Source organism: Bufo gargarizans, chromosome 10 (assembly GCF_014858855.1).
Source record: "Bufo gargarizans isolate SCDJY-AF-19 chromosome 10, ASM1485885v1, whole genome shotgun sequence".
NCBI classification, from domain to species: Eukaryota; Metazoa; Chordata; class Amphibia; order Anura; family Bufonidae; genus Bufo; species Bufo gargarizans.
Window position 1 is genome coordinate 129,789,681 of NC_058089.1, and position 72,089 is coordinate 129,861,769.

Here is a 72,089-nt window from a genome sequence, read left to right on the forward strand (position 1 = left end):
AACATCTCTGATACATTGTAACAAACCCTAGGCTGGGGGGAAGTATTAGGTCAGTTTTCAGTCTTTGTATGTAAATGAGAAGTTTTCCATTCACTGACAGTGAGCAGAGATCTTGACACAAAGTCTACAATTAAATAGCAGGACACAACGGAGACCCTTTATGTACAGAACCTTGTCACCCTGGTAAAGTGTGGGGGGGGGGGTCCATAAGTGTGAGACCACAGAACCACATTTTTTGTTTTCCGCTATAACCCCCCCCAACCTAAATGGCGGCCCAAGTGGTAGTCACCGAGCTTCCCTAGAGGCGGCCATCTAACGTCCTGCTCATCGGCGGAGAACGAGTGACCACAATCTACAGAGAGGAAACGAGTTCAATACTTTATTTCACAAATCAGTGCATAAGAAAACTCTCATCATCCGCAACGGCATGCCCCATACACGAGACAACGGCGCGCCCCGGACACAGGATGATTTACAATGAGGAGAAGTGAAGGAGCCGGCGCCCAGGTTCATGCTGGGACACTGGTGATGTCCTCGAAGGCAGGAGAAGCGGTGACTACTCTGCAGAAGCCGCTTGTCCTGAGCGGATCAGACAGCACAATCACGGCGGCCCCTGCACGTCACGGATTCGCAGCTCCACTGCGACACATCATGTCCCAGGTTATTGCTGTACTCCAGTCACAGCCAGAGCTGCAGCCACAATTCATTAAGTTCTCCAGCTGCAGGACTTAAAGGGGTTGTCTCGTGGCCAGAAGCCCCCTGGCTATATGGGCACACCATAGGGAGGGTTCCCCCAAATGAGTGGGAATGGAAACGCACTCTGGAACGCAATGCTTCACTTCCCCTGTAGTGGTCGCCGCAGGGGGAACGCCCCGCTGACTACAGCTGGGGGTGCCAACCATCCACTGATCGCTGCAGCATCCATATTCTGACATTTTAGCTAGCTGAATCGTGATTACAGCTCTGCACATGACAAGGGGAAAGGAATGATTTAAAATCAACGTTGTAACAGAAGCTCTAGATGTGAATGGAGCATTAGACAGGATATAAAAAGAATTGTGAATGCAGCTCTAGATGTGAGTGCAGCATAAGACATGATTTAACAGAATTGTGAATGCAGCTGTGGGTGTCATTGAGGTACAGGACATTAACAATCTGACGGCAGCTCTAGATGTGAGTGGAGTATAAGACATGATGTAACATCACAGTAGTCACTGGAGCTCTGGATAAGATTGGAGAATAAAGCATGATATAACAGTTGTGAATTCAGCTCTGGATGTGACTGAAGACAAAATGTAACAAATGTGAATGTAGCTCTGGATGTGATTGGAGTTTAAGGTATGATGCAATATCAAAATGTTGACTGCAGCTCTGGATGTGACTGGAGCCTAAGACATGATATAAGAGAGTAGTGGGTTCATCTCGGGATGTGATTGAAGATCTGGTGTAACAGAATTGTGAATTCAGCTCTGGGTGTGAGTGGTGTACAGAATTGTGAACCAGTATAACCAGCAGCTTTAACCAGTAAATGATGTTACAGTGGAGCTGCATGTTGCCTGAAGACACTAAACCTGGCGCCACAAACCTCCTACTGCCCGGCGCCAAGATGTTCTGCAGCATCTAGATCAAGATGGCAACTGCAATGAGAGCGCAGGAGGGGGAGGGAAGGACGGAGGAGGAGAGGACAGCAGACAAACGGATGAAGCGGACAGCGGAGCGAGCCCAGAACCTACAGCCGCCATGCACACGTGGAGCAGGACCTGCATGCTGACACCGCCCAACCGGATCAGGGCGGCTCTCGTCTCCCGCCATAAAATCTCATCCTGATAAAAAAAAATCTGTAGACATGAACTAAAAAAAACAATCCGGACCCTGTAGCAGAAGAGAAGACCCTCCAGACCCCGCACTGTCCGCATCTCTGAAGTCTCTTCAATTAAAAACAAATCCGTAAATTTGATTGTAAGCTCCTTGTGTCTTTTGGTCGTCTGATAAATGCGTCTTATTCCGGGGTAAATCTCAAACCGAGAACTCGGTGCCTCCTTTCCGCGCTCTCAGGAAACGTCTGATTTGGAGACCGGCAAAGGGGTTAATCCACAGGAAAGATGGCTGCCCCCCGAAGACGGACCTCATTCCCTCCCAGCGCAGTCGCCGCTCCCAGGTCGGCTTCTCGCTCTTTAGTCGCTCGATTTCCTGCCAACAGAAAATGAAGAAACAGAAGGTTCAGTGTTGGGCGAGTACTAGCGGGCAGAGCAATTCAGGAGTCCGGGAAAGCCGAGTGCCACCCACTGCTGGGGGTTATAGTAGTGTCTCTACTGGTCGTCATCCAGCTTTCCCAGGCTCCTGAAATGGAGAACTTCCCCAAGTACGTGTAGATGCAGGAGGTAGACAGCAGTGTCCAAAACAAAAAAACAGTCCAACATCATGAAACTGGTAAATCAGCGTTTTTGGGTAGAAGTGATATTTGTACATAGCAAAAAGTGTCATTGAGGAATAAACAGAGCCAACAATCAGGACGTGCATACTGCGCATGCTGAATAGAAGAAATACAGAGCCAACAATCAGGACGTGCATACTGCGCATGCTGAATAGAAGAAATACAGAGCCAACAATCAGGACGTGCATACTGCGCATTCTAAATAGAAGAAATACAGAGCCAACAATCAGGACATGCATACTGCGCATTCTGAATAGAAAAAAAACAGAGCCAACAATCAGGACGTGCATACTGCGCATGCTGAATAGAAGAAATACAGAGCCAACAATCAGGACGTGCATACTGCGCATTCTAAATAGAAGAAATACAGAGCCAACAATCAGGACATGCATACTGCGCATTCTGAATAGAAAAAAAACAGAGCCAACAATCAGGACGTGCATACTGCGCATTCTGAATAGAAGAAATACAGAGCCAACAATCAGGACGTGCATACTGCGCATGCTGAATAGAAGAAATACAGAGCCAACAATCAGGACGTGCATACTGCGCATGCTGAATAGAAGAAATACAGAGCCAACAATCAGGACGTGCATACTGCGCATGCTGAATAGAAGAAATACAGAGCCAACAATCAGGACGTGCATACTGCGCATGCTGAATAGAAGAAATACAGAGCCAACAATCAGGACGTGCATACTGCGCATTCTAAATAGAAGAAATACAGAGCCAACAATCAGGACGTGCATACTGCGCATTCTGAATAGAAGAAATACAGAGCCAACAATCAGGACGTGCATACTGCGCATTCTAAATAGAAGAAAAACAGACCCAACAATCAGGACGTGCATACTGCGCATTCTGAATAGAAGAAATACAGAGCCAACAATCAGGACGTGCATACTGCGCATTCTAAATAGAAGAAATACAGAGCCAACAATCAGGACGTGCATACTGCGCATTCTGAATAGAAGAAATACAGAGCCAACAATCAGGACGTGCATACTGCGCATTCTGAATAGAAGAAATACAGAGCCAACAATCAGGACGTGCATACTGCGCATTCTGAATAGAAGAAATACAGAGCCAACAATCAGGACGTGCATACTGCGCATTCTGAATAGAAGAAATACAGAGCCAACAATCAGGACGTGCATACTGCGCATGCTGAATAGAAGAAATACAGAGCCAACAATCAGGACGTGCATACTGCGCATTCTGAATAGAAGAAATACAGAGCCAACAATCAGGACGTGCATACTGCGCATTCTGAATAGAAAAAACAGAGCCAACAATCAGGACGTGCATACTGCGCATGCTGAATAGAAGAAATACAGAGCCAACAATCAGGACGTGCATACTACGCATTCTGAATAGAAGAAATACAGAGCCAACAATCAGGACGTGCATACTGCGCATTCTGAATAGAAGAAATACAGACCCAACAATCAGGACGTGCATACTGCGCATTCTGAATAGAAGAAAAAACAGAGCCAACAATCAGGACGTGCATACTGCGCATTCTGAATAGAAGAAAAAACAGAGCCAACAATCAGGACGTGCATACTGCGCATTCTGAATAGAAGAAATACAGAGCCAACAATCAGGACGTGCATACTGCGCATTCTGAATAGAAGAAAAAACAGAGCCAACAATCAGGACGTGCATACTGTGCATGCTGAATAGAAGAAATACAGAGCCAACAATCAGGACGTGCATACTGCGCATTCTGAATAGAAGAAATACAGAGCCAACAATCAGGACGTGCATACTGCGCATGCTGAATAGAAGAAAAAACAGAGCCAACAATCAGGACGTGCATACTGCGCATTCTGAATAGAAGAAAAAACAGAGCCAACAATCAGGACGTGCATACTGCGCATGCTGAATAGAAGAAATACAGAGCCAACAATCAGGACGTGCATCCCGCTCAATCATTAATGGAAAAAGGCTCAAAATAATAGCCTTGGTGAGATAAATTGGTGAATTCATTCATTGTGTGGAATAACAGGTGTAAATTTTGGCAATTATTTAAGGGGGAGGGCACCAAATGTTGCACATGTTGGTTATACTGCATTTCCTTCTGAAATACTGGGGAAAGTGGCTTGGTCCAGATATTGTTCTGAAGAACGTACTTTAATTACAAAGTTGATCGGAGAGGGAAAAACCGTACAGAGAAGTGCAGCAAATGATAGGCGGCTCAGCTGAAATGATCATAAATTCCTTGCAGTTGCAATGAAAATGGCGTGCCATGTTTATTATAAATTCATTATGGTTAGGATTTACCAAAAACATGATAAAGAATAAATGACAAAATCCTAAATAATGGTCAAATAGGAGCAAATATGAGGCCTCTGCAAACGTAAGACTACAACATTATACAGACTTTCGATTTCCTAACAAAACGACAGGCCGAGCACGTTCCACAGCGAAAAATACCCAATGGTTTCCTGTCCAGCCATGTCCCTGCCGGAACAGGGCGCGAAATGTTCGGACGGGGTAACAAGACGTCAGCCACGTCCTGATCCATCCAGAGGATTGGCCAGTATTTATCAAGGATCTCCCTAAGGGCTCATTCAGACGGCCGTATGCTGTCCGCAAAAATGCGGATCAGTTTTTTTGCGGACAGTTCAGCATGTTTGCAAAAAAACTATTGCATTCCGTTTTTTTTGCTGACCCATAGACTTCAATGGGGCCATGTCCTGATTTTTACTGACAAGTACAGGACATGTTTTATTTGTTTTGCTGAGCCGTGCAATAGAAGAGAAGGGCCCATAGAAGTGAATGGGACAGCATCTAATCCGCAAAAAAACGGATCCGCATTTTTGCAGACAGCATACGGCCTTCTGAATGAGCCCTTACTCTTCCTGATGACCTCCCCTTCTTTGTTGTCTTCTATATGTAGAATAAAAGTTACGTTTTAGAAGTTGCGCTCAGCGATGTGTGTGTTGGAATTGTAACGGTCTGCTGTAATATCCTGATACTCCGCGATTCTGAAGCAGAAATGCCCTTGAAATGGGGGCTTCAACGCGAAGAACTGTGGCATGTAGTCCCATCATCCTGGACTGAAGACCTGTCCACAGGGGCCAGAAGTCGGCGCCGCCGTGGAGCACGGACGTCAGGCAGGAACGGGGGCAATGCCGCTAAATATCGGCTCAGTCATTGAAAGGAAATCTCCGGCATTTCTTCCGTTTACATTAAACATTTGGGTCTTGACAGAAAAAGCTGGAGCCGCTACTTTTATAAACGGCCGGATATTCCTCCTCCTTTACTTACTGTAAAGGGTTAACACAATCTGGAGAAACGTTGGTGGGATTAGGAGATGAATGTGTAGAATTTCCAGGGAATTTATGGAAAGAAGAGTTATTAGAAGGATTTTGCAATTTATTTGCTTTTTTAAATTCACAGCTATTTTTTTGAACACTTCTTCTGTGCATGCGGAAGTCTGGGAAAGCTGGGTGACCGCGCCCACAAGGGGCCACATTGGCCGCCAGCAGCTGTCCGGGGTAGAGAGCTGGGACACCTCTAGGAGCGATAACAGTGTCACCACTGGCTGCCACCCAGCTTTGCCAGGCTCCTGCAATTATCACAGACACATTCTCTTCCCCAAAGTAAATATGCAGAAGACTGGGAAAGCTGGGTGACAGCCAAGTGGCCAGCCTCAATGGTGACACTACCGGCTGCCACCCAGCTTTGCCAGGCTCCTGCAGAAGAAAACATTAATCTGGATTAGTCTGGGAAAGCTGGGTGACAACTGTAAGTGGAGGGCAATGCTGGCTCCTACCCAGCTTTCCCAGGCTCCAGAATGGAAAACCTGACTGGTTATGTTGACGGAAAGTTTGTAACAACGGGATTGTCCGGAATGACGTTTATAGAAGGAAGCGTTCACAATCTAGGCAGGCGACCGTCTACACACGGTGGGTGGTCCCTGCGCCCCCTTCAATGAACTTTATTAGCTACTTCCTGAGGCAGACAACGTACCGTCTCATCGTTACATATCGAGTGAATCTGGGTCCCGAACATGACGGCGGTGAAGGTGAGGAAGAGGAGCCCCTCCAGGCACAGGAAGATCATGAGGATGACCGTGACCGGGGGTGAGAACGAGCTGCAGCCTGCAAGACAAAGGGGCAGATCACCCAAAGACAGATACAAGGGGAGGGGAGCGCCCCAATGCACCCCGCGGGACGCAGGGAGCGCCCCAATGCACCCCGCGGGACGCAGGGAGCGCCCCAATGCACCCCGCGGGACGCAGGGAGCGCCCCAATGCACCCCGCGGGACGCAGGGAGCGCCCCAATGCACCCCGCGGGACGCAGGGAGCGCCCCAATACACACCGCGGGACGCAGGGAGCGCCCCAATACACACCGCGGGACGCAGGGAGCGCCCCAATACACACCGCGGGACGCAGGGAGCGCCCCAATACACACCGCGGGACGCAGGGAGCGCCCCAATACACACCGCGGGACGCAGGGAGCGCCCCAATACACACCGCGGGACGCAGGGAGCGCCCCAATGCACACCGCGGGACGCAGGGAGCGCCCCAATGCACACCGCGGGACGCAGGGAGCGCCCCAATGCACACCGCGGGACGCAGGGAGCGCCCCAATGCACACCGCGGGACGCAGGGAGCGCCCCAATGCACACCGCGGGACGCAGGGAGCGCCCCAATGCACCCCGCGGGACGCAGGGAGCGCCCCAATACACACCGCGGGACGCAGGGAGCGCCCCAATACACACTACAGGAACTGGGGGAGTAACAAGTGATTGTGTTCATGGTCAGATGTACATTGTAACAATCGGCTTACAACGCAACTTTGAGACTCATTTTCAATATGTCTGCTTGGAAACATTCTCATTCACATTCACAAACTAAAATCCCATCCTGGGCTGCCTCACAGACCTGAGGGTTTGTTACAATTGTATCCAATCAGAAATCAGCAGCACAAATGTCTCCTGTCCTGTGTAAAGGATGTAAAATGCCCGGCTACAACTGAAACAAACCCTCAGCTGTGAGGTCGGGCGCTAAGACAAGCTATCGGCCAATCGTTTACCAGACGGTTTCAGGCCGTTAACCAGGAACAGGAAATGAGCAGAGCAGTGTTGAGGGGCAGAGATGAACCCCAAAACTAGCAGCTGCAGGGGTTAATGTACTCACTTGTCCACTGCCCCTGGACACAGGTGAAGAGCTGGAGAGCGCACAGGACGAGCGCGTGGAGGGAGATGAGCGCGATGTACATCTGCGGGGAGAGACAGTCATCAGCGCGCTACTGCGTACACCCCGACCCCAAAAGGCATCACCCCCATCGTCCCTGATCTCAGGAACCCACAATCTATTCTGCCTATGTAACATACATCACTCCCATCATCCCTGATCCCAGAAGCTCACAATCTAATCTCCCATCAGACACAAAATAGATAAAAACACCCGGGACCCCTCACCGCCCCAGACGCTGATCTCGGACTCACTGTGAAGAGGACAAAGAATCTCTGGTTCTTCTCCCCGACGCAGTTATTGACCCAGGGGCAGTGGTGGTCCATCTTCCGGATACATCGCTTACAGATACTGACGGGACAGAGAAAGAAGAGGTGACAGCGGGGTCCGGCCAGCCCCCCCACATCAGCACTACTACCCCCTCTAGAGCCATCATGTAGTCACCCCCCAGGATGATCACCTCACAGCCAAGACTCCAGTCACATCCAGAGCTGCACTTACCATTCCACTGTCACATCATGTCTTGCACTAATCACATCCAGAGCTTCAGACTCGCCATGACGGACCTGATGATGGAGGGGCCCCTGGCCGGATCAGTACCGGGCACAGGGCTCCACTTCCACTCGGGCACCGCCACGGGCTGGGATCAGTACAGATCAGCTTGTTGGACAGGGTTCAGTTTCACACATTTTTAGGTACATCCGGCTTTTTGATCGCTTGGTATTTTACTTTTGGTGATGTGAGGTTCATGTGGTATATTTATAGAGCCAGTCATTATGGACGTGGCGATACGCAACATCTAAACTTTTTTTTTTTTTTTTACTTATTTCAGTTTTTACACATTAAAAGCGTTTTTGAAAGAAAAAAATAAATCATGTTTTTGTGTCTCCATTTACTGAAAGCCATATTTTTTTTATTTTTCGTCGGTTGTCTTATGTAGAAGTCCTTTTTTTGCGGCATGAGATGGCGGTTCGATTGGTATTATTTTGGGGTACATACGACTTTTTAATCGCTTGGTATTGCACGTTTTGTGATGTAAGGCGACAAAAAAATTATGGCATTTTTTGGCACAGTTTTTATTAATTATTATATATTTTTTACGGCGTTCACCTGTTGGGGTGGATTGTGCAATATGTTTATAGAACCAGTAGTTACAGATGCAGCAATAACTTATTTTACTTTTTACGTATTTATTATGCAAAAGGATTTATTTTTATTTTTTATTTAAACTTTTTTTTATTATGAAAAAACACTTTTTTAAACTTTTTAATTCTATTTACTTTTGGGGGTCTGATCCCCTCTGCAGTGCATTACAACACGTCTGTATTGTAATGCATTGCCTGGCTGTCCACCTCAATGAGATGGTCGCACATGCTCAGTTTAATCATTCAACTGCCACCTGTGATAGTGACAAGGAAAGGACAACTGGAGCAATGAATGGGGAGATCTGCGGACGCCACGCGAGGTGCTCGGCTGGTTCTAGCTTTGTTGGAGATGTACTGTATAATGTCCGATTAACCATGAGAATACCGCTTTAAGAAGATCGGGGCCCTGGGGTGTGGGGGCCCCGGGCAGATGAATCAGGCGTGTATCGTCACATGGTCCAGGGGAAGTGTCTAATAAGATCCTGCATTATATTAGGTCCTGAACAAGTTGTGCTGGATTCTTTGGGGACAGCTTTGGCTGTGACTGGAGTATAAGCGGATGTGACGGCACTGCTGTGTGGGGGTTACCTGCAGTGGTGGGCGCGCTCTGGTTTGATGCTGCAGCACTTCGGACACTTGTAGATCACCTCGCCCGGCTTCAGCTGTAAACTCTCCATATATTCCTTGGTCGCATTTCCTTTGGGCACTGCCCCCTAACGCCATGGAGAAAACAGAGGATGATGAGAGTGATAATGAAGTCCGAACACGCCGGATGCTCGTTACAGGAACGCAGGAATGAGGTCACCGCGCTACGACCTATAATTTTCACTGGGTGGGGGGGGACTTGTAAAGTTTTCACATGTCATCAAGTATCAGCACTGACACCCGCCCTGCGACCGCTCCTTCAACCCCGTATGCTAATTACATACAAATAAGATGGCGGGTCAGGTGATAAAACCGCCACCAATAATGGAACGTTTATAACGAGCACCGCCAATCACATGACCAGATGAATCACCTTTAAAATCTCTGCAAAAAGTTACACCACCCACAATTCTCACAGTAAACACCGCGGAGCAGCCGACTAGTCACCGACAACACAGTCCGGGGAACACATCGTACAATTAGCACAGCAATAAAAAAGTAATTACCGCAAATAATCAGTCACAACAACATGAAGTAAGACTGACACCCGGAGCAATCACATAACAATGTCACAGTATTATAGCAGTTATATACCTGTACATAGGAGCAGTATTATAGTAGTTATATACCTGTACATAGGAGCAGTATTATAGTAGTTATATTCTTGTACATAGGAGGTAGTATTATAGTAGTTATATTCTTGTACATAGGGGCAGTATTATAGTAGTTATATTCTTGTACATAGAAGCAGTATTATAGTAGTTATATTCTTGTACATAGGAGCAGTATTATAGTAGTTATATTCTTGTACATAGGAGCATTATTATAGTAGTTATAGTCTTGTACATAGGAGCAGTATTATAGTAGTTATATTCTTGAACATAGGAGGCAGTATTATAGTAGTTATATTCTTGAACATAGGAGGCAGTATTATAGCAGTTATATTCTTGTACATAGGAGCAGTATTATAGCAGTTATATACCTGTACATAGGAGCAGTATTATAGTAGTTATATACCTGTACATAGGAGCAGTATTATAGTAGTTATATTCTTGTACATAGGAGGTAGTATTATAGTAGTTATATTCTTGTACATAGGGGCAGTATTATAGTAGTTATATTCTTGTACATAGAAGCAGTATTATAGTAGTTATATTCTTGTACATAGGAGCAGTATTATAGTAGTTATATTCTTGTACATAGGAGCATTATTATAGTAGTTATAGTCTTGTACATAGGAGCAGTATTATAGTAGTTATATTCTTGAACATAGGAGGCAGTATTATAGTAGTTATATTCTTGAACATAGGAGGCAGTATTATAGCAGTTATATTCTTGTACATAGGAGCAGTATTATAGCAGTTATATACCTGTACATAGGAGCAGTATTATAGTAGTTATATACCTGTACATAGGAGCAGTATTATAGTAGTTATATTCTTGTACATAGGAGCAGTATTATAGTAGTTATACTCTTGTACATAGGAGCAGTATTATAGTAGTTATATTCCTGTACATAGGAGCAGTATTATAGTAGTTATATTCTTGTACATAGGAGCAGTATTATAGTAGTTATATTCCTGTACATAGGAGCAGTATTATAGTAGTTATATTCTTGTACATAGGAGGCAGTATTATAGCAGTTATATTCTTGTACATAGGAGCAGTATTATAGTAGTTCTATTCTTATACATAGGAGCAGTATTATAGTAGTTCAATTCTTATACATAGGAGGCAGTATTATAGTAGTTATATTCTTGTACATAGGAGGCAGTATTATAGTAGTTATAATCTTGTACATAGGAGCAGTATTATAGTAGTTATATTCTTGTATATAGGAGCAGTATTATAGTAGTTCTATTCTTATACATAGGAGCAGTATTATAGTAGTTATATTCTTGTACATAGGAGGCAGTATTATAGTAGTTATATTCCTGTACATAGGAGGCAGTATTATAGTAGTTATAATCTTGTACATAGGAGCAGTATTATAGTAGTTATATTCTTGCATATAGGAGCAGTATTATAGTAGTTATATTCTTGTACATAGGAGGCAGTATTATAGTAGTTATATTCTTGTACATAGGAGAAGTATTATAGTAGTTATAGTCTTGTACATAGGGGCAGTATTATAGTAGTTATATTCCTGTACATAGGAGCAGTATTATAGTAGTTATATTCCTGTACATAGGAGCAGTATTATAGTAGATTTATTCTTGTACATAGGAGCAGTATTATAGTAGTTATAGTCTTGTACATAGGAGCAGTATTATAGTAGTTATATTCTTGTACATAGGAGCAGTATTATAGTAGTTATATTCTTGTACATAGGAGCAGTATTATAGTAGTTATATTCCTGTACATAGGAGCAGCATTATAGTAGTTATATTCTTGTACATAGGGGCAGTATTATAGTAGTTATATTCTTGTACATAGGAGCAGTATTATAGTAGTTATATTCTTGTACATAGGGGCAGTATTATAGTAGTTATATTCTTGTACATAGGAGCAGTATTATAGTAGTTATATTCCTGTACATAGGAGCAGTATTATAGCAGTTATATTCTTGTACATAGGAGCAGTATTATAGTAGTTATATTCTAGTACATAGGAGCAGTATTATAGCAGTTATATTCTTGTACATAGGAGCAGTATTATAGTAGTTATATTCTTGTACATAGGAGCAGTATTATAGTAGTTATATTCTAGTACATAGGAGCAGTATTATAGCAGTTATATTCCTGTACATAGGAGCAGTATTATAGTAGTTATATTCCTGTACATAGGAGGCAGTATTATAGTAGTTATATTCCTGTACATAGGAGGCAGTATTATAGTAGTTATATTCCTGTACATAGGAGCAGTATTATAGTAGTTATATTCCTGTACATAGGAGGCAGTATTATAGTAGTTATATTCTTGAACATAGGAGCAGTATTATAGTAGTTATAGTCTTGTACATAGGAGCAGTATTATAGTAGTTATATTCCTGTACATAGGAGCAGTATTATAGTAGTTATATTCTTGAACATAGGAGCAGTATTATAGTAGTTATATTCTTGTACATAGGAGGCAGTATTATAGTAGTTATATTCTTGTACATAGGAGCAGTATTATAGTAGTTATATTCTTGAACATAGGAGCAGTATTATAGTAGTTATATTCTTGTACATAGGAGGCAGTATTATAGTAGTTATATTCCTGTACATAGGAGCAGTATTATAGCAGTTATATTCTTGAACATAGGAGCAGTATTATAGTAGTTATATTCTTGTACATAGGAGGCAGTATTATAGCAGTTATATTCCTGTACATAGGAGCAGTATTATAGCAGTTATATTCTTGAACATAGGAGCAGTATTATAGTAGTTATATTCTTGTACATAGGAGCAGTATTATAGTAGTTATATTCCTGTACATAGGAGCAGTATTATAGCAGTTATATTCTTGATCAGAGGCTCCACACGTGGCGTTGGTGGCACTTACCGGATCAGTCAGCATTGTCCTCAGGTGGGAGGTCAGCGCCAGCACTGCCAAGCAGTTGAACATGGTCCCATTAATAACTGAATACCAAAAGTCTCTGGAGGGGAGCAGCATTACAAAAGTCACCACAAAGTCTGCATAGAAGACCAGCATCCATGTTATCACAGCGCAGACCATGCCGCAGCCATCGCGGATGAACCACAGCCTGTCCGCCAGCTCCGCCTCAGAGGGGGAGGAGTTGAAGCCATCGCTCTCATTGAGCAGAGGATGGTGCTCCACATCACGGAAGCGATGTGCTGACGCCTGCATGTCTGAAATGTGACCTGCGAAAGAAGAGACAAAGAGGTGACCGAATGTCCAGCGAGGCCACCAGAGGGCGCTGTGGAGGGGGGGGCAGATATGTGGAGTGATATCAGAAGTGACCACTGGTAAAGCTCTGCCTGTTGGTGCACTGATATATCCCTAGCTCTGTACTTAACGAGGCACGAGACTCAGGAGTCTGGGAAAGCTGGGTGACAACTCTATGAGTTCTAATGGTTGCCGTAATGGTTCTCAAGAATCTTATCCGAAAAAGAGGCAGAAGATGACCGGAAGTGGATTCCGATTATTTCAGGGAATCTAAGATGTTGCGATTCTGTTAGTGTTGTTCCGGTTATACAAAGCGGTAATGTGGGGGGCGGCCACTGCACTGGCTCCAAGGGTCGTATGAGGCTCAGAAGAATTTAAAAGGGCCAATGACCTGTAGACCGACAGCAACTGAGATAAAAGCAGAGATAACGAGGGCAGAGAATTCCTGCTCTGACAACCATCCTAGTGGAGTACATTATAACAGGGGGCAATAGACTGTATTCTCCTGTCCTACAGTCATCCTCCCCCCTGAAATGGCTGATAACAGGGAGCAATAGACTGTATTCTCCTGTCCTACAGTCATCCTCTCCCCTGAAATGGCTGATAACAGGGGGGCAATAGACTGTATTCTCCTGTCCTACAGTCATCCTCTCCTCTGAAATGGCTGATAACAGGGAGCAATAGACTGTATTCTCCTGTCCTACAGTCATCCTCTCCCCTGAAATGGCTGATAACAGGGGGCAATAGACTGTATTCTCCTGTCCTACAGTCATCCTCTCCCCTGAAATGGCTGATAACAGGGGGCAATAGACTGTATTCTCCTGTCCTACAGTCATCCTCTCCCCTGAAATGGCTGATAACAGGGGGCAATAGACTGTATTCTCCTGTCCTACAGTCATCCTCTCCTCTGAAATGGCTGATAACAGGGGGCAATAGACTGTATTCCCCTGTCCTACAGTCATCCTCTCCCCTGAAATGGCTGATAACAGGGGGGCAATAGACTGTATTCTCCTGTCCTACAGTCATCCTCTCCTCTGAAATGGCTGATAACAGGGAGCAATAGACTGTATTCTCCTGTCCTACAGTCATCCTCTCCCCTGAAATGGCTGATAACAGGGGGCAATAGACTGTATTCTCCTGTCCTACAGTCATCCTCCCCCCTGAAATGGCTGATAACAGGGGGCGATAGACTGTATTCTCCTGTCCTACAGTCATCCTCTCCCCTGAAATGGCTGATAACAGGGAGCAATAGACTGTATTCTCCTGTCCTACAGTCATCCTCTCCCCTGAAATGGCTGATAACAGGGAGCAATAGACTGTATTCTCCTGTCCTACAGTCATCCTCTCCCCTGAAATGGCTGATAACAGGGGGCAATAGACTGTATTCTCCTGTCCTACAGTCATCCTCTCCCCTGAAATGGCTGATAACAGGGGGCAATAGACTGTATTCTCCTGTCCTACAGTCATCCTCTCCCCTGAAATGGCTGATAACAGGGGGCAATAGACTGTATTCTCCTGTCCTACAGTCATCCTCTCCCCTGAAATGGCTGATAACAGGAGGCAATAGACTGTATTCTCCTGTCCTACAGTCATCCTCTCCCCTGAAATGGCTGATAACAGGGGGCAATAGACTGTATTCCCCTGTCCTACAGTCATCCTCTCCCCTGAAATGGCTGATAACAGGGGGGCAATAGACTGTATTCTCCTGTCCTACAGTCATCCTCTCCTCTGAAATGGCTGATAACAGGGGGGCAATAGACTGTATTCTCCTGTCCTACAGTCATCCTCTCCCCTGAAATGGCTGATAACAGGGAGCAATAGACTGTATTCTCCTGTCCTACAGTCATCCTCTCCCCTGAAATGGCTGATAACAGGGAGCAATAGACTGTATTCTCCTGTCCTACAGTCATCCTCTCCCCTGAAATGGCTGATAACAGGGAGCAATAGACTGTATTCTCCTGTCCTACAGTCATCCTCTCCCCTGAAATGGCTGATAACAGGGAGCAATAGACTGTATTCTCCTGTCCTACAGTCATCCTCTCCTCCTGAAATGGCTGATAACAGGGAGCAATAGACTGTATTCTCCTGTCCTACAGTCATCCTCTCCTCTGAAATGGCTGATAACAGGGGCAATAGACTGTATTCTCCTGTCCTACAGTCATCCTCTCCTCCTGAAATGGCTGATAACAGGGGGCAATAGACTGTATTCTCCTGTCCTACAGTCATCCTCTCCTCCTGAAATGGCTGATAACAGGGGGCAATAGACTGTATTCTCCTGTCCTACAGTCATCCTCTCCCCTGAAATGGCTGATAACAGGGGGCAATAGACTGTATTCTCCTGTCCTACAGTCATCCTCTCCCCTGAAATGGCTGATAACAGGGGGCAATAGACTGTATTCTCCTGTCCTACAGTCATCCTCTCCCCTGAAATGGCTGATAACAGGGGGCAATAGACTGTATTCTCCTGTCCTACAGTCATCCTCTCCCTGAAATGGCTGATAACAGGGGGCAATAGACTGTATTCTCCTGTCCTACAGTCATCCTCTCCCCTGAAATGGCTGATAACAGGGGGCAATAGACTGTATTCTCCTGTCCTACAGTCATCCTCTCCCTGAAATGGCTGATAACAGGGGGCAATAGACTGTATTCTCCTGTCCTACAGTCATCCTCTCCCCTGAAATGGCTGATAACAGGGGGCAATAGACTGTATTCTCCTGTCCTACAGTCATCCTCTCCCCTGAAATGGCTGATAACAGGGGGCAATAGACTGTATTCTCCTGTCCTACAGTCATCCTCTCCCCTGAAATGGCTGATAACAGGGGCAATAGACTGTATTCTCCTGTCCTACAGTCATCCTCTCCCCTGAAATGGCTGATAACAGGGGCAATAGACTTGTATTCTCCTGTCCTACAGTCATCCTCTCCCCTGAAATGGCTGATAACAGGGGGCAATAGACTGTATTCTCCTGTCCTACAGTCATCCTCTCCCCTGAAATGGCTGATAACAGGGGGCAATAGACTGTATTCTCCTGTCCTACAGTCATCCTCTCCCCTGAAATGGCTGATAACAGGGGCAATAGACTGTATTCTCCTGTCCTACAGTCATCCTCTCCCCTGAAATGGCTGATAACAGGGGCAATAGACTGTATTCTCCTGTCCTACAGTCATCCTCTCCCCTGAAATGGCTGATAACAGGGGGCAATAGACTGTATTCTCCTGTCCTACAGTCATCCTCTCCCCTGAAATGGCTGATAACAGGGGGCAATAGACTGTATTCTCCTGTCCTACAGTCATCCTCTCCCCTGAAATGGCTGATAACAGGGGGCAATAGACTGTATTCTCCTGTCCTACAGTCATCCTCTCCCCTGAAATGGCTGATAACAGGGGGCAATAGACTGTATTCTCCTGTCCTACAGTCATCCTCTCCCCTGAAATGGCTGATAACAGGGGGCAATAGACTGTATTCTCCTGTCCTACAGTCATCCTCTCCCCTGAAATGGCTGATAACAGAGAGCAATAGACTGTATTCTCCTGTCCTACAGCTATCCTCTCCCCTGAAATGGCAGATAACAGGGGGCAATAGACTGTATTCTCCTGTCCTACAGTCATCCTCTCCTCTGAAATGGCTGATAACAGGGAGCAATAGACTGTATTCTCCTGTCCTACAGTCATCCTCTCCCCTGAAATGGCTGATAACAGGGGGCGATAGACTGTATTCTCCTGTCCTACAGTCATCCACTCCCCTGAAATGGCTGATAACAGGGGGCGATAGACTGTATTCTCCTGTCCTACTGTCGTCCTCTCCCCTGAAATGGCTGATAACAGGGGGCAATAGACTGTATTCTCCTGTCCTACAGTCATCCTCTCCCCTGAAATGGCTGATAACAGGGGGCAATAGACTGTATTCTCCTGTCCTACAGTCATCCTCTCCTCTGAAATGGCTGATAACAGGGAGCAATAGACTGTATTCTCCTGTCCTACAGTCATCCTCTCCCCTGAAATGGCTGATAATAGGGGGCAATAGACTGTATTCTCCTGTCCTACAGTCATCCTCTCCCCTGAAATGGCTGATAACAGGGGGCAATAGACTGTATTCTCCTGTCCTACAGTCATCCTCTCCTCTGAAATGGCTGATAACAGGGAGCAATAGACTGTATTCTCCTGTCCTACAGTCATCCTCTCCCCTGAAATGGCTGATAACAGGGGGCAATAGACTGTATTCTCCTGTCCTACAGTCATCCTCTCCTCTGAAATGGCTGATAACAGGGGGCAATAGACTGTATTCTCCTGTCCTACAGTCGTCCTCTCCCCTGAAATGGCTGATAACAGGGAGCAATAGACTGTATTCTCCTGTCCTACAGTCGTCCTCTCCCCTGAAATGGCTGATAACAGGGAGCAATAGACTGTATTCTCCTGTCCTATAGTATTGCTCTCTTATCAGCCACTTCCGGTGGGACGAGGGCTCTGGCACAGCAAACCTGGTGAAGACAGATGTACCCAAACCAACCAGGGAGTCTGAGAATGGAATTGTTAAGTAAGCGACTGTGTTCCTGGCTCCTCCGAGCGCCCCTGTCACACTTGTTGCTCCTCAAGCTCCATCTCCCATCTCACCCTTAGAGATTTTGTCTGCCATAATAACTGAGCTGCCAGCCACACATCGTCTACAACAGGCTGCGAGGTAACGAGAGCTGCCAGCAGATGTCTGGGGCTCTGGGGCTCTGGAGACCTCGCGCCTCACCAAAAATCTGAAACAGTGGAAGGAAAAGGCCTGCAACTCTCTAACAGATTTTTATGTTTAATTTACTCATTTTTAATACCTCTGTTTGCAGTTAGTGAATAGGACCACTGTTTACATCTAGAGGATGAACATCTGTACAACCGAAGACCAGCTCACAGGGCTGAGGGTTTGTTACATTTGTATCCAATCTGGACAATTCAGACTGATACACTGTAACAAACAAGGGGGGGGGGAGACTAGAGCAGATACACTGTAACAAACGAGGGGAAGGGGGGGAGACTAGAGCGGATACACTGTAACAAACAACAGAGGGAGAGACTAGAGCTGATACACTGTAACAAACAACAGAGGGGGAGACTAGAGCGGATACACTGTAACAAACAACAGAGGGGGAGACTAGAGCGGATACACTGTAACAAACAACAGAGGGGGAGACTAGAGCGGATACACTGTAACAAACAACAGAGGGGGAGACTAGAGCGGATACACTGTAACAAACAACAGAGGGGGAGACTAGAGCGGATACACTGTAACAAACAACAGAGGGGGAGACTAGAGCGGATACACTGTAACAAACAACAGAGGGGGAGACTAGAGCTGATACACTGTAACAAACGAGGGGAAGGGGGGAGACTAGAGCGGATACACTGTAACAAACAACAGAGGGGAAGGGGGGGAGACTAGAGCGGATACACTGTAACAAACAACAGAGGGGAAGGGGGGAGACTAGAGCGGATACACTGTAACAAAACTTCCTAGCAGAAAGATCTAAGGTACATTGTATCATTCACCAATTTCTTAGAAATTCGTTCCGATCTCACGACTCACCTCACAGTTTGGATAATCGTTACGCGGACATCGCACACGGCTCCTGACCCCACGATCGACGTCTGATCATGTCCGGAGAAATCTGCAAAGACAAAAGGACAAAGAAGTGAGGAGTGTCCTGAGGAGGCGGCCGGCGCGGTTTTTATCTTGTGTCTTCGGGCCGAGCAGCTCAACTGCGGCACGGGACTAGCGAGCTGCTGCTCCGACACCTGACAACTGGCCTGCAGGGACGAGCCACCTGGTGTCACAGCAATCAGCGCAGCCGCCTCCCGCTGACACGGGGCGAACCACGCGGATCTGCAGAGGAATGTGGCTGATCAAAACTTGAACGATGAGCCATTTCAATAACAAGTCCTAATTAATTACAGGACCTCAAAATGAAATCACTGAGTCACTGGAAGACGGGCCGGTTCCTGAGAATGTAACCGGGCGAGTTCACCCACCACAAAAGAAACGGAAGCACAAGTCTGTACAGGTTGTCAGGTTTACTGAGGACCACAATCTGAAATCCTGTGTGTGATATCCTACAATCCAGACAACCGGCTTCATCTGCAGCACAAGTGTGGGAACCTGGTTGTCAGGGCCCAACCCACTCCTGTATGATTCCACCATGTTCTGATGGGTTGTGCTCCTAATGGGCTGAGATCCGACAACCCAGGTCCACACTGCAGGCAGACAGGATGGAGAATGCAGAAGAGGAACAGACCCCAATCTGTGCCGCTCAGAGCCCCTGTGACTCCTGAGGGGTCAGATCTTACACAGAACCCAGGACTGTATCCCCCCGCACGCGCTCTGCACCCCGACATATCCCCCCCGCGCGCGCGCTCTGCACCCCGACATATCCCCCCCGCGCGCGCTCTGCACCCCGACATATCCCCCCCGCGTGCGCTCTGCACCCCGACATATCCCCCCCGCGCGCGCTCTGCACCCCGACATATCCCCCCTGCGCGCGCTCTACACCCCGACATAGCCCCCTGCACGCGCTCTACACCCCGACATAGCCCCCTGCACGCGCTCTACACCCCGACATAGCCCCCTGCACGCGCTCTTCTCCCCGACATAGCCCCCTGCACGCGCTCTACACCCCGACATAGCCCCCTGCACGCGCTCTACACCCCGACATAGCCCCCTGCACACATGCTATACCCCGACATATCCCCCTGCACGCGTGCTATACCCCCATTCTCTGGTCTGATGACTGCTCTTGACAAGGACCTGTCACCAGTGGAGGAGCCGAGGGCAGCGTCTCATCAAGCGTCACATGTGGCTGTGTCACATCTGGGTCAGTGACGCGCCTCGGGCAGACGCTGCCACAACCGGCGGGAATGGCGAAAGATCAGCAGCTGCGCAAAGAGCAAAAAACATCACTAAAACGGCAGGAGCCCAAATATGAAAGCTTCCCCCAATATGCCTGCCCTTCTGTCCAGAGCCTCAGAATTCTACTTCTTTTCTCAAATGGCAAAGATGGGTAAGAACCAACATGGCCGCCATCACAGCCTCGGGGGCTTTCACCCAGATTTCTACCCCGCGGAGAGGTAAATCAGTGCACGGTACACCCCCTGCCCTGGTCAGGGGTCTAGTAAAGCTGGAGGACAGAAAAGTGGAAGCTGTAACAGCAGCCATGAGAGCGACTCATGGACTTCTGGGGTCTCTTGATTTTTGGGGCGAGGGGCACCATAAACGCTCCATCAGCTGGATGATACAGTAAGAGCAGCCCTAGGGGCAAGTAAATGGTTAACTACATGGCGGCAGCGCTCAGACAGAGATCCGTCATATCAAGGTGAAAGGTCAGGCGTAATTTGAAGGTTAAGATAAGATCAGCGTTGCCACTGGCTGCCGCTTATCACCACCATGAAGGACGAACGCCGCGCAGAATTCAAGGGCAACTCAGGCAGTGGGGCGAGGAGATGACACCCACCTGACAGTACACTACCCTGGAGGGTGACTGCTGCCCAGGATCCGGATACAAACTGCCTGCTCATCCTCCTCGGGGGGGGGGGGGGGGGGTTAGTGTAGTAGTAAGCAGCATAGTCCGCTTTATTTATATTGATGACCGATCAGCGCTACCTTACCTGTTGACCTGTTCGCCGTCGCAACCGCAGCGGTGATCAGTGTAATTACAAGTCTGGCGGCTCCATTCACTTCTATGGACGGCTCTGTAGTATTCACCTGAATAGGAAGGAGCCGGGCCATAGAGGTGAATGGGGCCGCCATACCTGTAATTACACTGATCACCTGTCACCGCCAGATCTCTGAGAAGTTCTGATAGACGTTCTTCAGTACCTCCTGCATGATGTTCTGTTGTTTTGGTTTCACTTTGACATCTCTCCTCCCTCTCCCAGCTGCCATCTATTAGCAGTGATTGCCTCCCTTTATATCCCCTCCCATACTGCCTCACTTTGCGGTTTATACAACTTCCTGGATTGTGCTCACTGCTAGATGCTGCAACTGCTGGCTCTTCAGATAAGTCTGTTACTTTATTTGTGTTTTCCTGTTGGCTTGATCCTAGGTGACCCTGACTCCCTCCGTATTAAGTGCAGGGAGCCGGTGGTCGTGTCCCCTCACTATTATAGGGGTTTCAGGTGTCACTCACTCTAGGTACGTGGACATGCAACTTTCTATCACACAGATCTTTGCATGGGCTGAGCAGTCAGGGAGAGCTATAGGGCTTTAATAGGGCTCACCCTTTTGTTCCTTAGTTTTGGGATCAAGTCAGTTGGATCTTTATTTGTTACTTCTTGTTTTCTGCAACACCATCCGTGACATCACCGCTGCGGTTGCGACAGCGAACAGGTCAACAGTGAAGGGAAGGTAGCGCTGCCTTCTCTTCCAACAGCTGATCGGCGGGGGTGCCAGGAGTCGGACCCCCACCGATCTGATATTGATGACCTGTCATGAGGATAGATCAATCAATATAAATAAAAGCGGACAACCCCTTTAAGACGACGACGTTGCAGCAAGAAAAAGCTTTTTTTTGTCTTGGAATTTGTAGGATCCGGTTCTGTTGTGAACGCGAAATGTTCTGAATAAACTTGGTAAATGTTCTCCGCGTTGAAGTGAAGGAACCGAAATCACCGGCTTTTTATGGGACAAGTCCAGGCGCCAAAGCCTTGGGAAGAGACCGTGATCAGGAGCAGTGTACGGGCGCGGCTTATACCTTCGCCAGACGTCGGCGTCCTCCTCAGTTCATCAATACCCAAATGAAACTCTACCGCAACGTTGGATCAGCCGCTCCGAAATAAACAGATCACAAACCAGATCGAACACCCTGCGGCTTCCATCTGTGCGGCGACATCAAGAACTCAGAGTATCCGACGCCGCAGCCGCAGGATCTGAATGGCCCGAGACGGAACATCTCTGGAAAAAGTGGAGTCCATATCGGAGGGCATGCTGGCACCTGCCTGGACAGAACCGGACTACTGCCTAGACCGCTAAACATCTGCACAGATAACGGCTTCTCATGCTGATCATTATCTGCACAGTGGACGCCCAGCGTATCCGCCGTGTGCAGCCGGAGGACAGCGAGACGGGCCCGGAGTTACTCCATAAATGTCCTGGGAGATTGTCACAGGGATCTGGAGACATGCTGACTGCAGAGCATCCCACAGCTGCTGGAGGGGCGTGGGGGGATCCACAGAGCGAAAACGACCATCGAGGTGGTCCCACAGCTGCTGGAGGGGGGTGGGGAGGATCCACAGAGCGAACACGGCCATAGAGGTGATCCCACAGCTGCTGGAGGGGGAGTGGGGGGGATCCACAGAGCGAACACGGCCATAGAGGTGATCCCACAGCTGCTGGAGGGGCGTGAGGAGGATCCACAGAGCGAACACGACCATCGAGGTGATCCCACAGCTGCTGGAGGGGCGTGAGGAGGATCCACAGAGCGAACAAGGCCATAGAGGTGGTCCCACAGCTGCTGGAGTGGGAGTGGGGGGGGATCCATAGAGTGAACACGACCATTAAGGTGGTCCCACAGCTGCTGGAGGGGGGGTGGGGGGATCCATAGAGTGAACACGACCATTAAGGTGGTCCCACAGCTGCTGGACGGGGAGTGGGGGGGGATCCATAGAGTGAACACGACCATTAAGGTGGTCCCACAGCTGCTGGAGGGGGAGTGGGGGGATCCATAGAGTGAACACGACCATTAAGGTGGTCCCACAGCTGCTGGACGGGGAGTGGGGGGGGGATCCATAGAGTGAACACGACCATTAAGGTGGTCCCACAGCTGCTGGAGGGGGAGTGGGGGGATCCATAGAGTGAACACGACCATTAAGGTGGTCCCACAGCTGCTGGAGGGGGAGTGGGGGGATCCATAGAGTGAACACGACCATTAAGGTGGTCCCACAGCTGCTGGAGGGGGAGTGGGGGGATCCATAGAGTGAACACGACCATTAAGGTGGTCCCACAGCTGCTGGACGGGGAGTGGGGGGGGGATCCATAGAGTGAACACGACCATTAAGGTGGTCCCACAGCTGCTGGAGGGGGAGTGGGGGGATCCATAGAGTGAACACGACCATTAAGGTGGTCCCACAGCTGCTGGAGGGGGAGTGGGGGGATCCATAGAGTGAACACGACCATTAAGGTGGTCCCACAGCTGCTGGACGGGGAGTGGGGGGGGATCCATAGAGTGAACACGACCATTGAGGTGGTCCCACAGCTGCTGGAGGGGGAGTGGGGGGATCCATAGAGTGAACACGACCATTAAGGTTGTCCCACAGCTGCTGGACGGGGAGGATCCATAGAGTGAACACGACCATCGAGGTGGTCCCACAGCTGCTGGAGGGGGAGTGGGGGGTCCATAGAGAGAACACGACCATCGAGGCAGTCCCACAGCTGCTGGAGGGGGAGTGGGGGGGGGGGGGAATCCATAGAGTGAACACGACCATCGAGGTGGTCCCACAGCTGATGGAGGGGGAGTGGGGGGATCCATAGAGTGAACACGACCATTAAGGTTGTCCCACAGCTGCTGGACGGGGAGGATCCATAGAGTGAACACGACCATCGAGGTGGTCCCACAGCTGCTGGAGGGGGAGTGGGGGGGGGGGGGAATCCATAGAGTGAACACGACCATCGAGGTGGTCCCACAGCTGATGGAGGGGGAGTGGGGGGATCCATAGAGTGAACACGACCATCGAGGTGGTCCCACAGCTGCTGGACAGGGGAGTGGTGGGGATCCATAGAGTGAACACGACCATCGAGGTGGTCCCACAGCTGCTGGAGGGGGAGTGGGGGGGATCCACAGAGCGAACACGACCATCGAGGTGATCCCACAGCTGCTGGAGGGGGAGTGGGGGGTCCATAGAGTGAACACGACCATCGAGGTTGTCCATCAGCTGTTGGACGGGGGAGTGGGGGGTCCATAGAGTGAACACGACCATCGAGGTGGTCCCACAGCTGCTGGTGGGGGAGTGGGGGGGATCCACAGAGCGAACACGACCATCGAGGTGGTCCCACAGCTGCTGGACGGGGGAGTGGGGGGGATCCATAGAGTGAACACGACCATCAAGGTGGTCCCACAGCTGCTGGTGGGGGAGTGGGGGGGATCCACAGAGCGAACACGACCATCGAGGTGATCCCACAGCTGCTGGACGGGGGAATGGGGGGGATCCATAGAGTGAACACGACCATCAAGGTGGTCCCACAGTTGCTGGACGGGGGAGTGGGGGGATCCACAGAGAGATTCACCAAGATGGTCATACAGATGCTCAGTTGGGTTGAGGTCTGGGGAATTAGGGGCCGGGGAGTCCCTGGAAGTCTTGCTCATGCTCTTCCAACCAATGTCGGACATTTCTAGCCATGTGACACATCGCATTGTCTTGCTTGAAGATCCCATCCGCCCCAAGGGAGACAATCAGCATGTAGGGGTGTACGTGATCTGCAAGGATGGATCCATACGAGAATCGGTGGCGAGCGCCTTCCACATGGATGAGTGGCTCCTTCCCCCGACCATAACGCAGCCCCCACCGTCTTCTTCCAGCAGTGTTCGCTCTCTGATGTTTCCCGCCTGACCCACCAACATCCATCTGTTCCGTGAAGTAGAAAACGGGCCTCATCGGAGAAGACGACCCTTTACCAGCGGAGGTCCAACTCTGATACCGCTGCCAAAACTGAAGACTTCTGCCGATGAAGCTTCGTTATCAGAGGAGCAGTGACCGTCCGTCCGCTCTGGGACCCCGTACGCAGTGGGTTTCCTGAACCATTGTGTTGGGCTACTTTCACATTAGCGGTTTTTGCGGATCTGTCGTGAATCTCCAAAAACGCTGCCATTACCATAATACAACCGCATCCATCCGTCATGACCGGATCCGGTTGCATTATGTCTTCTATAGCCATGACGGATCCGTTATCTATTGTGCCAGACTGTGTCAGAGAAAACGGATCCGTCCCCATTGACTTACATTGTGTGTCAGGACGGATCCATCTTGTTGCGCACCACATCGCGGACGGAAAACCGCGGTGACCACAGCAGCACAGAACGGTTCACACTGCGCAGTGTCAGAAATACCGACTTCAGCTTCACAGTTTGATGCAATAATTTATACAAAGTGACGCGTGACAGAGGCGAGACGGAGTGCGTCCTGGAAATCCCTCCGCAGAGGCCATACATTGTACCGTAGGACGGAGCCCATATTTTTAAAGGGGTTATCCCTATAATCACCCCCTAATGCCCGGGCCCCTCACACAGGTTGTACCTACCGGGCCCCCGTGTCTGAAGGCTGCACAGCCGCCACTGCATCTCCCGTCACGTGGATCAAAACATCCGGAGGGGGGGGGGGGGGGTAGCCAATAGCAAGCGGTGACGGAGACGAGTCTTCCTAGCATCGCGGGCCCCGGGGAGCGCAGTAAGTATAACCTGTGAGGGGCCCGGGCGTTAGAGGGGTTCACCTATAAGGTAGCTTCTATGAGAATTAGATACACACAGACAGTATATACACACTACACACAGTATATACACACTACACACACACACAGTATATACACACACTACACACACACACAGTATATACACACTACACACACAGTATATACACACTACACACAGTATATACACACTACACACACACAGTATATACACACTACACACACACACAGTATATACACACACACACACAGTATATACACACTACACACACACACACAGTATATACACACTACACACACACACACACAGTATATACACACTACACACACACACAGTATATACACTACACACACAGTATATACACTACACATACAGTATATACACTACACACACAGTATATACACTACACACACAGTATATACACTACACATACAGTATATACACTACACACACACACAGTATATACACTACACACACAGTATATACACTACACACACACACACAGTATATACACTACACACACACAGTATATACACTACACACACAGTATATACACTACACACACACACACAGTATATACACTACACACACACACAGTATATACACTACACACACACACAGTATATACACACTACACACACACACAGTATATACACACTACACACACACACAGTATATACACACTACACACACACACAGTATATACACACTACACACACACACAGTATATACACACTACACACACACACAGTATATACACACTACACACACACACAGTATATACACACTACACACACACACAGTATATACACTACACACACACACAGTATATACACTACACACACACACAGTATATACACTACACACACACACAGTATATACACTACACACACACACACACAGTATATACACTACACACACACACACACAGTATATACACTACACACACACACACAGTATATACACTACACACACACACACAGTATATACACACTACACACACACACAGTATATACACACTACACACACACACAGTATATACACACTACACACACACAGTATATACACACTACACACACACAGTATATACACACTACACACACACAGTATATACACACTACACACACAGTATATACACACTACACACACACAGTATATACACACACACACACAGTGTATATACACACACACACACACAGTATATATACACACACACACACACAGTATATACACTACACACACAGTATATATACACACACACACAGTATATACACTACACACACAGTATATACACTACACACACACAGTATATACACTACACACACACAGTATATACACTACACACACACACACAGTATATACACTACACACACAGTATATACACTACACACATTATACACACATATATATTATATACACACATAGTAATAAATATACACACACATTCATATACATATCACCCCCCTCCATATGACAGTGAGGCGTCAGGCGCAGCTGCTGCAGAACCTCTTCAGCGGCCGCGGGGCTCCCGGCGTCTCGGGCACACCGTGCTGTCATCCCCTGGTCACATGATCACAGGTTGTTACATTGTGACAGGAGGCCCGCGAGCCGCACTGACCGCGCCCCCCCCTCCCTGCAGGACCCCGGTCTCCCGTCACCCCGCCCTCACCTGTCGTCGCCGCCGCTCTCCTCCATTGTCCCCTCGGACACCGCCGGCCACCACAGCCCCTGCCTGGCTCCAGCTGCTACTTCCGGGGTGGGTGGGATCGGCTCTTTCCGGAGGCGTTGAGGGCGACTTCGGAAGATTTCGGAGAGCCGACAGCAGGCACGCGTCTTGGAGTTCTCGCGAGAGATCACTAGTCCTGCCATATTACTTGAGGCAAAGGCAGGTCCGCCATCTTGGTTGTGGCATTGCTGCTGTTCATAAGGTTCTATGGTAGGAAGTAAAAGTGTTTTATTGACCCCTTAATTTCCTTTTCTTACTCCCAACCTTCCCAAAGCCATGATTTTTTTCATTTAATTAACCTCGTCAGGGCTAATTTTTTGCAGGGCATTCTGTACTTTTCATGGACACCATTTTGCCGTGTGTGAGACTTTTTGATCACTTTTTATTAAATTTGTTGAAGGAGGTGAAGCGACGAGGGTTGAGTGAATCAAACATTGTCATTTTTTCCCGTTTGCCGTATGGGATAAATATTTTTATATTTTAATAGTACGGGCGTTTTCGCACGAGACAATACCTATAATATTTCTTTTTTAATTATGTACTTTTATTGTGGTGAAAGGAGGTGATTTTAATTTAAATATTTTTTATATTTCACCCAAAACTATTTTTTACACTTTTTATAGCAGTGTCACCCAGATGGCACCCTAACAATAGCAGTGTCACACAGATGGCACCCTAACAATAGCAGTGTCACACAGATGGCACCCTAACAATAGCAGTGTCACACAGATGGCACCCTAACAATAGCAGTGTCACCCAGATGGCACCCTAACAATAGCAGTGTCACACAGATAGCACCCTAACAATAGCAGTGTCACACAGATAGCACCCTAACAATAGCAGTGTCACCCAGATGGCACCCTAACAATAGCAGAGTCACACAGATGGCACCCTAACAATAGCAGTGTCACCCAGATGGCACCCTAACAATAGCAGTGTCACCCAGATGGCACCCTAACAATAGCAGTGTCACCCAGATGGCACCCTAACAATAGCAGTGTCACCCAGATGGCACCCTAACAATAGCAGTGTCACCCAGATGGCACCCTAACAATAGCAGTGTCACCCAGATGGCACCCTAACAATAGCAGTGTCACACAGATAGCACCCTAACAATAGCAGTGTCACCCAGATAGCACCCTAACAATAGCAGTGTCACCCAGATGGCACCCTAACAATAGCAGAGTCACACAGATGGCACCCTAACAATAGCAGAGTCACACAGATGGCACCCTAACAATAGCAGAGTCACACAGATGGCACCCTAACAATAGCAGTGTCACCCAGATGGCACCCTAACAATAGCAGCGTCACCCAGATGGCACCCTAACAATAGCAGCGTCACCCAGATGGCACCCTAACAATAGCAGCGTCACCCAGATAGCACCCTAACAATAGCAGCGTCAGACAGATAGCACCCTAACAATAGCAGCGTCACAGAGATGGCACCCTAACAATAGCAGCGTCACACAGATGGCACCCTAACAATAGCAGCGTCACACAGATGGCACCCTAACAATAGCAGCGTCACACAGATGGCACCCTAACAATAGCAGTGTCACCCAGATGGCACCCTAACAATAGCAGTGTCACCCAGATGGCACCCTAACAATAGCAGTGTCACACAGATAGCACCCTAACAATAGCAGTGTCACACAGATAGCACCCTAACAATAGCAGTGTCACACAGATAGCACCCTAACAATAGCAGAGTCACCCAGATAGCACCCTAACAATAGCAGTGTCACCCAGATAGCACCCTAACAATAGCAGTGTCACACAGATAGCACCCTAACAATAGCAGAGTCACCCAGATAGCACCCTAACAATAGCAGTGTCAGACAGATAGCACCCTAACAATAGCAGTGTCACCCAGATAGCACCCTAACAATAGCAGAGTCACCCAGATAGCACCCTAACAATAGCAGTGTCACACAGATAGCACCCTAACAATAGCAGTGTCACACAGATAGCACCCTAACAATAGCAGTGTCACACAGATAGCACCCTAACAATAGCAGTGTCACACAGATAGCACCCTAACAATAGCAGAGTCACCCAGATAGCACCCTAACAATAGCAGTGTCACACAGATAGCACCCTAACAATAGCAGAGTCACCCAGATAGCACCCTAACAATAGCAGTGTCACACAGATAGCACCCTAACAATAGCAGTGTCACACAGATAGCACCCTAACAATAGCAGTGTCACACAGATAGCACCCTAACAATAGCAGTGTCACACAGATAGCACCCTAACAATAGCAGAGTCACCCAGATAGCACCCTAACAATAGCAGTGTCACACAGATAGCACCCTAACAATAGCAGTGTCACCCAGATAGCACCCTAACAATAGCAGTGTCACCCAGATAGCACCCTAACAATAGCAGTGTCACACAGATAGCACCCTAACAATAGCAGTGTCAGACAGATAGCACCCTAACAATAGCAGTGTCACACAGATAGCACCCTAACAATAGCAGTGTCACACAGATGGCACCCTAACAATAGCAGTGTCACAGAGATAGCACCCTAACAATAGCAGTGTCACAGAGATAGCACCCTAACAATAGCAGTGTCACACAGATAGCACCCTAACAATAGCAGTGTCACAGAGATAGCACCCTAACAATAGCAGTGTCACACAGATGGCACCCTAACAATAGCAGTGTCACAGAGATAGCACCCTAACAATAGCAGTGTCACACAGATAGCACCCTAACAATAGCAGTGTCACCCAGATAGCACCCTAACAATAGCAGTGTCACACAGATAGCACCCTAACAATAGCAGTGTCACACAGATAGCACCCTAACAATAGCAGTGTCACACAGATAGCACCCTAACAATAGCAGAGTCACCCAGATAGCACCCTAACAATAGCAGTGTCACCCAGATAGCACCCTAACAATAGCAGTGTCACCCAGATAGCACCCTAACAATAGCAGTGTCACACAGATAGCACCCTAACAATAGCAGTGTCACACAGATAGCACCCTAACAATAGCAGTGTCACACAGATGGCACCCTAACAATAGCAGTGTCACAGAGATAGCACCCTAACAATAGCAGTGTCAGACAGATAGCACCCTAACAATAGCAGTGTCACACAGATAGCACCCTAACAATAGCAGTGTCACACAGATAGCACCCTAACAATAGCAGTGTCACCCAGATAGCACCCTAACAATAGCAGTGTCACCCAGATGGCACCCTAACAATAGCAGTGTCACCCAGATAGCACCCTAACAATAGCAGTGTCACCCAGATAGCACCCTAACAATAGCAGTGTCAGACAGATAGCACCCTAACAATAGCAGTGTCACCCAGATAGCACCCTAACAATAGCAGTGTCACCCAGATAGCACCCTAACAATAGCAGTGTCACACAGATAGCACCCTAACAATAGCAGTGTCACCCAGATAGCACCCTAACAATAGCAGTGTCACCCAGATAGCACCCTAACAATAGCAGTGTCACCCAGATAGCACCCTAACAATAGCAGAGTGAACGTTCTGGATCCAGGTGCCCGGACTCTGCTTCTTCTGTGAAGCCGCGCTGTTGTGATGGATGCAGGATGTGGTTTGTCTTCGCTGAAAGAGACGATGGACGGAGCACATATTGTTCTACGACCTGTATAATCTCGTTCCAGTGGTGCCCGCTGCCCGCTCCTTAGGCACTCCAGACCATCAGACATGCAGGGTTTTTACCTGTGCGCGGATAACAGGCTGGGTGTGCCCTCTCCTCCTCAGTCTGCAGGACACAGTGTGGGATGTTCAAAGTTTTCACAATTTTATGTTTTTAGATGTAGTTGTTTTTTACAAATTGCTGAACCTCTGTCCATCTGAGAGACTCTGCCCTCTACCACGTTCCTTTTATACCCAGTCATGTGACTTAGTAGCAAATTGCTCCTCCGACTGTTTTTTTAGTATTACCACTTACTTTTTCAGCCTTTCGTTAACTTTCTACCAACTTTTTTAAGTTGTGTTGCTGCCGTCAAGTTCTAAATGAGTTCATTATATTCACGATGTGGCAAAATGTCTCCCCCACAGCGTCTGATACCTTCTGTAATCTACTGGGAATAAAATATGGGGCTATGAGATTTACAGACAATTGCATTCTGGTTTTATGTGCATTTGTTTACATTTTACATGATGTCCCAACTATTTAACAATTGGGGCTGTAATAGTGTCACACAGACAGTGTCCTGAAAATAGTACCGCCAAACAAAAAGTGCCCTAAAAGTAGTGATGACACAAAAAGTGATGACACAATAGAAAATGCCCTAAGACTAGTGATGACACAATAGAAAATGCCCTAAAAGTAATGATGACACAACATAAAGTGCCCTAAAATTAGTGACAACGCACATAAAGCATCCTAAAATGCTAGCACCATACAGATAGTTCCCTAAAAATAGTAAAAACACACATAAAGTGCCCAAAAATAGTGATAAAGTGCCATAAAAATGGTAGCACCACACAGATAGTGCATTAAATATAACGGTTACACACAGGTAATGCCCATTGAGTAGCAGCACTACACAGATTGTGCCCTAAAGATAAAAAAGTCTTATAATGACCTAAAATAATAGGGGGTCATTTATTATCCTGAAATACGACTAAATGCAACTTTTCCCTGGCGCTAGGTTAAAAAAGTGGGCGTGGCATGGGTGGGGAAGGGGAGGGGCTGGCAGGTGTTTCAGGCGTAGAAAATAATTGAGGTTATCAAGACCGGCGTCTAAAATACAGGACTTAATGAATGACCCCCATAGTGTCACATAGTTCCATAAAACAATAATGCTACACAGTGCCCTACAATCTTATTGTCAGTGTCACACAGATAGCGCCCTAAAACTACAGCCACAATAATAGTTCCCGAAAAAAATGGTATAATCTAGATAGTTCCATAAAAATAATAGTTCAACATAGATAGTGCCCAAAAAAAATAACGCAAAACCATAGGAGCAGTATTATAGTAGTTATATTCTTGTACATAGGAGCAGTATTATAGTAGTTATATCCTTGTACATAGGAGCAGTATTATAGTAGTTATATTCTTGTACATAGGAGCAGTATTATAGTAGTTATATTCTTGTACATAGGAGCAGTATTATAGTAGTTATATTCTTGTACATAGGAGCAGTATTATAGTAGTTATATTCTTGTACATAGGAGCAGTATTATAGTAGTTATATTCTTGTACATAGGAGCAGTATTATAGTAGTTATATTCTTGTACATAGGAGCAGTATTATAGTAGTTATATTCTTGTACATAGGAGCAGTATTATAGTAGTTATATTCTTGTACATAGGAGCGGTATTATAGTAGTTATATTCTTGTACATAGGAGCAGTATTATAGTAGTTATATTCTTGTACATAAGAGCAGTATTATAGTAGTTATATTCTTGTACATAGGAGGCAGTATTATAGTAGTTATATTCTTGTACATAGGAGGCAGTATTATAGTAGTTATATTCTTGTACATAGGAGGCAGTATTATAGTAGGTATATTCCTGTACATAGGAGCAGTATTATAGTAGTTATATTCTTGTACATAGGAGCAGTATTATAGTAGTTATATTCTTGTACATAGGAGCAGTATTATAGTAGTTATATTCTTGTACATAGGAGCAGTATTATAGTAGTTATATTCTTGTACATAGGAGCAGTATTATAGTAGTTATATTCTTGTACATAGGAGCAGTATTATAGTAGTTATATTCTTGTACATAGGAGCAGTATTATAGTAGTTATATTCTTGTACATAGGAGGCAGTATTATAGTAGTTATATTCTTGTACAGAGGAGCAGTATTATAGTAGTTATATTCTTGTACATAGGAGCAGTATTATAGTAGTTATTTTCTTGTACATAGGAGCAGTATTATAGTAGTTATACTCTTGTACAAAGGAGCAATATTATAGTAGTTATATTCTTGTTGTACATAGGAGCAGTATTATAGTAGTTATTTTCTTGTACATAGGAGCAGTATTATAGTAGTTATATTCTTGTATATAGGAGGCAGTATTATAGTAGATATACTCTTGTACATAGGAGCAGTATTATAGCAGTTATATTCTTGTTGTACATAGGAGGCAGTATTATAGTAGTTATATTCCTGTACATAGGAGCAGTATTATAGTAGTAATATTCTTGTACATAGGAGCAGTATTATAGTAGTTATATTCTTGTACATAAGAGCAGTATTATAGTAGTTATATTCCTGTACATAGGAGCAGTATTATAGTAGTTATATTCTTGTACATAGGAGCAGTATTATAGTAGTTATATTCCTGTACATAGGAGCAGTATTATAGCAGTTATATCCTTGTACACAGGAGGCAGTATTATAGTAGTTATATTCTTGTACATAGGAGCAGTATTATAGTAGTTATATTCCTGTACATAGGAGGCAGTATTATAGTAGTTATATTCTTGTACATAGGAGCAGTATTATAGTAGTTATATTCCTGTATATAGGAGCAGTATTATAGTAGTTATATTCTTGTACATAGGAGGCAGTATTATAGTAGTTATATTCTTGTACATAGGAGCAGTATTATAGTAGTTATATTCTTGTACATAGGAGGCAGTATTATAGTAGTTATACCCCTGTACATAGGAGCAGTATTATAGTAGTTATATTCTTGTACATAGGAGGCAGTATTATAGCAGTTATATTCTTGTACATAGGAGGCAGTATTATAGTAGTTATATTCTTGTACAGAGGAGCAGTATTATAGTAGTTATATTCTTGTACAGAGGAGCAGTATTATAGTAGTTATATTCTTGTACATAGGAGCAGTATTATAGTAGTTATATTCTTGTACAGAGGAGCAGTATTATAGTAGTTATATTCCTGTACATAGGAGGCAATTTTTATTAGTATAAACAAACATAACAATACATTCACTCTGAATGAACAGAAACAATGGTCATTTACCAGAAATCATACATATCCAACAGTATAAATAATAATAATGGTGATAACTTTAACTTAACAATAGTCCATCGCTGTTAAAGGAAAATAAAGTAAATAAATCAGTAATAAACACAATTCCATTATGAAGATCAGTCCACATCCACCATATGTACATTCCTCCATAACATCCTGTTTCTCTCCTTTTTCCTACATTCTAAGCTCTTTATCCACCTCAGCTCTGACAGGATCAGGGTCACCGCTTTCCTGTGATGGAACGGCTCGCTATGTGCGGACACTTTCGTTCTAGTATGCCAGTGGTAGTATTTAATGACTGTAATAATCAGGTACATGGTCCCCCGGTCAATGTCAGGTATACTGGCTGGTACCCCATAGACGATGTCTGGGTATGTAAGACGCCGCAGTCTGGGGATCTGTAACCTGGAGGATACCTCCTGCCATATTTTCTGCCCCTCCTCGCACTCGGATATAAAATGTGCCATTGTCTCCTCCTGTTGACATCCTAAGGGACACTTACGCTCTGAGACACTCAGATGTTTTAGATTCCCCTTAACATAAAGCTTTCCCTGCAAGGACAGCCAGGCAATGTCAAAAAGTTTTGCGGGGAGCCTGACTCCATTAAGAAACCTCAGACTTTCTTTTAAGGTTACTGTTGTACAGTCTTTTAATGCGGGCTGTATATAAAAGAAAGTCCTACATATGGTCAGGTACAGCTCTTTCCTGGTCTTACTCTCAATGCACCCTTTATCAATCCGCCAGTTTCTCAAGCACCGGAGACCATAGTTCAGGTACTGGGGGAGGAAGCCACGAGTCAACCGACCCCTCTTGAGACTGCCGCCTCGCACCCAAGACTCTGCAAAAGGCAATATCCAGTCCCTGACACTGTTCACCCACAGGGAGCCGTTCTCTGAGTCCAGGTCACCAAAATTGACTTTTAGGAACAAGGAGTCAAAGAACACCCTTGGATTTAACATATCCAGCCCACCCTCTCTCCTCTGTAGGTAGGTGATCCCTCTTTTTACTGGGTTTAACCTGTTCCCCCAAAGAAGCTGGAAGAACAGGCTAAAGAGCCTAGCCGAGAAAGATTCTGGCAAAGGAAAAACGACAGAGATATACAAGAAGACAGGGACCAGGTAAGTCTTCAGCATTTTAACCCTTTCTCTATAGGTCAGCCTCCAGTTCTTCCATCGCTGAACCTTTGCATTTCCAGCTTCCAACTTCTCCTCCCAATTTATCCTGGCGTTATCGTCCCTCCCAAATTTAACCCCTAAGATCTTAATATAGGTGGAGGCTTTCGCAAATTGTGGCAGGTCAAAGTCTGGATCAGAATCCAGTGTCCAGAAAGCTTGACTCTTCTCAAGGTTGACCAGAGACCCTGAGGCCTCCGAGTAGCTTCTGATGGCTGCCGACAACATCTGCACCTCACGAGGCTCAGATATCACCACAGTCACATCATCCGCGTAGGCAACAACAGTCAGAGGCAAGCAGTGGGGGACCGGTACCCCCCGAAAATCACACTCCTGCAGCGACCTCAGGAACGGGTCTAAGGCAAACACATACAGCAGTGGACTCAACGGGCAACCCTGTCTCACCCCTGCCGCAACCCTGAACGTGCCACCCTGCCAACCATTGACCAGAGGAAAGCTCTCTGCCTCTCTGTACAAGGTTTTCAGCCAATCAATAAATTGTCCCGGAATACCGTACTTTGACAAAGTGGCCCATAGATACTCGTGGTCTACTCTGTCGAAGGCTTTAGCCTGGTCAAGACCAACAACATATCTCCCACACCTCAGAGCTTTACATCTCTCAAACATCTCCCTTATCGAGATGACTGCTCCAGAGATGTTCCGCCCTTTCACTGTGCCGAACTGACAGCCTGCCAACAGTGCCCGGGACAAACAGACTAATCTAGAGAAAAGGATTTTTGCCAGAATTTTCCTGTCGACATTCAAGAGGGCAATCGGCCTCCAGTTCTTGATGTCGCTAGGCTCCTTACCTTTAGAAAGCAGAATTAGCGATGACACCCTCATGGACGGAGGCATCAGGTGATTTTCTAGACAATTTTTATACACGTCCACGAGGATTGGAGCCAAGTGGTCTCTGAATTTCTTATAGAATTCTAGGGTAATACCGTCCGGACCTGGTGCCTTCTTCAGATGTAATTTATCAATGGCCACTTTAACCTCCTCCACCGTTAATTCTGCTGTTAAAGGAGAGAAGTCCAAATCATGAGTATCAGGGCCTGGAGTTGCCTCCAAGAATTGTGTCATCTTCTCTTTATCCAAAACCTTCTTCTGAAATAAGTCAGTATAGTAAGATCTCACCACCCCCAGGATACCCTCCCGAGATTCCTGCAAAACACCCTGGGAGTCAGTGAGACCTGTGACCACCTTGTTTACTACACGCTCCCGGCAGTTCTCAAAGGGATCAGGTGACCCTAAGGAACCATAATCTCGTTCCAGAACCAGGGAGGTGTACCTGCTGTACTGATACTGCCTTATCTCAGATTTCAGTCGGTTTATCTTTTGTTGGTCCCCCCCATCTGCCGAATACAGTGACTCCAATTCTTTCCGCAGCTTGAGATACTGGCTGTACTTACTCTTCCCCTTCTTAAATGACAGTCTCCTCAAGAGGGATCTGATCTCCTCCTTGACGTCCTCCCACCAGTCAGCCATGCTATCATAAAAGTCCACTCTCTCTAGTTGTTGCTGAAAAAGAAAGTGGACACAATCCTGGGCATAAGGATCCTCCAGGAGACTGGAGTTAAGTCTCCATAGCCCTCTACCAACATCTGGACGCTTCATGGATCCCAAACAGAATGACAAGGCCAAGTGATCAGAGAAAGGGACAGTTTTCTCACACATCCCACTAACCACTTCTGTAGGGTTTACAAAAGCCATATCGATGCGACTTCTTCTGTCAGCACAGGAGTATGTAAATTTTGGCTTCCTACCACCCTGTGTGAACACATCGCTGAGGCCTGCCTGCTGGATCATGCTATTTAGGACCTTGGAGTCCCTGGTCACTGCTCGGCCAGAGGATCTGTCACCCGATGTCCTAGTGACATTGAAATCTCCAGCCAACACCACTGGGACAGAGGTAAAAAGATACGGCTTAACCTCGTTAAATAACTGGACCCTTTCCGCCACTGACTGTGGACCATAGATATTAATGAGCCGGAGTCGTCTACCATGGATTGTGACCTCCAGGACCAGACATCGACCCATAATAACTTCTGTCAGTCTATGTACAGTCACATCATTGGTGGAAAACAATATAGCAACCTCGGCATAAGGCTCCACAGCCAGTGACCAGAAAGAAGGACCAGACCTCCATTCCCCCTCAGCCTCACGCAGAAGTCCTGATGTGGTCAGACGCGTCTCCTGTAAGAAGATGACATCTGCATCAATAGATCCCAGGTGGTCATATACTATGTGCCTTGTCTTTCTTACTTTAATACTATTGACATTGCTGGAAAGCACTTTTAAAGAGAACCCGGCCATCATTACACAACACAAAAGGAAGAGCAGCGAGGTAATACCCATCATCATAGGTCGGAGTTGCCCTGCTTACCACCAGTCTCCATGTCTGATTCTACCTGGGACTCTACAGCATAGGGTTTCCTTTTGGTCGGGGGATCCTCAGTGTCCCCTTCACATTCATCATCTATTTTCTTCAGTTCTCTCTCATAATCTCCCTCAGATTCTGACAGTACTTCATACCTGTTTGATATGGCCATAACCTCTGACCCCTTATGGACTTTCTTCCTGACACTCTCGGCCATGCTGTACTCACCCTCAGGCTTACGGGAGGACTTGTCTTTTTTCCTCCTCTTGTTGCTCTTACTTTCCTCAAATACTGCTGGCGATGAAGAAGAGGCTACCCCTGACTGTTGCTGGCCCTCAGGGACAACCTCCATACTCCCCTGTGCAGTATCTGGGACCTCATGTTCTGGAGCTGCAGTACCTGATCCCTGCTGGACTTCTTGTGTGGTCAGAATTGACCCTGACATTAAGGCCTCCTCCTCTACAACATCTGCCTCCAACAATTCCTCATCAGGAAGCTCCTTACAGACATTGTGCCATGCGTCCGGACAATCTCTGTGAGGGTGACCCATCGCACCACATAGATTACATCTGATGTTCTGACAGTTTGCACTTATGTGGCCAACCTCACCGCACAGATTGCACTTGACCACAGTGCACACACTCGCGACATGACCTGCTCTGCCACATTTAACCCTTCCTGGGCTGACCTGGGTAGAAGCAGACGCCTTTCTCTCTCCCAATGAAGAAGGAGTTTGGTAGATGCCACGTAACATTATTATGCTGTCGCAGCTTCACCAAAACCTTCCACCCTCCAGTCCAGATACCATCATCATCTCGGTTCTTGGTGAGATCAGAGACCATGTCACAGTGCCTCCTGAGCCACACCACAATGTCCTGGGGAGGGACGGCTTCATTCCAGAAGAGGATATTAACCTTGACGGTATCTGGCTTGGATATTGGAATAAAAATAAATTTACTCCAATCGTCAGTGTCCCTGAACCTCGGGAAATTAGCCCAAAATCTATCCAGATTAGACATGACCTTGAAGCTGACGTCATAGCCCTGTCTATCTGGTAGATTAATGACTGCCAAGATGTCCGCTGGCACAAACCCCATCTTTGGCGCCTCGATGTTTAAACCTCACTACATTCCTCCTTTTAAAGGCCTGACCTGTATAGTGAGCGCCGGAGGACAAAGATGGAGCACCACGGCTCCAGGCATTACTGGGGGGGACCTGGCGGGGTTCAGGGCCCTGACTTATTGGGGGGGTGTCTGCACTAGGGGGGCCACTCACACCTTCTGTGCTCGAGGGTAAAGGTGGAAAATCGCCCTCATTACTCTGTGGAGATTCCTCCAGCCCGTCCACCTCTATGCCATCCTCAGATATCTCCCATACAGACTGTACATTCCCCCCAGAAACTGACCCCTCAGGTACATGTCCACCATCACCACCAGTCTCTGCCCCAGCAGTAGAGATCTGCTCTGCCACCCCATCACCTGGATGTACGGATAGATGTCCATTGTCCTGCTGCACTGTGCCTCCTGGGACTTGTAGTGCTGGTGTCTGAGGTCCATGTGTCTCCTCAGGGATAGCTGCAGATCCTTGTGGCCGCTGTTGCAAACTGTCCTGTTTATAAATCTCTCCTTTTTGAAAGGAAAACTTTGCGGCTTGCAGCACAGGTCTTGTCGCTTGCTGGGCCTCCTCAGGGGTAACACTGGAATCCAGTTCAGCAGGAGAAAAAACAGATTCAAGGTTCAGGCCTTGGCTGGCAAAACGATCCTGGTTCCTATAGGACTCAGCAAGTGGTCCCATCCTGTCCAGTACAATGTCCATCTGCTTCACCAGGTCACCAAGTTCTAAGCTGAGTGAGTGTAGCTTACGGTCGTACACGGCTGCATAGTTTGGATTTGCAGTCTTTAGCTTGTATACACAGTCAATCTCCATTTGCAGCATCTGTTTGTGTCCCTTCAGCTCCTCCATGTTCCTCACCAGGGCAGGGATCTCCTCTGCTAGCTGCAGCTCAGGTGCACGGGTCTCTCTCGTTTGGGATCCAGTCTTGGGCAGCTTCTCAGGCTGTTTGAACTCAGCAGATCTGGAGCCTCCAGGAGATTTCTCTGCAGACCTCTCTTGTGCCACATCCATAGATCTTTCAGCATTTTTGCTGCTGCCACCTCCAGACTGAGACCTGGTGCGGCCTAAGCGTGCCATGGTCACCACCTCACACTGCTGCAGGTTCTGCTGTAATGTCAGCCTCTCCAGAGATGTCCTCCGCTGCCTGTGTGCTGGAGGGGTGAGCTGCACACCTGATGCATGTGCTGCGTCCTGTCTCACCTCCTGTGCAGCCTGCAGGTTGGGATTGCCACTCACAGAGGATACCTTTTGGGAGTCACTATGCTGTACTGGACGCTGCAGGCCTGGGCTGGAGGACTGCTTCTCTGCACTATTCTTAGCTGTACTCACTGCGGCTGAATCCTTCTTTCTTTCTGGAACCACAACTGTTACTCCATCTTTCTTACTTGCACTTAATGCTCTGGTGTTTCCTCCATTCTGGTCATTCCTTGTCACAGGATTCACTTTTGGACTTGTATCCATACTGGAAAGAGCCTGGGAGTTCCCTCCCAGTGGAGGCCTGGAAGCCCGGGCCTTGCTTGGGGAAGTTCCCCGCCCAGGGAGGCCCTTCCCTGGGCTAGCTCCAGACATGAGGAGAACCACCTACACACGTCCTCACAGCTAGGAGGCAGTATTATAGCAGTTATATTCTTGTACATAGGAGGCAGTATTATAGTAGTTATATTCCTGTACATAGGAGGCAGTATTATAGTAGTTATATTCTTGTACATAGGAGGCAGTATTATAGTAGTTATATTCCTGTACATAGGAGGCAGTATTATAGTAGTTATATTCTTGTACATAGGGGCAGTATTATAGTAGTTATATTCCTGTACATAGGAGCAGTATTATAGTAGTTATATTCTTGTACATAGGAGCAGTATTATAGTAGTTATATTCTTGTACATAGAAGCAGTATTATAGTAGTAATATTCTTGTACATAGGGAGCAGTATTATAGTAGTTATAATCTTGTACATAGGAGCAGTATTATAGTAGTTATATTCTTGTACATAGGAGCAGTATTATAGTAGTTATATTCTTGTACATAGGAGGCAGTATTATAGTAGTTATATTCTTGTACATAGAAGCAGTATTATAGTAGTTATATTCTTGTACATAGGAGCAGTATTATAGTAGTTATATTCTTGTACATAGGAGGCAGTATTATAGTAGTTATATTCTTGTACATAGGAGCAGTATTATAGTAGTTATATTCTTGTACATAGGAGGCAGTATTATAGTAGTTATATTCTTGTACATAGGGAGCAGTATTATAGCAGTTATATTCTTGTACATAGGAGGCAGTATTATAGTAGTTATATTCTTGTACATAGGAGCAGTATTATAGTAGTTATATTCTTGTACATAGGAGGCAGTATTATAGTAGTTATATTCTTGTACATAGAAGCAGTATTATAGTAGTTATATTCTTGTACATAGGAGCAGTATTATAGTAGTTATATTCTTGTACATAGGAGCAGTATTATAGTAGTTATATTCTTGTACATAGGAGCAGTATTATAGTAGTTATATTCTTGTACATAGGAGCAGTATTATAGTAGTTATATTCTTGTACATAGGAGGCAGTATTATAGTAGTTATATTCTTGTACATAGGAAGCAGTATTATAGTAGTTATATTCCTGTACATAGGAGGCAGTATTATAGTAGTTATATTCTTGTACATAGGAGCAGTATTATAGTAGTTATATTCTTGTACATAGGAGCAGTATTATAGTAGTTATATTCTTGTACATAGGAGCAGTATTATAGTAGTTATATTCTTGTACATAGGAGGCAGTATTATAGTAGTTATATTCTTGTACATAGGAGCAGTATTATAGTAGTTATATTCTTGTACATAGGATCAGTATTATAGTAGTTATATTCTTGTACATAGGAGCAGTATTATAGTAGTTATATTCTTGTACATAGGAGCAGTATTATAGTAGTTATATTCTTGTACATAGGACGCAGTATTATAGTAGTTATATTCTTGTACATAGGAGCAGTATTATAGTAGTTATATTCTTGTACATAGGACGCAGTATTATAGCAGTTATATTCTTGTACATAGGAGGCAGTATTATAGTAGTTATATTCTTGTACATAGGAGGCAGTATTATAGTAGTTATATTCTTGTACATAGGAGGCAGTATTATAGTAGTTATATTCTTGTACATAGGAGGCAGTATTATAGTAGTTATATTCTTGTTGTACATAGGAGCAGTATTATAGTAGTTATATTCTTGTATATAGGAGCAGTATTATAGTAGTTATATTCTTGTACATAGGAGCAGTATTATAGCAGTTATATTCTTGTACATAGGAGCAGTATTATAGTAGTTATATTCTTGTACATAGGAGCAGTATTATAGTAGTTATATTCTTGTACATAGGAGCAGTATTATAGTAGTTATATTCTTGTACATAGAAACAGTATTATAGTAGTTATATTCTTGTACATAGTAGGCAGTATTATAGCAGTTATATTCTTGAACATAGGAGCAGTATTATAGTAGTTATATTCTTGTACATAGGAGGCAGTATTATAGCAGTTATATTCTTGTACATAGGAGGCAGTATTATAGTAGTTATATTGTTGTACATAGGAGGCAGTATTATAGTAGTTATATTCTTGTACATAGGAGCAGTATTATAGCAGTTATATTCTTGTACATAGGAGCAGTATTATAGTAGTTATATTCTTGTACATAGGAGCAGTATTATAGTAGTTATATTCTTGTACATAGGAGGCAGTATTATAGTAGTTATATTCTTGTACATAGGAGGCAGTATTATAGTAGTTATATTCCTGTACATAGGAGCAGTATTATAGCAGTTATATTCTTGTACATAGGAGCAGTATTATAGTAGTTATATTCTTGTACATAGGAGGCAGTATTATAGTAGTTATATTCCTGTACATAGGAGCAGTATTATAGCAGTTATATTCTTGTACATAGGAGCAGTATTATAGTAGTTATATTCCTGTACATAGGAGGCAGTATTATAGTGATTATACTCTTGTACATAGGAGCAGTAATATAGTAGCCCTTTACATTTTTTTAATCTCTTGCATGTACTGTGATGGCATCCGCGGAGGCTGGAGATACATGTATGCTTTGTGCATTGCTTAAAGGGGTTGTCCGGGTTCAGAGCTGAACCCGGACATACCCTTATTTTCACCCCGGCAGCCCCCCTGAGCCTAGCATCAGAGCATCTTATGCTCCGATGCGCTCCAGTGCCCTGCGCTAGATCGCGCAGGGCACGGGCTCTTTTGTTTTCAATAACACACTGCCGGGCAGTAACTTCCGCCCGGCAGTGTGTTCGGTGACGTCACCGGCTCTGAGGGGCGGGCTTTAGCTCTGCCCTAGCCGTTTAACTGGCTAGGGCAGAGCCAAATCCCGCCCATCTGTGACGGTGACGTCACCGGGGTTCCTGTCAGCCCCATAGAGAGCCCGGTACGTCACCGGAACTCCTAAAAATGCCTTTGCCCTGTGCAATTTAGCGCAGGGCAAAGGAGAGCATTGGAGCATGAACTGCTCCGATGCTCATGTCAGGGGGGCTGCCGGGGTGAAAATGGAGGGATGTCCGGTTTCAGCTCTGAACCTGGACAACCCCTTTAAGGTAAAGACTGAGTGTCTCCGATGTGTTGTTAGTTGCCTGTGGTTCAACATGTGACATTTTATCCAGGTGATTATATACATTGTTGCAGTTAATGTTGTGTCCTATATCGTAGGTGTTATTATTTGTGCATGATGAGAGTTGATGGGATGTCTGCAATGCTCCACTCCGAGCTCCTGCATTTATCGCTCCCTTCATGTTGTACTTATGTAGGCTCACTCGCCCCTCGACCTGAATAGTCGCTGGAAGAAACATATGGGTTGTAGGATGGGGATATGTTTGTGTATAGTCTGACAGATACGATTTTATTACAAGACCCGGAGGCTCCTATTGCTATTCTCCTTCTTTACTCTGACCAATAGCAGCAAAGAAAAACTTGAACATGTGACCAAACCCCTCCCATAGTCCTAGTATAAAAGGTCACTCCTCCATCAGAACCCCCTCTTTCTTTGCTGCTGACCGCAGAGATAAGTACATTCAAGGCATTACTGTGACTATACTGTGTGACTATACTGTGTTTGGGTATATTTATATATACTTATATTGATATAGGCTGTTTGTGGGTTTTTAACCAGCGTTTAGGGGAGCCTGCTGGCTTTATTGTGGTTGATTTTTTCCTCTACAGGTTGCCCATAAGCTCTGGGGGATTTATTCTGCCCCTCCTTAGGGTTTATATATATTTCCTGGCTCCCCTGTACTCCTGTACCGTGTACTTACTGCTTCTTCCCCCGCCTGTTTCTAGTCTCTAGAGCGGGGGATTTCCATAGCTGCGCTTGGCGCGGCTTCTCCTTTGATCTTTCTCCTGTCGGGGGATTTCCCGCCTCCGGCTCTCTGCTTCTGAGCGCGGCGCCCGAGATCTCGCGAGATTTCGGGCGCTTCCGGCTACGTGCGCTCAGGACCTCATTCCCAGCGTTTCCTGCTCCCTCACAGGTTGTATCTTCAGCGCTGTGTCCTTTTTCCATCTTGGCTTGGGGCAAATCCTCCTGCCAGTCACCATCTCTCCCTAGGGGCATCCCTCATATATTTATATTCACTTATTAAGAAGTTGGGGCAATACTAAGGCCAGAAGATGCCTAGGTCCCACAATAGTGATCAGGGCTCAGCAGAGGAGGAATTCCCTCTGGCTGACTTAACCCCTTCAGTGCACACGGATCAGGACAGACTGCAGACAGAGCAATCACAGGCTTTTCAGATGTCTGTCTCTAATGCTATTGCAGCAGCTATGGGATCCATGACATCTGTCATATCCCAGTCCATTGCACAGGCCCTAGCTACCCATCCGGCTAATATGCCGCAACCCGCTACGGTTTCTAAACCGGCCGGGCCTGGGCCGCATGCCTCCAGAACAACCTTGACTGGTGATGATGTTGCCACCAATGTTGGCGCGCTTGGTTCGCGCAAGAGAGCCTGTCCGCGTCAGGCAGAACGCACGCGAGAATGGAAATGGGCTACAGCACAACAGGATTGTGCTACCGACTCTGAGGTCGGTTCTGAGGAGGAGGCTATAGATGACGCCTTTGATGAGGCAGAGCAGGATCCCTTCGGGGTCATGGAATCTAACCCCCTACCCGGGTGTAGTACTCACAGATCGTCTGCAGACGCACTACCTGCAGATTTGGTGGACCCCTCTGGGGACCTGTTATTTAACCCTGACTCGCTCCATCACCCGCGATCCGCGGAATGGCTACCTTTGGACCATGTGTCCAGATATTGGAGGCGCGGGTGCGATGCCCTCTATCCAGAGAGGCCCGCAATAAGCTCAGGGCGGAATGCCCCAGACCGATTATCCCCAACAAGGTCTGCGATACCCCGTCTGTGGATCCGAAAATGATCCAATTCCTTTCTAAAGCGGGTTGGAACCCGCGTAAGGGCCTGGAGTCAGCCCTACGCTCCTGCCAGGACAAACTCCTGGACATATTTGGCCCTCTAGCCAAGATTTTTTGATCTGGCAGAGTCAGCTAAGGCTGAGGGCGGTCAGGTAGACCCAGTAGAATTGCGCGAGTGGGTGCAGCGCCATTTGCATTGGGGGTAACGTGAATACGTCCCTATCCATGGAACGGCGTAAGGCCATTCTGTTCAAAATTGAACCGAAACTCTCGAATCTGGCACTGACAGAGACAGGAAAGGAGGCTCAAGGCCTACTATTTGGAGAGTCCTTCATCAAGGACCTAGGCCGCTATGTCGGCGCTTTCACCGCCCTCGATAAAGCCCAGAGCTCAATGAAGAGGGTTTTTCCAGGGTAGGGTCTCTACCAGGGCCGGCAGTTTCAGGGGCCGTCTGTCCGGCCGAGCCCAGTACCAGTCCCGTGGTTCGGGTCGAGGCTCCTTCTCACAGAGACCGGCTTTCCAGGAGCACAGGCGGGATCCGGCTCCTTTCTTCCCATCCAGAGGAAATCCTTGGAGATCCAGAGGGTATAGAGGACAACCCGGTTCCAGACGCCCCTATGGTAAGAACGCTGCCCCATTTCAATTCTTCAAATGCTTGTGTAGGGGGCAGACGACGTCTCTTTTCTCATGCCTGGTCCCGCATCACCTCAGACCAATGGGTCCTTTCCACGGTCAGGGGTTTTCACATAGAACTCACGTCTTTCCCTCTGTCCTTTTCTCTCCCACACCCGGTGGTGTTGTCAGCAGAGAACCGCGTTCTGGTGGACTCAGAGTTGTCGGACCTGGTCCGCAAGGGGGCCATAGAGCCAGCCCCGGGACCCCCTTACGGGGTAATCAGCAACATCTTTCTGGTTGCAAAGAAGGGGGGTCAAATGAGACCCGTCATCAATTTACGCGCTCTCAACGCGTTTGTCGTTTACCGCCATTTCAAAATGGAGGGGATCCACTTACTGCGAGATTTACTGCAGATGGGCGATTGGATGGTCAAATTGGACCTAAAAGACGCTTATCTTACGGTCCCGGTAGAGGACGCGTCCAGAGATCTCCTCTGTTTCTCTTGGCAGGACAGCGTTTGGCGTTTTACGTGCCTCCCATTCGGCCTCTCGTCAGCTCCATGGTGTTTCACCAAACTGATGCGCCCAGCTATGGCCTGGCTTCGCGGTCGGGGAGTTCGCCTCATCGTTTATCTGGACGATATCCTGATCATGGCTCAGGACCGGTCGGTGTTACTAGATCACCTTCGCTGGACCATGGACCTGCTCTCAGATCTGGGGTTCCTGCTCAACCGGGAGAAGTCCTGTCTCTCTCCGTCCCGAAGGATGGAGTTCTTCGGGTTCATGGTGGATTCCACAGTGGGGACCCTCAGCTTACCATCGGCCAAGATTCGGTCAATTCGGAAGGAATTGCTCAGAGCCAGGTCGTCTCCCCGAATCCAGCTACGTCAACTGGCGAGGATAATAGGCCTACTTGCCTCCTCTATCCAGGCGGTGTTCCCAGCCCCGCTTCATTACCGGGCCCTCCAACGCCTGAAAATATCTCATTTGCGGACGGGAGCTTCCTATGCGGATTGGATTCCCTTGGACGAGGAAACCAGGGAGGAGCTGTCCTGGTGGATCCTCAACTTGCACGCCTGGAACGGCAAGGCGATTTTTGGTCAGCGCCCCGATTTCGTGGTGGACTCGGACGCCAGCCTGTCAGGCTGGGGGGCTCACTGCGAGGGCATCACGACGGGCAGCTGGTCAGACATAGAGACTGGGTTCCACATCAATGCGTTGGAACTGTTGGCGGGCTCTTTCGCTATCAAGAGCTTCACGAGGGACACGGCCAGATCCTGCATTCAATTGCGTATGGACAACGTGTCAGCTGTACGTTACATCAACGGCATGGGTGGAACTCGGTCCACCATTTTGTCACGTTTGGCGAAGGACTTCTGGGATTATTGCCTATCCGAGGAATTGGTGGTTTTGGCGGAATACCTTCCGGGGGTTCTGAACATCCACGCGGACTGGAGTTCTCGTCATCTATCGGATTCCAGCGACTGGCAGTTAGATCCGGCGGTATTCCACTCCTTGACGTCGATTTGGGGTCCTTTCTGCATCGACCTGTTTGCCTCGCGCCTGAACACGCAACTACCACGTTTTTACAGCTGGCGCCCGGATCCGGCAGCCGAGGCCGTGGATGCGTTTCTCCAGGATTGGTCCAGGGGGATCCTCTACGCGTTCCCGCCGTTCCAACGGATTCCACGGACCTTGATTCAGGTACGCCGGAGTGTCGCGGACCTGACCCTGCTGGTCCCGTTCTGGAGCTCCCAGTCGTGGTTTCCCCACCTGCTGGAGATGATGACAGAGATCCCTCGCCTTCTCCCGACGTCGCTGACTCTCCTCCGCGGCCCTCACCACCAACCGCATCCTCTGCTCCTGGACGGGACTCTGCGCCTGCTGGCGTGTCGGATTTCAGGGGACCCTGGGAGGTCCCGGGAGTTTCGGGTACTGCTAAAGTCCTTCTGGAGAACGCATGGGCCCCAGGAACCAGAAGATCTTATAGATCAGCCTGGGGGTCTTGGGCTGACTGGTGCTTGGCTAGGGACTTGGATCCCATTTCGGCACCTGTGACGGAGATTTTACACTTCCTGTCTTCCCTCTTCGACCAGGGCAAGGCGTATCGCACCATCGGCCTGTTCAGATCCGCCATCTCGGCATCGCATCAAGGCTTTGACGGTACTCCTGCGGGTCAACACGCGTTGGTCTGCCGGCTGATGCGCGGCTCGCGTATGTCTCGACCACCAAGACCAAGGCTCACCACCACGTGGGACGTGTCTTGTGTTCTTTCCTTTTTGTCTGCTTGGCCTCAGAATTCTGAACTCTCCATTCGGCAGTTGTCTGCGAAGCTGGTCACGCTTCTCTGCCTGATTTCCTGCAAGCGGGTGTCCGATGTCAGGGCTCTGGACCATGATGCCCGCTCGTATACCCCGGAGGGGGTCACGTTTGACATTTCTAGGAGGACTAAGACCCACATACGCTCGGTCTCCTATCCGGCTTTTCCTGCTTCGCCTTCGCTTTGTCCGGTGGCGTGCCTTAAGGAATATGAAGCTCGCACTTCACCTTATAGATCCAGACAGCTTCCGCAGCTCTTCCTTTCTACGGTTCGGCCTTTTGCTCCGGTGACAACTCCCACGTTGGCAAGGTGGATGAAGTGGATCATGGAGTTGGCTGGCGTGGACGTCTCTCTGTTTTCGGCACATTCCGCCAGAGGGGCATCTGCTACTTCGCTGGCGGTGTCTGGGGCCAGACTTGAGGACATTTTGAAGTTGGCAGATTGGTCCAGTGTCTCCACGTTTAGGGAGTTTTTATTTTAGACCAAGTCCTCATGTGTTTTCTTCCATCATTGATAACGTGTCTGAGACTTTGAACTTGCAATAGGAGCCTCCGGGTCTTGTAATAAAATCAGATGATTTTCCTATTTCATGACGTAAAGTCATGATTTTATTAAAGACACGGAGGCGAGTATTGCCCTCCCTATTTTCCCTCCCTATGTAAGTATTTATGTTACGTTTTATTATGGATTGCTTTGTTTTGAGCATTAGGTTTTAACTCTGTGAGTTTTTCCTGAGTAGGTTTTGCGCAACCATTTAGTTTGGATACTATGTATCAATTCGTCTCCTATCACTCTCTGTTTTTTTTTCCATTTTTTAGGTTGAGACTGACGTTTTGGGCAGTCGTCGTGGTTCTGCATGATGGTTTGGAGGGTCGGCAGTTTTGGTTCCAGCCGATCGTTGTGGTGGAAGAGACGAGAATTACTTATCAAGCTGTCGTTCCGGTTTGGTTCCTGATTCGTTTCCGGATGACTGGCGGTTCCTTCCCAGGAGGTCGGATGTTCGGTTTCCAGTTTTGTTGGGACTGTTTGGACTCTGGTTACAAAGAAAGAGGAGGTTCTGATGGAGGAGTGACCTTTTATACTAGGACTATGGGAGGGGTTTGGTCACATGTTCAAGTTTTTCTTTGCTGCTATTGGTCAGAGTAAAGAAGGAGAATAGCAATACTCGCCTCCGTGTCTTTAATAAAATCATGACTTTACGTCATGAAATAGGAAAATCATCTGATTGTACTCCAGGCTGTAGCAAGCAGAGATCACCGCAGACTCCTGGCCCATCGTGTCCGCCCCGAAACATGTCCTCGCTGGTTTTATTTTCTGATGTATTTTTTTTATTAAACTACTATTTTAGTGGTCAGCTCCCTGAAAACATTATTTTTTCCTCTTCATCATAATGTCGTGTCTTCCTTTTTGGAGTCCCAAGTGGTGGGAGCAGCGGTCACATCCATATGTCTACTCAAGAGGTCTGCCTGAGTTAGCGCAACTCTGGTAAGTGCAACCGTAACGCTGCATTTTTTTTGGGTGCTCCGTTGTTTGTGTCCACCTCTCCCACTGACCATAAGAACTGACAATCTACAGGAGAGAGAGGACCCCGCTGACCATAAGAGCTTACACTATACAGGAGAGAGAGGACCCCACTGACCATAAGAGCTTACACTCTACAGGAGAGAGAGGCCGCTGACCATAAGAGCTTACACTCTACAGGACAGAGAGGACCCCACTGACCATAAGAGCCTACACTCTACAGGACAGAGAGGACCCCGCTGACCATAAGAGCTTACACTCTACAGGAAAGAGAGGGGACCTCACTGACCATAAGAGCTTACACTCTACAGGAGAGAGAGGACCCCGCTGACCATAGGAGCTTACACTCTACAGGAGAGAGGGGACCTCACTGACCATAGGAGCTTACACTCTACAGGAGAGAGAGGACCACACTGACCATAAGAGCTTACACTCTACAGGAGAGAGAGAGGACCCCGCTGACCATAAGAGCTTACACTCTACAGGAGAGAGAGGACCCCACTGACCATAAGAGCTTACACTCTACAGAAGAGAGAGGACCTCACTGACCATAAGAGCTTACACTCTACAGGAGAGAGAGGACCACACTGACAATAAGAGCTTACACTCTACAGGAGAGAGAGGACACCACTGACCATAAGAGCTTACACTCTACAGGAGAGAGAGGACCACAATGACCATAAGAGCTTACACTCTACAGGAGAGAGAGGAGCCCGCTGACCATAAGAGCTTACACTCTACAGGAGAGAGGACACTCCTGACCATAAGAGCTTACACTCTACAGGACAGAGAGGACCCCACTGACCATAAGAGCTTACACTCTACAGGAGAGAGAGGACCTCACTGACCATAAGAGCTTACACTCTACAGGAGAGAGAGGACCCCGCTGACCATAAGAGCTTACACTCTACAGGAGAGAGGAGCCCACTAACCATAAGAGCTTACACTCTACAGCAGAGAGAGGACCCCACTGACCATAAGAGCTTACACTCTACAGAAGAGAGAGAGGACCCCGCTGACCATAAGAGCTTACACTCTACAGGAGAGAGAGGACCTCGCTGACCATAAGAGCTTACACTCTACAGGAGAGAGGGGACCCGCTGACCATAAGAGCTTACACTCTACAGGAGAGAGAGGACGCTGACCATAAGAGCTTACACTCTACAGGAGAGAGAGGAGCCCGCTGACCATAAGAGCTTACACTCTACAGCAGAGAGAGGACCCCGCTGACCATAAGAGCTTACACTCTACAGGAGAGAGGACTCCGCTGACCATAAGAGCTTACACTCAACAGGAGAGAGAGGACCCCACTGACCATAAGAGCTTACACTCTACAGGAGAGAGAGGACCTCACTGACCATAAGAGCTTACACTCTACAGGAGAGAGAGGAGCCCGCTGACCATAAGAGCTTACACTCTACAGGAGAGAGAGGACCCCACTGACCATAAGAGCTTACACTCTACAGGAGAGAGAGGACCTCACTGACCATAAGAGCTTACACTCTACAGGAGAGAGAGGAGCCCGCTGACCATAAGAGCTTACACTCTACAGGAGAGAGAGGACCTCACTGACCATAAGAGCTTACACTCTACAGGAGAGAGAGGACACTGCTGACCATAAGAGCTTACACTCTACAGAAGAGAGAGGACCCCGCTGATCATAAGAGCTTACACTCTACAGGACAGAGAGGACCCCACTGACCATAAGAGCTTACACTCTACAGGAGAGAGGACACTGCTGACCATAAGAGCTTACACTCTACAGGAGAGAGAGGACCTCACTGACCATAAGCGCTTACACTCTACAGGAGAGAGAGGACCCCGCTGACCATAAGAGCTTACACTCTACAGGAGAGAGAGAGGACCCCACTGACCATAAGAGCTTACACTCTACAGGAGAGAGAGAGGACCCCGCTGACCATAAGAGCTTACACTCTACAGGAGAGAGGACCCCGCTGACCATAAGAGCTTACACTATACAGGAGAGAGAGAGGACCCCGCTGACCATAAGAGCTCACACTCTACAGGAGAGAGAGAGGACCCCACTGACCATAAGAGCTTACACTCTACAGGACAGAGAGGACCCCGCTGACCATAAGAGCTTACACTCTACAGGAGAGAGAGAGAGGACCTCACTGACCATAAGAGCTTACACTCTACAGGAGAGAGGACCTCACTGACCATAAGAGCTTACACTCTACAGAAGAGAGAGAGGACCCCACTGACCATAAGAGCTTACACTCTACAGGACAGAGAGGACCTCACTGACCATAAGAGCTTACACTCTACAGGAGAGAGAGAGGACCCCGCTGACCATAAGAGCTTACACTGTACAGAAGAGAGAGAGGACCCCACTGACCATAAGAGCTTACACTCTACAGGAGAGAGAGAGGACCCCGCTGACCATAAGAGCTTACACTCTACAGAAGAGAGAGAGGACCCCGCTGACCATAAGAGCTTACACTCTACAGGAGAGAGGACCTCACTGACCATAAGGGCTTACACTCTACAGGAGAGAGAGGCCCCCGCTGACCATAAGAGCTTACACTCTACAGGAGAGAGAGGACCCCGCTGACCATAAGAGCTTACACTCTACAGAAGAGAGAGAACGCTGACCATAAGGGTTTACACTCTACAGGAGAGAGGACCCCACTGACCATAAGAGCTTACACTCTACAGGACAGAGAGGACCTCACTGACCATAAGGGCTTACACTCTACAGGAGAGAGAGGCCCCCGCTGACCATAAGAGCTTACACTCTACAGGAGAGAGGACCTCACTGACCATAAGAGCTTACACTCTACAGGAGAGAGAGGACCTCACTGACCATAAGAGCTTACACTCTACAGGAGAGAGAGGACCCCGCTGACCATAAGAGCTTACACTCTACAGGAGAGAGAGGACCCCACTGACCATAAGAGCTTACACTCTACAGGAGAGAGAGGACCTCACTGACCATAAGAGCTTACACTCTACAGGAGAGAGAGGACCCCGCTGACCATAAGAGCTTACACTCTACAGGAGAGGGAGAGAGAGGACCTCGCTGACCATAAGAGCTTACACTCTACAGGAGAGAGAGGACCCCGCTGACCATAAGAGCTTACACTCTACAGGAGAGAGAGGACCTCACTGACCATAAGAGCTTACACTCTACAGGAGAGAGAGAGGACCCCGCTGACCATAAGAGCTTACACTCTACAGGAGAGATGACCCGTCTGACCATAAGAGCTTACACTCTACAGGAGAGAGAGGACCTCACTGACCATAAGAGCTTACACTCTACAGGAGAGGGAGAGAGAGGACCTCGCTGACCATAAGAGCTTACACTCTACAGGAGAGAGAGGACCTCACTGACCATAAGAGCTTACACTCTACAGGAGAGAGAGAGGACCCCGCTGACCATAAGAGCTTACACTCTACAGGAGAGATGACCCGTCTGACCATAAGAGCTTACACTCTACAGGAGAGAGAGGACCTCACTGACCATAAGAGCTTACACTCTACAGGAGAGGGAGAGAGAGGACCTCGCTGACCATAAGAGCTTACACTCTACAGGAGAGAGAGAGGACCCCGCTGACCATAAGAGCTTACACTCTACAGGAGAGGGAGAGAGAGGACCTCGCTGACCATAAGAGCTTACACTCTACAGGAGAGAGAGGAGCCCGCTGACCATAAGAGCTTACACTCTACAGGAGAGAGGACCCCGCTGACCATAAGAGCTCACACTCTACAGGAGAGGGGGCCTCACTGACCATAAGAGCTTACACTCTACAGGAGAGAGAGGACCCCACTGACCATAAGAGCTTACACTCTACAGGAGAGAGGACCCCGCTGACCATAAGAGCTTACACTCTACAGGAGAGAGGACCTCACTGACCATAAGAGCTTACACTCTACAGGAGAGGGGGCCCCGCCGCGCAGTAGAGCAGGGATACATGTGACATACTTTCCTGTTTCCTATGCTTTCAGTTTTCTTTTCTCAGGACTGAATTCTTGCGAAATCAGATTGCAGTGAAGGAAAGAAAGTTGTGTTTGCGCAGTGGAGCAGAGTTCAGCAGGGCAGTGTCTCTGAACCTGCGGACGGTATGGCCGTCTTACTGCTGCTCTTTGTGGCCTTTCTTTTCTTGGTAAAATGCTACATAACCCGTGTGCCAGCTGCGCCCTCAGGGGCATACCCGGCGCCAGGACCATTGTTCTGCATCAAGAGATTCCTCTACCTGACGCTCATTCGATATTCGCCTAAAAAAACATCGTCGTACGGAGCGCTGCGGGAACAAGAGATGCTTGGGGCGTGGAAGCCCCCCAACCCTCAGCAACTGGCCACACGTGAGCTGGAGGCTCCGCAAAAGCTGGTGGATAATCCTTATGTGAGTACCTGAAGGTGGCCTCCACTGCACTGCCAGCCTCCACACTGGCACATCTATCCTCCATCTACCTATTATCTATCTATCTATTATCTATCTATCTATCTATCTCTCTATCTATCTATCTATCTATCTATCTATCTATTATCTATCAATCTTCTATCTTTTAATCAATTATCTATCTATCTATTATCTATCTATCTATTATCTATCTATCTCTATCTATCTATCTATCTCTCTATCTATTATCTATCTCATATCTATCTCATATCTATCTATCTATCTATCTATCTATCTATCTATCTATCTATCTATCTATTATCTATCATCTATCTATTATCTATCTATCTCTCTATCTATCTATCTGATGTAAATGTTGGACTGAGGCTGCAGCCCTGTCTGACTCCTCGGCTCTGCCGGAAATAAGCCGTTCTCCTCCCATTCACCTTCCCGCTGCATCTGTTCTCAGTGTAGGAGCCTCTGATGACATCATATGTTTTTCCTCCTATTCTGCTTTCCAGAAGTTTCAGGAAAAGGCCCGGGTGCCACACTGAGTCAAAGGCCTTCTTAACCCTTTCAATACCAGCAACGTACATGTACAGTGCTGGATCGATGCGTAAACATGGCGCCTGCTCGCACGTGCAGCGGGTGCCATGGCCGGCAGATCTCTGCTGTTTCAAACAGCAAAGATCTGTGGCTAATTACTGTGACCGGCAATAATGCCGATCGCCTTAATCAAAGCTTCAGGGCTTCCTACCGTTGCCCTGTTTGGCCAATTGGGGCATCGGTACTTGCGCTGAACACTTTCAGCCTTGCTGATGAGGCTGAAAGTGTTCATGCTGCAATTCTTATTTTCGCCACCAGATGGCAGGCCAGGATAAGAAATGAGCCAAATCGAATTTAAATGGCATTTTAAAAATCTCTGATAGACCAAAATTAAAAATTAAAAAAACATAATTTATAGGCTCAAATATGAGCCACAAAATCATCACAAAATAGTTTTTTTAAATGTTAAAAAATATATTTAAAAAAATATATAAAAGTTTAAAGAGGACCTTTCATCTGGCTAAAAAAGTATCATGATATGTAGAGCGGCGCCCGGGGATCTCACTGCACTCACTATTATCCCTGGGCGCCGCTCTGTTCTCACGCTATGTCCTCCGGCAGAGACAGCGCAGAGCTCACAGCCTGAGAGGTTTTTTCTCCCAGGCCGTGAGCTCTGCGCTGCGATTGGCCAGCGCTACAGCCTAGGAGAAGGAGACGCCCACAAGAACAAGGGCAGACTCCGCCTACTATAACCAAGTGACCGAAGATAGCGGCAGAACGGAGCGGCGCCCAGGGATAATAGTAAGTGCAGTGAGATCCCCGGGCGCCGCTCTACAGATCAGGATACTTAGTTCTGAATTTTTCCGTATAATTAAAAAATAAATATCTAAATAACAATAAATATAAACATCATGGGTATCACCGTGACCGCAAACGCCCATAATATTAAAATAGAAAAAAAATTCCAATACGGTGAATGGCGTAACAGAAAAAAAGGTCAAAATGGGCGATTTAGCATTTTTTCATTGCTTCTCTTACCCCAATTTATTTTAATAAAATGTGATAAAAAATGGTATCAATAAAAACTACAGATCGTTCCGCAAAATATGAGCCCCATAACAGCTCAGTAGACATAAGTATAAAAAAGTTATGGGAGTCAGAACATGGGGATGTAAAAAAAAAAGTTCTTAAAGTTTAAATTTATTTTTACACTATTTAGACTTAAAGAACCTATACATATGGGGTATCGTTGTAATCGAAACGCCGTGGGAACAAAACCCGTAAAACGGTGGAGGAATTGCGTTTTTTTCCCAATTCCACCCATTTGGAATTTTTTTACCGCTTCCCACTACATTTCATACCATAATTAATGGTGGCTTTAGAAAGTACAACCTGTCCCGCAAAAAATAAGCCCTCATACATCTATGTGACCAGAAATATAAAAAAGTTATGGCTCAAGGAAAATAGGGAAGAAAAATGAAAAAACCTCCGGTATCCTAAGGGTTAGTCCACAAAGCAGGCATAGATCTTTCCGGGCTTTGTATTGCGGACGTGGCTCTTGATGAGGCTCTGCAGAGTGTAGATCTGGCCCGTGGTGCGGTGGTTTGGCATGAGGCCCGCTTGGCTTCTGCTGAGGATGTTGTGCTGGTGAGGAGGCTGAGGGTCCTCTTATTCAGGATACTGCTGAGGAGTTTCCCAGGTTGCTGCTGACGCATATCCCATATAGTTGGCCGGGTCGTACCTGTCTCCGCTCTTGTGTATGGGGGTGATGATGCCCTGGTTCCAGCTCTGGGGGAAGTAGCCGGCACTCAGCACAACATTGTAGTTTTACTAATGCGGCCTGGATACCTGGCGGGCTGTGTTTGATCATTTCTGGCTTTTTTACTCTTCATCACGGAGACCCTCTCTGTTATCTCCTGCAGCGTGATCGGTGTGTCCAGAGGGTTTTGGAAATCTTAGATTTTTTTCCTCCATATCCTTCAGCTTTTTCGGGATTTATTTTTGTTCCTGGCTTTGTTCCTCCCTCGAGATGGCTTTGTAAAGATCCTTCAAGTACTGAATCCAGATGTTGCTGTCTTGGATGTGGAGGTCGGTGTTCTTGCTGGTTTTCTCCATGTGTTTCCATAGTTCCCAGAAGGAGTTGTCCTGGAGAGCGTCTTGGCGTTGGAGGAGCTTGGTTGAGATGTTGCTTTTTCTTTCTGAGGATGGTTTTGTGATGTCTTTGTATGTTGTTGTAGGCTTCCCTCAGACTGGGGTTGGTTGGGTCTTGGTGTTTCCTATCTGAGGCCGTTCTTAGCGCCTTCCTTATATCTTTACACTCCCGGTCGAACCAACTGTTGGGTTGTTGCTCTCTCGGCCTATTGTTGCATCTTTTGAGGTCAGACATTTCCGCCATGGTGTACAGTATATTCTTAAAGTCCCTTACCGCGAGATTTACTCCTGGGTTCAGCTCACACACTTTACTATGGAAGTTATGGAGCATCTCCTGGATCTCTGCGCTGTTTATGGTCTCCATATACTTTGGGGCTGACATCTTGGGCCATTTAAAAGATGGAGGTAGGCGGAAGAGGCCGGTCTGCTGAGATGATTGGTCCCGGTGGTTTACTTGTGGATTTAATGAATAGGAGCAGTTGGTTGTGGTCTGACAGGTGTGTCTGTGGGGTGACTATGAAACATTTGTGGGGTCCATATCTGTGATGGCATGGGGGTCTGCCATACTGTTGCCTACATGAGAGTTTAGGGTATATCTACCAAGAGTCTCCCTTGGTGCGGCCATTGAGAATATGAAGTCCGAGGCTTCCACATAAGTTCAGCAATGTTCTGCCGTCACGGCTGTTCCTCTCGGTGTGCACTGAGCCGTCAATGTCTGCTCCAAAAATATAGACATTTCCGTCAGTGGTCAAGTAGTCTCTCCCTGTTCTTGCATTGAGGTCTCCATAGATTAGAACATTGCTCAGGGCCTAGGGTAACGTCTGGATTGTGCGTTTTACATCCGAAGGCTGAAGCGTTAAGGCCCGGAATGTTCCATCTGCGGATAATAAGAGATGTCATTGTGTGTCCTCATATCTTTCTCTCTCATATCTATCTATCTATCTATCTATCTATCTATCCAAAATAAAGAAATTGGGGCGGCACTGCAGTATATCAACATCAACGGAGTGCCAGCGGCTGTGAAGGCGATCCCCCTTCAAATGGTTAGTATGAAAAATTCCACGGCACATCCAAGGCGTAAAATCAGGAAAAACATTTATTCACCAGACAGCGACGTTTCGATCCTCCTCCTGGGATCAAGCAGTGCATGAGAAAGATCCCAGGAGGAGGATCGAAACGTCGCTGTCTGATGAATAAAAGTTTTTCCTGATTTTACGCCTTGGATGTGCCGTGGAATTTTTCATACTAATTATCTATCCATCCATTATCTATCTCTCTATCTCATATCTATCCATCCATTATCTATTATCTATCTATCTATTATCTATCTATCTATCTCTCTATCTATCTATCTATCTATCTCTCTATCTATCTATCTATCTATCATCTATCTATCTATCTATTATCTATCTATCTATCTATCTATCTATTATCTATCTATCTATCTATCTATTATCTATCTATTATCTATCTATCTACTATCTATCTATCTATCTATTATCTATCTATCTTCTATCTATCTATCTATTATCTATCTATCTATCTATCTATCTATTATCTATCTATCTATTTATTATCTATCTATCTATCTATCATCTATCTATCTATTATCTATCTATCTATCTATCTATCTATTTATCTATCTATCTCATAGCTATCCATTAGATATCGGGCAGCACATTCTGCTGATTATAATGTATCACTGAGAAGCTAACCAGTAACTTTCCCTAGAGACCCCCCTCCCCGAATCCATAGAATGAAGAGCTGTCGTGCTCTATGTAATACTGTGTCCCCTTCATCTTCAGGTGGCCAGATAAAGGTGACTTTCCTCCATTTAAAAGCCATGGTTTGCATTATCTCCCTCCTCTATAGAAATCTCTAGACGGAGCTCCATATTTTCACAGCATATTGATATAGAGCTCCAAATCCGCTGCTTTCTATTACACAGCCACAGACGTACGTCCTGCAGTCACCACTAGGGGGAGAACTCTACTCCAGAGTTATACAGCAATATATCTATCTTCAGTGAGCTCCCCCTGGTGGTTGCTTCTGGAAGACCGAATCTATAATTCTGTCTCTGAGCAGGGATTTGGAGCCCTGAATCAGAAAATCTGAGTTTCAATCCCTATAAATATTTGGTTGATATAAAATTTAGGTGATATAGTGTCCTGTGTCACTTGCCGACGTGCTTGCGCTCCTCTTCATTTCTGCATTGCGAGGGTTAATCTTTCTCTTGCTGTGTGTCTATCATTCGGTGTGGGGGATGTCTCCTCAGTGTCATTACCTGCTCTGGTTGAACAACTGTCGTCCTTGTTCATTGATTGTTTCTGGATTGTTCTAGTTTATCACGGGTTTTCATGTTCTGATCAGTGTCGCCAAACTGAATATTTTTTTCTGGACAACTTATCCCAAAATCCACCAACATTTTTTATTGACAAATTTGAAAATCAGAATGAACGATAAATATTATAAGTAACACATGTCTACAGCTCAATATACTGATAATGACTCATTAACAGCATTTACTTAAAATAATGAGAATCACCACTAAAATAGTCTAGTCAAGAGCCGCCAGCCTCAAGAAAAGCGCAGACACTATTCTTCTGTACTGTCCGGACATTTCTGAATGGTCGGCGGCCCGGATCTGTGTCACCGTCTGAATCCTGCTCTAGTCCTGTGTGTTGTCTGCAGCCTGTCCTAGTTCTTGTCCGGTCGCTCTTCCATAGCTTCTTTATGTGTCTGCTGTGTCTGAGCAATGTCCATGTGTCCAGGTGCATGAAGTCTGTATGTCTGGGTGTCCTTTTGTCTGCCAGTGCTCACTGTCCTTTCCTTTACCTGCGGTTCATGTTTGAACTTAGTGTTCAGAAAAGACGCATCCAAAATAATTTTTTTAGGTAACCAGACTGTCTTGCCTTTTGGATCTGCACATCTGACTGATGTTTAACATGATCTAATAAACTCTGGGGGTTTTACTGTAATCGGAGGCTGGAATTTTTGTACTCATGTGTTATAATACTGCCTCCTATGTACAAGAATATAACTGCTATAATACTGCACCTATATACAACAATATAACTACTATAATACTGCCTCCTATGTACAAGAATATAACTGCTATAATACTGCCTCCTATGTACAAGAATATAACTACTATAATACTGCACCTATATACAACAATATAACTACTATAATACTGCCTCCTATGTACAAGAATATAACTGCTATAATACTGCACCTATATACAACAATATAACTACTATAATACTGCCTCCTATGTACAAGAATATAACTACTATAATACTGCACCTATATACAACAATATAACTACTATAATACTGTCTCCTATGTATAAGAATATAACTACTATAATACTGCTCCTATGTACAGGAATATAACTACTATAATACTGCTCCTATGTACAAGAATATAACTACTATAATACTGCCTCCTATGTACAAGAATATAACTACTATAATACTGCACCTATGTACAAGAATATAACTACTATAATACTGCTCCTATATACAACAATATAACTACTATAATACTGCCTCCTATGTACAAGAATATAACTACTATAATACTGCTCCTATGTACAAGAATATAACTACTATATGAGGCCAGTTGCCTCAAAATGTCAGAGGTCTTTGCAGACCCTACACAAGTAGTATTTGCACTTTACAGAATCTTGTCAAGGGTTGTGTAGCAACATTGTGAATTGGGTATGACCTGTACATCTTCCTAGTACCCTGTATATGCTATACCTATGTATGTAAGCGGTTCTACGGTATGTTAACATCTATAACGCAAGTTGTAAAAATGTAAAAGGATGCGTCTTCCATAGAGATGTTGCTATTTGATGCCTATTCTTATACTTTTGTGTATGAAATGTCAACTTTGTATTTTTGATCTTGACCTTTCTCAATAAAAAGATAATTGACAAGAATATAACTACTATAATACTGCCTTCTATGTACAAGAATATAACTACTATAATACTGCTCCTATGTACAAGAATATAACTACTATAATACTGCTCCTATGTACAAGAATATAACTACTATAATACTGCTCCTATGTACAAGAATATAACTACTATAATACTGCTCCTATGTACAAGAATATAACTACTATAATACTGCTCCTATGTACAAGAATATACCTACTATAATACTGCTCCTACGTACAAGAATATAACTACTATAATACTGCCTCCTATGTACAGGAATATAACTACTATAATACTGCCTCCTATGTACAAGAATATAACTGCTACAATACTGCTCCTATGTATAAGAATATAACTACTATAATACTGCTCCTATGTACAAGAATATAACTACTATAATACTGCCTCCTATGTATAAGAAAATAACTACTATAATACTGCTCCTATGTACAAGAATATAACTACTATAATACTGCCTCCTATGTACAGTAATATAACTACTATAATACTGCCTCCTATGTACAGGAATATAACTACTATAATACTGCCTCCTATGTACAAGAATATAACTACTATAATACTGCCTCCTATGTACAGTAATATAACTACTATAATACTGCTCCTATGTACAAGAATATAACTGCTATAATACTGCTCCTATGTACAAGAATATAACTACTATAATACTGCTCCTATGTACAAGAATATAACTACTATAATACTGCTCCTATGTACAGGAATATAACTACTATAATACTGCTCCTATGTACAGGAATATAACTACTATAATACTGCTCCTATGTACAAGAATATAACTGCTATAATACTGCTCCTATGTACAAGAATATAACTACTATAATACTGCTCCTATGTACAAGAATATAACTACTATAATACTGCCTCCTATGTACAAGAATATAACTGCTATAATACTGCTCCTATGTACAAGAATATAACTACTATAATACTGCCTCCTATGTACAAGAATATAACTACTATAATACTGCTCCTATGTACAAGAATATAACTGCTATAATACTGCCTTCTATGTACAAGAATATAACTACTATAGTACTGCTCCTATGTACAAGAATATAACTACTATAATACTGCTCCTATATACAAGAATATAACTGCTATAATACTGCTCCTATGTACAAGAATATAACTACTATAATACTGCTCCTATGTACAGGAATATAACTACTATAATACTGCTCCTATGTACAAGAATATAACTACTATAATACTGCTCCTATGTACAAGAATATAACTACTATAATACCGCCTCCTATGTACAAGAATATAACTGCTATAATACTGCTCCTATGTACAAGAATATAACTACTATAATACTGCTCCAATGTGCAAGAATATAACTACTATAATACTGCCTCCTATGTACAAGAATATAACTACTATAATACTGCTCCTATGTACAGGAATATAACTACTATAATACTGCCTCCTATGTACAAGAATATAACTACTATAATACTGCCTCCTATGTACAAGAATATAACTACTATAATACTGCCTCCTATGTACAAGAATATAACTACTATAATACTGCTCCTATGTACAAGAATATAACTACTATAATACCGCCCTATGGATATAATTGCTTTCCTTCCGCTCCAGGCTATAGACTCCGTATATTTCACAGCCTTCACGGAGGATGGTAAAAGCTTCATCATCGCTCGTGTCGCCCGGAGATCGGGGAACCGCTGTGAGGTCTGGTTGTTTCTGAGGGTGGACGGGGTCGGTGATTTCGAGGTAAGTCTTTGTGAGTCTTACCAGACAAGGGCCCAGTGCTCTGTGGTTGATATGCTCTATATCAGGCATGCTGAACCTGCGGCCCTCCAGCTGTTGTAAGACTACAACTCCCATAATTCCCGGACATCCTACAGCCTACAGAAGGGCATGGTGGGAGTTGTAGTTTTACGACAGCTGGAGGGCCACAGGTTGAGCATCCCTGACCTGTACGATCCCTGTGATTTCTATGACCTGTATGATCCCTGTGATTTCTATGACCTGTACGATCCCTGTGATTTCTATGATCTGTATGATCCCTGTGATTTCTATGACCTGTATGATCCCTGTGATTTCTATGACCTGTACGATCCCTGTGATTTCTATGACCTGTATGATCCCTGTGATTTCTATGACCTGTACGATCCCTGTGATTTCTATGACCTGTACGATCCCTGTGATTTCTATGACCTGTACGATCCCTGTGATTTCTATGACCTGTACGATCCCTGTGATTTCTATGATCTGTATGATCCCTGTGATTTCTATGACCTGTATGATCCCTGTGATTTCTATGACCTGTATGATCCCTGTGATTTCTATGACCTGTATGATCCCTGTGATTTCTATGACCTGTATGATCCCTGTGATTTCTATGACCTGTATGATCCCTGTGATTTCTATGACCTGTATGATCCCTGTGATTTCTATGACCTGTATGATCCCTGTGATTTCTATGACCTGTATGATCCCTGTGATTTCTATGACCTGTATGATCCCTGTGATTTCTATGACCTGTATGATCCCTGTGATTTCTATGACCTGTATGATCCCTGTGATTTCTATGACCTGTATGATCCCTGTGATTTCTATGACCTGTATGATCCCTGTGATTTCTATGACCTGTATGATCCCTGTGATTTCTATGACCTGTATGATCCCTGTGATTTCTATGACCTGTACGATCCCTGTGATTTCTATGACCTGTACGATCCCTGTGATTTCTATGACCTGTACGATCCCTGTGATTTCTATGACCTGTACGATCCCTGTGATTTCTATGACCTGTATGATCCCTGTGATTTCTATGACCTGTATGATCCCTGTGATTTCTATGACCTGTATGATCCCTGTGATTTCTATGACCTGTATGATCCCTGTGATTTCTATGACCTGTATGATCTCCGTGATCTGTATTATCTGGTTGATCTCTGTCATCTGTAGGGTTTCTAATCTGCTTCGTCTTTGCTGGGAAGATGCTTTCCTATTTTAAAGCAGGACATTCCTGCAGCCTGCAGAAGTGATGACCAGTGGCCCCTTCACTACACTAGACCACCCGGGCTTTACCATCAGACTCTGTCCTTGACCAACAATTTGGCATTGACTCCTATGTGCACTGCTGTGGACCACCAGCGACTTTACTATTAACCTCTTAACTTGCCTATTCTTCAAGGGGCAATACTATTAACCCCTGCTCGCACTGTCCTTTCCACCAGGGTCTTTGCCCTTAAAATTCTTTACTGCCCTAGACCACCAGGGACTTTACCATTCAGCCTCATGCTGCCCTTGGCCGATTAATCTGTACACGCACTTCTTTGGACCACTGCGGGCTTTAATATCACATTCTCCTCTTTCCTGGACCACCAGGGACTATATGACCAATCTTTTCTCTTACCTAGGCCTCCAGGGACTATGCTATTAACCCTTGCATTGCCACTGCAGACTTCACTATCCATTCCTTCAGTGCCCTAGATCACTGAGGACCTCACCCTGGTGCTGCCCAAGACCATTTTGAACTTTATAATAATCCCCTGGAACTGCCTTAGGTCACTTTGGACTTTACCGTTAACCCTTTCCTTGCCCTAGTTCATTATGTATTTCATCATCAATTCCTTTACTACTCTACAACATCACGGGTTTAACATTAACCCCATCACTGCCCTACACCACCAGGGATGTTACCTTTAAAAATGAACTTTCGCCACAAAGTTCTAAATTTGTCAGAAATGCTACAAATGCTGCATCCTGCGCAGACTTGTGACATTGCTATGGCAGCCGGGGGCCTTGTGATAACTCGGAGGGCCGCCCGGGGGGAGTTCATATTATGCCCTTCCTGCTGCAAGGCTTAATACGAACACTGATTTTACTGTAGACTGCAATGGTCTATGGCATGAGATCTAACCATAAACAATAAAAAGACGGGGCACACCCCAAAAGGCATCAATATAAACCAAAATCTAGGTGCACTGACATTAGTAAATGTGGGCCAATATCTGTCCTCTGCAGCATCCCGAGCACCCCGTCACCGTCATGGAAAGCGAGGCGAACGACAGCTGGAGCGCTGGGGGTCTCACAGTGACGTGTCTGCAGCCGTACCAGACATGGAGGATTTCTTTTGATGGAGTCTTAAGGTTGATATCAACTTCTTGCAGTGGGAGGCTAATTACAGTAATCAGATGACTCTACTGACTCCGCCCTCTAGTGGTAATGAGATGACACTTCTGACTCCGCCCTCTAGTGGTAATGAGATGACACTTCTGACTTCACCCTCTAATGATAATGAGATGACACTTCTGACTTCACCTTCTAATGATAATGAGATGACTGCTGACCCTGCCCTCTAATGATAATGATATGACTATTGATCCTGTCCTCAAATGATAATGAGATGACTCTACTGACTCCAACATCTAGTGATAATGAGATGACTCTGCTGATCCTGTCCTCTAATGATAATGAGATGACTCTATTGACCCCACCCTCTAATTATAATGAGATGATTTTCCTGACTCCACCCTCTAATGATAATGAGATAACTCTACTTACCCTGTTCTGTAATGATAATGAAATCACTGCCGACCACACCCTCTAATGATAATAAGATGACTGCTGAACCCACCCTCTAATGATAATGCGATGACTCTGCTTATCCCACCCTTTAATGATAAGATTACACTGTTGACCTCCTCTAATGGTAATGAGATGACCCTGTTGAGCCCACCCTGTAATGATAATGAGATGACTCTACTGACCCTGTAATGATAATGAGATGACTCTGCTGACCCTGTTCTCTACTGATAATGAGATAACTGTTGGATCCTCCCTCTACTAATAATGAGATGACTCTGCTAAACCAACCCTCTAAGGATAAAATGAGTCTGCTAACGCCACCCTCTAATGATAATGGGGTGACTTTAGTGACCCCACTCTTTATTGGTAATGAGATGACTCTATTCTCTATTAACAATTAGATGACTCTGCGGACTCACCCTCTATTGATAAAGAGATGACTCTGCTGACCCTGTCCTCTGTTGATAATGAGAGGACTCTGTCGACCCCACCCTCTAATGATAATCAGATAATGAAATGACTCTGCTAACTCTACCCTCTTAATAAGATGACTCTAGTGACACTGCCCTCTTAATTAAGGAGATGACTCTGCTAACCCTGCCCTCTGTTGATAATGAGATAATGAGGTGACTCTGCTGACCCCACCCTCTAATGATAATGAGATGACTTGGCTGACCCCACCCTCTAATGATAATGAGATGACTCTGCTGACCCCACCCTCCAATAATAATGAGGTGACTCTGCTGACCCCACCCTCTGATGATAATGAGATGACTCTGCTGACCCCACCCTCTAATGAAAATGAGATGACTCTGCTGACCCCACCCTCCAATAATAATGAGGTGACTCTGCTGACCCCACCCTCTAATGATAATGAGATGACTCTGCTGACCCCACCCTCTAATGATAATGAGATGACTCTGCTGACCCCACCCTCCAATAATAATGAGGTGACTCTGCTGACCCCACCCTCTAATGATAATGAGATGACTCTGCTGACCCCACCCTTCAATAATAATGAGGTGACTCTGCTGACCCCACCCTCAAATGATAATGAGATGACTCTGCTGACCCCACCCTCCAATAATAATGAGGTGACTCTGCTGACCCCACCCTCTAATGATAATGAGATGACTCTGCTGACCCCACCCTCTAATGATAATGAGGTGACTCTGCTGACCCCACCGTCTAATGATAATGAGATGACTCTGCTGACCCCACCCTCTAATGATAATGAGATGACTCTGCTGACCCCACCCTCCAATAATAATGAGGTGACTCTGCTGACCCCACCCTCTAATGATAATGAGATGACTCTGCTGACCCCACCCTCTAATGATAATGAGATGACTCTGCTGACCCCACCCTCCAATAATAATGAGGTGACTCTGCTGACCCCACCCTCTAATGATAATGAGATGACTCTGCTGACCCCACCCTCCAATAATAATGAGGTGACTCTGCTGACCCCACCCTCCAATAATAATGAGATGACTCTGCTGACCCCACCCTCTAATGATAATAAGATGACTCTGCTGACCCCACCCTCCAATAATAATAAGATGACTCTGCTGACCCCACCCTCTAATGATAATCAGATAATGAGAATACTCTACTGATCCTGTCCTCTGTTGATAATGAGATGACTCTACTGACCCTGCCTTTTAATAATAATGAAATGACTCTGCTAACTCTACCCTCCTAATGAGATGACTGCTGACCCTGCCCTCTTACTTTAATGAGATGACTCTGCTGACCCTGACCGCTTGTGTTATTGAGATACCATTACTCTTTTTATATAGTTGCTTTAAAAATAAAAAATTTAAACCACAAAAAATAAATAATCCTTCTTTAAATGACGTGTCACTTCCTGATGATCCTTTTCTTTGCTTGATTTTCAGGAAGGGACCGTTCCGACACAGTGACAGTGACGATGGTGGCTCCAAAGTGCACGTCACATTTACAATGCTGTGCGTAAGATATTTGTCTGTACAGTAGGAAACATTCTGGGGACTACAAGTCGCAGCATGCCCCTGATTTATGGCAGATGCTACACTGAGGTGCTTTATGTCTCCTTCTCAGTTGGACAGCCGCCACTGACGTCTATGACTTTGATTATGACTTTAACCCCAGCCTGACCGCAGAGGCGATGGCCACGGAGCCACTGAGCATGGAATTCTTATCTGCTGTGAAAAAGTAAGATTCCTACAAATCACCTCCAATACTACTACTTAATACTACTACTTCCACTACTATTACTACTATCACCACTACTATGACTACTATTACTACTACTATCACCACTATTACTCATACTAATATCACAACTATTACTACTACTGTCACAACTATTACTACTACTACTATTAATACTACTACCTCCTCTGTTACTACTACTATAACCCCTATCACTGTTACTACAACTATCAACATTATTACTATTACTATCACCACTATTTCTACTACTATCACCGTTATTACTACTACTATCACCACCACTATCAATACGACTACTGTCACCACTATTAACACTACTAACACCACTATCACTACTACTTTCACCATTACTACCACCACTGCCACCAATAATACTACTACTACCACCAATAATACTACAATCACCACTACTACCACTACCATTACTTCTGCTATCACCACTACTAGCACTGTAGGCTCTAGAGCAGGTTCTAGGTCGCTATGGACGCTGTGATGGGTTCCGTGTTGCGCCTTTGCAGATCTAAGGACGAGCACTACCGCTATGAGCAATGGGGGGGCCTCAAGGCCAAGGTGTCGATCAGCGGTGACCCAGAGCGCCAGATGTCCTTGAGCGGGATCCGCAGCCATTCCTATGGTATGCCGACCACCATCCTCCTCCGCACATGTACAATCTAGGGGCAATGATGCCGACCCTTCTTTCCGCAGGTGTCAGGGACTGGGCCGAATTCCACAGATACATCATGTTTTTAATACATTTTAAGGTAAGTGTCACAATGGAGGAAACTGGCGCCGTTCCATTCACTGCAAGGTAATGTCCACATCTCTCCCATAATGGTGAACTGGTTATATAGAATGTGAGGCCACCCCCATAATGGTGTACTGGTTATATAGAACATGAGGGCACCCCCATAATGGTGAACTCGTTATATAAAATGTGAGGGCACCCCCATAATGGTGAACTGGTTATATAGAACATGAGGGCACCCCCATAATGGTGTACTGGTTATATAGAATATAAGGGCACCCCCAAAATAGTGAACTGGTTATATAGAATATGAGGGCACCCCTATAATGGTGAACTGGGTATACAGAATATGAGGGCACCCCCATAATGGTGAACTGGGTATATAGAATATGAGGGCACCCCCATAATGGTGAACTGGGTATACAGAATATGAGGGCACCCCCATAATGGTGAACTGGGTATATAGAATATGAGGGCACCCCCATAATGGTGACAGGAGCTCCTCAGGGGCGGGATATTTTTGATCCTGATGAACTTTGTTCTCACTCTTCTCTAGAATGGGATGTTTGTGCACCTGAACATTGTCAGCCTCCCCAAAACCACCAGACAGTAAGTAATCATAGCAGATTATCAAGTACCCAGAGCATTAATGTTCTCATTCACTAACAACTATCAGAGATCTTAACAATTGAATGAATTGAAACAAAGTCTGTTAGAAAGATACAGGACATTCTATTTACTGCTCCGCTGCTATTATTTCTGGTCGTGACTACACTTTACTAAAAAGTTACCCCATAGGGAGCAGTCAGGATGCAGGTTCCTCATATACACCCCTCCTGATTACCCCTCTCTGACTGATAATGATGGGACCTAAATCAGAAAGTTACCCTCAGGTTCTGATTATCATCATCACTGTGTTCTATTTGCTGTTGTGCTCTGATGTTTGCCCCTTTGTTGACCTCTTTTTGTTGCCTCACTGTTCTGATTGTTGTCTTAGTGTTGTGATTGTTGCCCTGGTGTTGTGATTGTTGCCCTGGTGTTGTGATTGTTGCCCCAGTGTTGTGATTGTTGTCCTAGTGTTGTGATTGTTGCCCTAGTGTTGTGATTGTTGCCCCAGTGTTGTGATTGTTGTCCCAGTGTTGTGATTGTTGTCCCAGTGTTGTGATTGTTGCTCCAGTGTTGTGATTGTTGTCCCAGTGTTGTGATTGTTGTCCCAGTGTTGTGATTGTTGCCCCAGTGTTGTGATTGTTGCCCCGGCGTTGTGATTGTTGCCCCGGTGTTGTGATTGTTGCCCTGGTGTTGTGATTGTTGCCCTGGTGTTGCGATTGTTGCCCCGGTGTTGTGATTGTTGCCCCGGTGTTGTGATTGTTGCCCCGGTGTTGTGATTGTTGCCCCGGTGTTGTGATTGTTGCCCCGGTGTTGTGATTGTTGCCCCAGTGTTGTGATTGTTGTCCCAGTGTTGTGATTGTTGTCCCAGTGTTGTGATTGTTGTCCCAGTGTTGTTATTGTTGCCCCAGTGTTGTGATTGTTGCTCCAGTGTTGTGATTGTTGCCCCAGTGTTGTGATTGTTGTCCCAGTGTTGTGATTGTTGTCCCAGTGTTGTGATTGTTGCCCCAGTGTTGTGATTGTTGCCCCAGTGTTGTGATTGTTGTCCCAGTGTTGTGATTGTTGTCCCAGTGTTGTGATTGTTGTCCCAGTGTTGTGATTGTTGCACCAGTGTGGTGATTGTTGCCCCAGTGTTGTGATTGTTGTCCCAGTGTTGTGATTGTTGTCCTCCTTTTGCTACAGTTGATCTTTTGTATCAGCTTAATTGTAGGTTACGTGTTTTTTCCTACTGGTGATAAGGCGGGGATTGAATGGTCTGACGCTCACCTCTCTAACCTGGCCGATGACCGCGCCATAAAGGAAAATTACCAGATCAGTTTCACTGCCGGTGAGTTTTGTCATCTCCACTGGACGCAGCGCCCAGGTCGTGCTGCATAGGTGGCAAATGTGCAATGGCATGGGTACCTCCGGTTCTCTATTCTTTGTGTTGGCTAGAATTGTAGTGGGGCACTGTGACTAGCATGTGGGGGAGAATCTAGTCGGCATTGTAGTGATCATCATGATTGATATTGTAGGGGGGCACTGTGACTGATATTGTAGGGGGGCACTGTGACTGATAATGTAGGGGGCACTGTGACTGATATTGTAGGGAGGCACTGTGACTGATATTGTAGGGGGCACTGTGACTGATATTGTAGGGGGGCACTGTGACTGATAATGTAGGGGGCACTGTGACTGATATTGTAGGGGGGCACTGTGACTGATAATGTAGGGGGCACTGTGACTGATATTATAGGGGGCACTGTGACTGATATTGTAGGGGGGCACTGTGACTGATATTGTAGGGGGCACTGTGACTGATATTGTAGGGGCACTGTGGCTGATATTGTAGGGGGCACTGTGACTGATATTGTAGGGGGCACTGTGGCTGATATTGTAGGGGGCACTGTGACTGATATTGTAGGGGGCACTGTGGCTGATGTTGTAGGGGGCACAGTGGCTGATATTGTAGGGGGCACTGTGGCTGATATTGTAGGGGGACACTGTGACTGATATTGTAGGGGGACACTGGCTGATATTGTAGGGGGACACTGTGACTGATATTGTAGGGGGCACTGTGACTAATATTGTAGGGGCACTGTGACTGATACTGTAGGGGGCACTATGACTGATGTTGTAGGGGGCATTGTGACTGATGTTGTAGGGGGGCACTGTGACTGATATTGTAGGGGCACTGTGGCTGATATTGTAGGGGGCACTGTGACTGATGTTGTAGGGGGCACTGTGACTGATGTTGTAGGGGGACACGGTGACTGATACTGTAGGGGGGCACTGTGACTGATGTTGTAGGGGGACACTGTGACTGATACTGTAGGGGGCACTGTGACTGATATTGTAGGGGCACTGTGGCTGATATTGCAGGGGGCACTGTGACTGATGTTGTAGGGGGACACTGTGACTGATACTGTAGGGGGCACTGTGACTGATATTGTAGGGGCACTGTGACTGATATTGTAGGGGCACTGTGACTGATGTTGTAGGGGTACTGTGACTGATGTTGTAGGGGGCACTGTGACTGATGTTGTAGGGGGACACTGTGACTGATATTGTAGGGGGCACTGTGACTGATATTGTAGGGGACACTGTGACTGATATTGTAGGGGGCACTGTGACTGATATTGTAGGGGCACTGTGACTGATATTGTAGGGGGCACTGTGGCTGATATTGTAGGGGGCACTGTGGCTGATATTGTAGGGGGCACTGTGGCTGATATTGTAGGGGCACTGTGGCTGATACTGTAGGGGCACTGTGGCTGATATTGTAGGGGCACTGTGGCTGATGTTGTAGGGGGCACTGTGGCTGATATTGTAGGGGCACTGTGGCTGATATTGTAGGGGGACACTGTGGCTGATATTGTAGGGGGCACTGTGACTGATATTGTAGGGGCACTGTGTCTGATGTTGTAAGGGGCACTGTGACTGATGTTGTAGGGGGACACTGTGACTGATATTGTAGGGGGCACTGTGACTAATATT

At 46.1% G+C, this 72,089-nt stretch overlaps 2 protein-coding genes across 3 annotated transcripts in view; one reads left to right on the forward strand and one right to left on the reverse strand.

Moving 5' to 3' along the window:
- Window positions 1-365: 365 nt before the first annotated feature.
- On the reverse strand, window positions 366-27,507 carry ZDHHC7 (zinc finger DHHC-type palmitoyltransferase 7). 2 transcript variants are annotated; one of them, XM_044270036.1, is made up of 8 exons: window positions 27,363-27,507; window positions 18,832-18,913; window positions 12,922-13,241; window positions 9,379-9,503; window positions 7,900-7,996; window positions 7,589-7,670; window positions 6,416-6,546; window positions 366-2,190 (listed from the first exon to the last, which is right to left on the reverse strand). In XM_044270036.1, the coding sequence occupies exons 3-8, from the start codon at window positions 13,225-13,227 to the stop codon at window positions 2,017-2,019; spliced, it is 915 nt and encodes a 304-aa protein (XP_044125971.1). In that variant the 5' UTR covers window positions 13,228-13,241; window positions 18,832-18,913; window positions 27,363-27,507; the 3' UTR covers window positions 366-2,016. The 2 variants fall into 2 exon arrangements, with proteins under 2 accessions (XP_044125971.1, XP_044125972.1); XM_044270037.1 differs by lacking the exon at window positions 27,363-27,507 and adding an exon at window positions 27,137-27,159.
- A 21,392-nt stretch (window positions 27,508-48,899) lies between these two features.
- Window positions 48,900-72,089, forward strand: part of LOC122920396 — a 32,024-nt gene continuing 8,834 nt past the window's right edge. Inside the window, exons 1-10 of the mRNA XM_044269852.1 lie at window positions 48,900-49,897; window positions 53,917-54,300; window positions 62,585-62,719; window positions 64,982-65,106; window positions 67,447-67,515; window positions 67,628-67,741; window positions 68,281-68,396; window positions 68,468-68,523; window positions 69,064-69,116; window positions 70,313-70,440. Of these exons, the coding sequence (XP_044125787.1) occupies window positions 54,019-54,300; window positions 62,585-62,719; window positions 64,982-65,106; window positions 67,447-67,515; window positions 67,628-67,741; window positions 68,281-68,396; window positions 68,468-68,523; window positions 69,064-69,116; window positions 70,313-70,440 (1,078 nt within the window). The 5' untranslated portion in view covers window positions 48,900-49,897; window positions 53,917-54,018. The remainder of the gene's footprint in view (window positions 49,898-53,916; window positions 54,301-62,584; window positions 62,720-64,981; window positions 65,107-67,446; window positions 67,516-67,627; window positions 67,742-68,280; window positions 68,397-68,467; window positions 68,524-69,063; window positions 69,117-70,312; window positions 70,441-72,089) is intronic.

What these genes read in the sequence shown, in the direction of transcription:
- ZDHHC7 (XM_044270036.1), bottom strand. Translation starts at nt 13,227, where the DNA reads ATGCAGGCGTCAGCACATCGCTTCCGTGATGTGGAGCACCATCCTCTG. An exon ending in TGTCCAGGGGCAGTGGACAA is followed by an intron (nt 6,547 to 7,588) that starts GTGAGTACATTA and finishes TTTGTCTTGCAG; the next exon opens with GCTGCAGCTCGTTCTCACCC. An exon ending in CGATATGTAACGATGAGACG is followed by an intron (nt 2,191 to 6,415) that starts GTACGTTGTCTG and finishes TTCTGTTGGCAG; the next exon opens with GAAATCGAGCGACTAAAGAG.